Here is a 72,089-nt window from a genome sequence, read left to right as displayed (position 1 = left end):
AATTGAATTGTTAATTCCCTTCTTTCTCTGTTGATACAGTTAGTTCCATGTTTAGGGGTGAAACTTTGAAATTAATTAAAATACACTGGTTGTTGTAGAATTAATTGTTTGACGAGTATAAATTAGACGGGGGCCGTATTGGCTTGAGGAATTTTGAGGTGAGTTGATATAACCATTTACTAAAGTGGTTTAACTCACAAAAGCACGCATAGAAGTTATTTGACGAATTGCTTAAAAGAGTTAATATGTACTTAATTGGAGCGAGTGAGTATCTATTAGCTTAGAACTATTCTAGTTAAAGTTTAGATGATTTATTCTGATATATGTGCATAAATTTTCAGATTTTTGTATTATTCTTATATGTCGTTTTCATGTTGAAAAATTCATGAAGAAGCAAGAATCTTTAGAAATACTTTTGAATGTTATTTCATTCTTATGCCATGCTTTACATTTAAGGATACCAGTATGAGTATGTATAGGATGTTCCAGAAAAGATTTAGACTTGAATGGTCAAGAAAGTTGAGAAGTTGATTTAGATCCTAGCAAGGTCACACGGAACAATTTATTATTAAAGTATTTTTTTTTTTTTGGAGTATCCTCTATTCTAAGAAGGGGTCATCTTCTAGGCCGAGGGTCCTGATCAAGGCGTTGACTTCCTGAAACTACTTGTGCCAAAGTAGGGAGCACACGAGCCGAGGGTCTCGTTGCTGAGAATTCGCCTAGCCAAGCTAAGGTATGATACATGAGCGCTAATAACCATGAAGCGAGTGGCACCTCGTGGATTGGGCCTATTTGATCAGGTTGGGATCGAATAAGTCAGGATAGTTGGAACTCCCGAAGTATAAAGTGAAGTATTTTTTCTATAAGAAAGAAAAAGAAAAGAATTTCTTTTCGAATATTTATAAAGTGCTATTATGCAATTATTTTAGTATTGTTCTTTGAAGCTTTATGTTTTCTATGCATTTAGAATCTTTGCTCATAATGTATATTTTATTAAAATTCCCCCCCCCCCCCCACCTGTCGTTGAGACTCGCTGAGTACAATGGATGGTACTGATGTTCTCTTTTGGGTACCTATGTTGGTCTGTGGTTCAACATAGGAACCGATTGTGCAGGCGAGCAGGCTACGGGCTTCCCTCACTTCTAGTGCTATTGGTGAGCTCTGCCTTTGTTCGTGGAGTACTCCTTTGAGTCGTCATTATTTAGCTATTTCTTTGTTTACTTAGAGAACTGGCCAGGAAATCTCATGTCCTGAGCAATGCGTCAGTTTATCAGTAGAGGCTTCATAGACACAGTCGGTGGGTTAAGATTCAGGTGTTTTTGACAATAAATTTGCAATATTTTAGTAGTTACTACGAATAAATTTTTGGAGTTGATTTATTTTAGATATTTAATTTAATTAAATGTATTTCGTTAAAGTATTGCCTTGTTGCATATAAAGTTTTAGGTTATAACAATTTTGATAAGCATAGGTGGATCGCTTGGTCAAATTTAGTGACCAGGTGCCGGTCACGGCTTATTTAGAAAATGGGTCGTGACAAACTTGGTATTAGAACCTCAGGTTTATGGAGTCCTAGGGCTCTATGAAGCCGTGTCAGCAGAGTCTTTTTTATGGGTATGAAGCGCACCATACTTATAAGTAGGAGGCTACAAGCATTTAGGAAAAGTCTTATTTTTTTCATACTTTAGATCGTGTAGTAGAGCCTACCTCTAAGAAATTATCTAATGTATTCGTTTCTCCAAAACTCGCAGAAATGGCTCGTACTCGCAACTCTGACACCGACAATCAAGATGTTGCTCAAGAAACTATTGCTACTATTGTGGCTCAAGGTAGAACTAAGAAGGCTTCAACTCATAAAGGAAAGGTAAATCCACAAATGGGGTTCAAGTACCCCGGTTTGAGCATGAAGAAGGGGTGGAGCATGATGAGCAAGTACCTTAGGATCCAGTGCCACCCCCAACAGCAATTCCGGCTCAGATAACTATATCTCCAGAGGTGGGTCAGATGTTTAATGCTGTTAACAGTGCTATGGAGATGTTTAAAGCCTTCATGGCCAACCGAAACGAGAGAAGAGATGAGTTTCCACCTCAATCAAATAGACATAACAATTCTGAGTCCTCAAGAGTGAATGAATTTTTAAAGCTGAGTCCTCTATTGTTCCTTGGTACTATAGTTGACGAAGATCCAATGTTGTGGCTTGAGGGTGTCAAGAAAGCCCTCCGAGCGATGAAGGAATTTGGTGATGAAGCTGTGGAGTTGGCTGCCTACCAGCTTAGAGATATGGCTGGCACTTGGTTTGAGAAGTGGGAAAAGGAAAGAGATGAAGATGATGGTCCGCCTACTTGGGAAGAATTTGAAGAGACATTCATGGCTAATTTTATACCAGAAGAGGATATGGAAGCTAAGGCTACAGAGTTCGTGCAGCTTAAGCAAGGGAACAAAAGTGTGCAAGAGTACTACATGGAATTCATAAGTTTGGCTAAGTATGCTCCTCACATGGTTAAGACAGAAAAAGCAACGATCCGCAGGTTTATTGGCGGTTTGGCTTACCATATTAAGGATACGACATCAGCTGCAACGGTAGGAATGACAACTTTCTCCTCTGTTGTGGGATTCGCCAAGCACTTAGAAAAAGACTAACAACAAAGGAGAGAAGAAAAAGAGCATAACAAGAAAGCCCGGATAGCGGGCGGGTTTAATGGTACATCCAGCGGAGGAGGAAGGGGTTCCTTCAATAAGGAGTCATTACCAACTAGTCCATTCATCAGTCAGGTGGTGGGTCTTCTTTCAGACGTACTCAGAGTTATGGAAACCAGTCTCGCAAGAATTAGAATTTTAGGACACCATCCTCATATAGGTAGAGTCATGTTGAGCAACATTCAGAACAACAAGGTCTTTGTAGTACATGTAAGCGGCAACATTCAGACCAGTGCAAGCTCGGGTTTCATGGTTGCTATCATTGCGGAGACATTGGTCATATAAAGGCCAACTATCCAAAGTTGCAACGTAATTTCAGTGGGGGATCAACTCGTCCTTCTAGTTCCTCAGCTACTACAGTTGTACTACCTCAGGCTCGTGGTTGCATAATCACACTAGGCATGGGGCAGGCAGAGGTGCAGATTGAGTTACTCAGGGAGGGGGACAACCCCGTTTGTTTGCTACACTGATCGGCAAAGTGCAGAGGCATCTGCAAAATTTATTACAGGTATACTTCTAGTCTGCTCATATAACGTTTATGCCATAATTGATCCAGGTTCAACGTTTTCGTACGTGACTCCATACTTTGCAATTAACCTCGGGCTAGAACCTGAACAGCTTAATGAGCCATTCCTAGTATCTACTCCAGTTGGCGAGTCGATGAAAGACACAAGAGTCTATAGAGGATGTATAGTCTCGGTCCCAGGTCACAACACCGAGGCTAATCCCATAGAGTTAGAAATGGTGGATTTCGATGTGATCATGGGTATGGATTGGTTGTCTTCCTGCTATGACATGTTAGATTATCGTGCCAAGATAGTCAGGTTCCAATTTCCAAATGAAGAAGTCTTAGAGTGGAAGGGTAGTTTAGCATCGCTTGTAGGTAAGTTTATTCTTACCATAAGGCACAACGAATGATCAATAAGGGGTGTCTCGCCTATTTGGCTCACATCATTAATCCAGAATCAAAACCACCAGCTCTTCAGTCTGTGCCAGTTGTTAGAGAATTTCCAGAAGTTTTCCCATATGACCTTCCCGGACTTTCCCCTGAAAGAATCATAGACTTTGGCATCGATCTCATACCAGGAACTCAGCCCATATCTATACCTCCTTATAGGATGGCTCCAACAAAACTTAATGAGTTGAGGGAACAGTTGAAAAACCTTCTTGACAAGGGATTCATCAGGCCTAGTGTTTCACCGTAGGGTGCCCCGGTCCTATTTGTCAAGAAGAAAGATGGGTCTCTCAGGATGTGCGTCGACTATCAACAGTTGAATAAAGTTACCATCAAGAACAAGTACCCACTGGCCAAAATTGATAATTTATTTGATCAACTTCAGGGTGCAAAGTACTTTTCAAAGATACACTTGAGGTCGGGGTACCATCAGCTGAGAATCAGAGAAGAGGATATATCTAAAGCAGCCTTTAGAACTCGCTACGGGCACTATGAATTTCTAGTAATGTCCTTCGGGTTGACAAATGCTCCAGCTGCATTCATGGACCTCATGAACAGAGTTTTCAAGCCATTCCTTGATACCTTTATTATCGTGTTTATAGACAATATTTTGGTATACTCTAAGAGGAGCATGTTGAACACCTCAGAATAGCCTTGCAGACCTTGAAGAAGAATGAGCTCTATGCCAGGTTTTCAAAATGTGAGTTCTGGTTGCAGTCGATGGCATTCTTAGGCCACGTGGTATCTAGTGAAGGCATAAAAGTAGACCCTCAGAAGATAGAAGCAGTCAAGAACTAGCCAAGGCTGACAATGCTAACCGAAATCAGGAGTTTCTTGGGATTAGCTGGCTACTATAGAAGGTTTGTAGAAAGATTTTCCTCACTTGCAGCTCCACTAACTAAGTTGACCTAGAAAGCAGTTAAGTTCTAGTGGTCAGACGCTTGTGAGCGGATTTTTCAAGAGTTAAATAATAGGTTGACCACAACACCTATGTTAACCTTGCCGACAAGTTTGGGTGGGTTCACAATGTATTGTGATGCATCCAGAGTTGGTCTTGGTTGTGTTCTTCTGCAAGATGGAAAAGTTATTGCTTATGCTTCCAGGCAGTTAAAGAATCATGAGAAGAACTATCCCACATACGACTTGGAGCTTGCAACAGTGGTGTTTGCATTAAAGATATGGCGACACTACCTTTATGGCATGCATTCTGAAGTGTTTACATATCACAAAAGCCTCTAATACATTTTCAAGCAGAAAGAATTAAATTTGAGACAGAGAAGGTGGCTCGAGCTATTGAAGGATTATGACATCAATATCCTTTATCACCTGGGCAAAGTTAATGCGGTAGCAGATGCACTTAGTAGGAAGTCAACGGGTGTCTTGGACCATCTTGCAGTACAAAGGCAAACTTTAAGTCGAGAAATTCAAAAACTGGCAAATGATGAAATTAAATTGGATGAGACCGAAGAAGGAGGTATAACTGCTTATGCCTTAGTGCAATCCTCTCTTGTTGCGTATGTTAAGGCTAAGCAGGACGAAGATCCATACTTAGTAAAGTTACAAGAAGGAGTCAGAAACAAAGAAATCACTGCTTACACTCTAGGAAGTGATGGAGTTTTGAAGTTGAATGATCGGTTATGTGTACCAGATGCAGATGGGCTTAGGAAGATCATAATGGAAGAAGCTCCCAGTTCGAGGTACTCTATCCACCCAGGTGCTACCAAAATCTATCTGGACTTGAAAGAGTTGTATTGGTGGAAAGGCATGAAGAATCAAGTAGCAGATTATGTGGCCAAATGTTTGAATTGCCAGTAAGTCAAAGCCGAGCATCAGAGGCCTGGTGGCCTAGCTCAGGATATAGAGATACCACAATTGAAATGGGAGATGATTAATAAGAATTTTGTAGTAGGTCTGCCTCGCGCATACCTTAAGCATGATTCAACTTGGGTTATTGTAGATCGACAGACAAAGTACACACATTTCCTACCAGTAAAGACGACAGATTTCGCAGAGCAGTATGCACAGTTGTACATCAAAGAAATAGTCTGATTGCATGGTCCTCTAGTTTCAATCATATCTGACAGAGGCCCTCAGTTCACGGCGCATTTTTGGAAGGTATTTCAAAAAAGATTAGGCACCAAGGTCTATTTGAGCACCGCTTTCCATCCACAGACCGATGGTCCGGCAAAAATGACCATTCAGACTCTCGAAGATATGTTGCGAGCATGTGTGATATATTTTGGAGGTAATTGGGATGATCACTTGCCACTTATAGAATTTGCTTACAATAACATCTATCAGGACAACATTGGTATGGCTCTTTATAAGCGTTGTATGGGCGAAGATATAGGTCTCCAGTGGGTTGGTTTGAACCAGCAGAGGTGCCTTTGGTTGGTCCAGAGTTTGTTTGTGAGGCCTTAGAGAAAGTCCAGCTAATCAGAGAAAGACTAAAAGCGGCTCAGAGTCGTCAAAAGTCCTATTCTGATAAGAGGCATCGTGACTTAGAGTTCATGGTTGGTGACAAGGTGTTTTACCAATGAAAGGAGTTATGAGGTTTGGTAAGAAAGGGAAACTTAGTCCTAGGTTTATCGGACCTTATGAGATTATAGAAAAGAAGGGAAAAGTGGCTTATGAACTAGCGTTGCCCGTTGATTTGTCCTCTGTTCATCCTGTCTTTCATTTGTCTATGCTTAGAAAGTACATTTATGATGAGCCGCATGTAATACTTGTGGACACCATAGAAATTAAAGAAAGATTGACTTATGAAGAGGTACCTATAGAAATTCTCGATAGGCAAGTAAGAAAGTTGAGAACAAAAGATATAGCATCGGTAAAAGTTTTGTGGAGTAATCATGATTCAAAAGAGGCTATGTAGAAGGTCGAGGAAGATATGAAAAAGAAGTATCCTTTTTTATTTGAGGAACAGGTATGTGAACCTAGGTTTGGCTTGACATTTATATCTCATTTATTAAATATAAGTTAACATGTGTTTTTGCCCTTGCTAGATTATACTTAGTTGTGAAGTAATTTAGTTTGTGTTAGAGTATATTCAGTTATTAAATAATTTATTACCATGACAGAGTATATTTAATTCATTAAAGTTGTTTACTTTTTGTTGAAGTGTTGTGCTTTAAATTTTGGTTGGTTATTGAGGTACCTCCTTGCCGGAGTGTGGGTAATTAGTTTATAAACTAATATGGTGCCTATGAATGGCCTGTTATAGTATATTTGGTTGTGGTTGGTGTAATTGTGGTATTTGTGACAGGAATATTTTTTTGGATAGTCCAATTTACAGGGGAGACTCTGCCAAAATTTTTGAAAATTTAAGAAGTTTGTGATGACCCAAAAGGTCATCACTTGTTTTGGAAATAAATTCTGTGTTCTGAGGCCTTAAACCTCCTTTTTGTCTCACCCCGATTTGCATGCCCAGTCCGGGCGTGTATACGGAAAACCATTATGTGAAAATCTGTGAAAAATGATGAGTTTTGCTTTTAAAATGAATTTAGGTTGACTTCGTTCAACACTTTGGGTAAACGGACCCAGACCCGTGATTTGACGGTCCCGGAGGGTCCGTAGGAAAATATGGGACTTGGGCGTATGCCCGGAATCAAATTCCAAGGTCCCAAGCCCGAGAAATGAATTTTTGAAGAAAATTGTTTAACTGAAATTCTTAGAGTTTTTGTAAATTTGAATGTAATTTAATTTGATGGTATCGGGCCCGTATTTCGGTTCCGGAGCCCGGTACAGGTCTTATATGTGATTTAAGTTGAGCATGTAAAATTTGGTAAGAAACGGACTTGAAATGACGTGGATCGGACCATTGGTTGAACTTAAGAGTTCATGAGATTTTTCTTTGATTTTGATGTTAAATTCATGGTTATTGATGTTATTCTGATGCTTTGACCGCACAAGCAAGTCCGTGTGATGCTTTTGGACTTGCGTGCATGTTTGTTTTGGAGCCCCGAGGGCTCGTGTGAGTTTTGGATAGGCCACAGAGTGCATTTAGACTTAGAAAATAACTGTTGCAGGTTCAGAGAAGTTGCAGGTCTCTGAACCCGGCTTTGCGGTCCGCAGTGATTTCTCGCGACCGCTGTGGGATTTATGAGGTCCGCGGTGAGTAAGGCCAAGCCTTCGCGGCCGCGCTCGATATTTTTCGGTCCGCGGTGGAGCTCCGCGGCCGTAATCCTTTTATGCGGTCCGCAGTGAGGCTCTGAGAGGAGTATATAAACGGGACCTTTCAGTTATTTTCTCCATTTTCAGAAACCTATAACATAAGGGGCGATTTTTCAAACACTCTTTCTTCCCCAAAGCACAAGTAAGTGATTTTAAACTCATTTCTTTCACTTCTTAACTTCTTTTTACAAGATTTCATCCTAGAATCTAGGGTTTTCATGGTGGAATTGGGAATTTTGGGTAAAACCTAAGAATATTGAAATTTGGGTATTTAGACCTCAAATTGAGGTCGGATTCCAAAACCTATATCCGGGCTCGGGGATAAATGGTAATCGGGTTTTGGTCCGAATTTCGGGTTTGGGCCAAGCGGGCCCGGGGGTCGATTTTTGACTTTTTGGGGAAAACATTTGAAAACCCATTTTCATGCATTAGAATTGATTCATTTAGCATTTATTAATGGTATTAATTAAATTGTGGCTAGATACAAGAGAGTCGATGGTGGAAACAAGAGGTAAAGCGGTAGTTGAGGCTTGAATTGTGTTTGTGGCATCGAGGTAAGTGTTTGGTCTAACCTTAGCTTGAGGGATTAGGAGTTGTGTCATATTTTCTATGTGTTAATTGTTGAGTACGACGTATAGGCATGGTAACGAGTATCTATACGTTGGTGTCAAGCATTCCCGTGAATCTTATACTATGATTAATGTGACCCCGTTTTGTATTTTTCATGCCTCATGTGAGAATTTCTATTGTTGAACGAGGCTTGTGGTAGTAATATTGGTAATTGAACCTTGATGAGTTGGCTCAAGTTGCAAAGTGATTTTTGGAAGAATTATTGGCAATTAAGCATTATAGAGCATTGGCTCAAGTTGTGAATTGAGTTGTGAAGTAAATGTGAAAAAAAGAAGAGGATTATGATATTGTCTCCCTTGTCGGGATGTTGTTGCTTTTAATGTTATCTCCCTCACCGGGATGTTGTTGCTTTTAATGTTATCTCCCTTGCCGGGATGTTATTGCTTTTGATATTGTTGCCCTTGCCGGGATATGATTTTTGTTATACTCTTGTTCCCTTGCCGGGATTCTTTTGTGATTGATGTTTATTTGAAATGGGATCGGGTTGCACGTCTGCAATAGGATATATGAATGGGAGCGGGTGGCACGCCGCCACGGTAATATTTAAAATGGCATCGGGTTGCATGCCTGCAATAAGATAAATGAAATGGGATCGGGTTGCACGCTTGCAACAAGATAAATAAAATGGGATCGGGTTGCACACCTGCAACAAGATATATGAAATAGGATCGGGTTGCACGCTTGCAACGAGATATTTGAAATGGGATCGGGTTGCACGCCTGCAACAAGAAAGAGATGAAAGTGAATATTGTGTTTGTTTCTTATTCTTGTTAGCAATTGAATTTTGGTTTTGTTTACATTCCTCTCTGGTATTCTGTTGTTATCTGATACTCCCCGCAACATGCTTTTCCCCTTCCATCTTTAACTGTAAATATCTGCCTTTATTTTTCGATGTACATGATTCAACTGCACAGGTTTATTTGGTAGTCTGGTCCTAGCCTCGACACTACTTCGCCGAGGCTAGGCTAGGCACTTACCAGCACATGGGGTCGGTTGTGCTGATACTACACTCTGCACTCTTTTGTGCAGATCCCGGTACTGAAGCATACGGACCTTAGCTTTGGGTTGCTGCCTTTAGTTCATTCGGGGATCGAGGTAGTCCTGCAGGCATCCGCAAGCCTTGGCGTCTCCTTCTATCCTTTCATTCTATTTCTTTTATGTATTTCAGAGATAGCGTTGTATTTATCTTTCGGACCCTTATTTGTAGCATTCTTAGACAGTCTATGAAATTGTGACACTAGTTCTGGGTAGTTTATGTTATGGATCGGTATTGGCATCATTGTTAAAATATTGTATTTCAGTCTTCCGCTTATTAGATTCCGCTGATTATTTAATGTTGGTTCTTAATTGTTAGAGGATTAAAATGGGAAAAAGGTAAAAAGTACAAATGGTTGGCTTGCCTAGCTTTCACTAGTAGGCGCCATCACGACTCCCGAGGGTGGGAAATCCGGGTCATGACAAGTTGGTATCAAAGCCAGGTTACTTAGGTCTCACAATTCACGGACAAGCTTAGTAGAGTCTGAGGGATCGGTACGGAGACGTCTTTATCTATCCCCCAGAGGCTACAGAGTTAGGAAAAACTTCACATCTATTCCTTCCTGTCGTGCGGTTTGGTTTCTCAATGCTAATTGAACGTCTACTCTGTTCTTTCGCAGACAGAGAGAACACGCGCTTCTTCATCCGCTGATCAGCTGCCCGAGCCCCTAGCAGCAGCTCCCACGAGGGGCAGAGGGCGAGGGCGAGGCCGTGCTAGAGGCTGAGGCAGGGGCAGAGCCCAGCCAGAACAGCATCACCAGCGGCGGAGCCTCAGGTTGAGTTTGATGATGAGGTTCCGGCCTAGGCAGTTCCGGTGGGCCCAGCTCAGGTCCTAGAGTGGTTCATTGCTACCTCAATACTTCAGGATGCTCTGGTCCGTCTAGTGGGCCTTATTGAGAGTGTCACTCGGGCAGGGTTACTTGTAGCACCAGCTGTCTCTCAGGCTGGAGGAGGAGCACAGACTTCCGCTACCCGCACTCCGGAGCAGATGGCTCCCCAGTTTCAGACTCCAACAGCTCAGCCAGTTGGAGCAGTTCAGCCGGGTGTGGTAGCTCAGACCGGTGATGGAGCAGCTATGTCTGCTGATGCCTTGTGGAGATTGGACAGGTCCACCAAGCTCTTCACTATTACTTTCAGCGGTGCATCTTCTAAGGATCCCCAGGATTATTTAGACAGCTGTCATGAGGTTCTCAGGAACATGGGGATAGTGGAGACCAATAGGGTCGATTTCGCTATTTTTCAACTGTCTGGACCCGACAAGGCTTGGTGGAGAGATTATTGTTTGGCTAGGCCAGCTGGGTCACCAGCTCTGACTTGGGATCAGTTTTCTCAGCTATTCTTGGAGAAGTTTCTTCCTATCACTCAGAGGGAGAACTATCGGAGGTAGTTTGAGCGTCTCCAGTAGGGTTCTATGACTGTTACTCAGTACGAGACCAGATTTATTGACTTGGCCCGTCAGGCTCTTCTTATACTTCCCACTGAGAAAGAGAGAGTGAGGAGTTTCATTGAGGAACTCATTCAGCCTATTCGATTGCAGATGGCTAAGGAGACGGGGAATGAGATTTCTTTTCAGTAGGCGGCCAATGTGGCCAGGAGAGTTGAGATGGTTCTGTCACAAGGGAGCGGTCAGGGGTCTGACAAGAGGCCTCGTCATTCAGGCAGATTCAGTGGTGCCTCATCTGGAGGCAGGGATTCTTTGGTAGAGGCCATCCTCCTAGGCCTTTTCAGTCAGCATTTCAGGTTTCTCACGGTGCTTCAAGTGGTCGTGGTTCTCATATGCAGTATTCTGATCAGCAGTCCTACCGTGCACCGCCAGCTCCTATCAGTGCACCTCCGTTTTAGAGTTTTCAGGGTCGTCAGCCCTAGCAGCCGAGGGCCTGTTTTACTTGTGGCGACATGAGGCATATCGCTAAATTTTGCCCTCGAGCGTCGAGCAGTTCTCAGCACTAGGGTTCCCGTGCCGTGGTTCAGGCACTGAGTGTTCCATAGCCAGCTAGAGGTGGAGGTAGAGGTGCTAGAGGTAGGGTAGAGGTATTAGAGGTGGAGATTAGGCCGCTAGAGGTGGAGGCCAGCCAGCAGGGGATCGTCCTAGAGATGTAGTTCAGAGTGGTGGGGCTCAGCCCCGATGTTATGCCCTTCCAGCCAGGTCTGAGGCTTAGGCTTCTGATGCAGTTATCACAGGTATTGTTCTGTTTTGTAGTAGAGATGCTTCAGTTCTATTTGATCCAGGGTCTACATACTCCTATGTGTCATCTTATTTTGCACCGTATCTGGTTATGCCTAGTGATTCTTTGAGTGCTCCTGTATATGTGTCTACACTGGTGGGTGATTCTATTGTGGTAGATCGTGTCCATCGTTCTTGTATTGTTGTGATTGGGGGTTTTGATACTCGAGTAGACCTATTACTTTTGGATATGGTTGATTTTGATGTCATATTGGGGATGGACTGGCTATCACCTTACCACGCTATCTTGGACTGTCATGCCAAGACTGTGACCTTAGCCTTGCCGGGGTTGCCTCGTTTAGAGTGGAGAGGAACTCCTGGTCATTATACCCGTCGTGTTATCTCATATATAAAGGCTTGGCGTATGGTCGAGAAGGGGTGTTTGGCCTATTTTTCATATGTTCGTGATTCTAGTGCCGAGGTTCCTTCTATGGATTCTGTGCCTGTTGTTCGTGAGTTTCCTGATGTTTTCCCTTCAGACCTGCCGGGTATGCCACCCGACAGGGATATTGACTTCTGCATTGATTTGGCTTCGGGCACTCAGCCCATTTCTATTCTGCCGTATCGTGTGGCCCCGCCTGGGTTGAAAGAATTGAAGGAGCAGTTGCAAGACTTGCTTGATTAGGGCTTTATTAGGCCTAGTGTCTCGCCTTGGGGTGCGCCGGTGTTGTTTGTTAAGAAGAAGGACGGATCGATGAGGATGTGTATAGATTACCGGCAATTGAACAAGGTCACAATCAAGAATAAGTACCCATTGCCGCGTATTGATGATTTGTTTGACCAGCTTCAGGGTGCCCAAGTGTTTTATAAGATCGACTTGAGATTTGGTTACCATCAGTTGAAGATTAGGGCATCCGATGTCCCTAAGACAGCTTTCCGCACTCGGTACGAGCATTATGAGTTCTTGGTGATGTCATTCGAATTTACAAATGCCCTAGCAGCTTTCATGGATTTGATGAACCAAGTTTTCAGGCCTTATTTGGATTCCTTTGTGATCATCTTCATTGATGATATTTTGATTTATTCCCGCAGCCGGGAGGAGCATGAGCAGCATTTGAGAGTGGTTCTTCAGACTTTGAAAGATAGTCAGTTGTATGCTAAGTTTTTGAAATGTGAGTTCTGGTTGAGTTCAGTTGCATTCTTGGGTCACGTTGTTTCAGCAGAGGGTATTCAGGTGGATCCGAAGAAGATAGAGGCACTCAAGAACTGGCCTAGACCCGCATCAGCTATAGAGATCCGAAGTTTCTTGGGTTTGGCAGGCTTTTATCGTCGGTTTATGGAGGGGTTTTCATCAATAGCATCCCCTATGACCAGGTTGACCAGAAGGGTGCCCAATTCAGGTGGTCGGACGAGTGTGAGGCGAGCTTTCAAAAGCTCAAGACAGCTTTGACTACGGCGCCAGTGTTGGTTTTGCCCATAGGTTCAGGGCCATATACAGTTTATTGTGACGCATCTCGTATTGGACTTGGTGCGGTGTTGATGCAGGATGGCAAGGTCATTGCTTATGCTTCGCGGCAGTTGAAGATTCATGAGAAGAACTATCCGGTTCATGATTTGGAGTTAGCAGCCATTGTTCACGTGTTGAAGATTTGGAGGCATTATCTGTATGGCGTGTCATGCGAGGTGTTCACGGATCACAAGAGTCTACAGTATTTGTTCAAGCAGAAGGAGCTAAATTTGAGGCAGAGAAGGTGGTTGGAGCTACTAAAGGACTATGATATCACCATCTTATATCATCCGGGAAAGGCCAATGTGGTGGCCGATGCTTTGAGTGGGAAGTCAGCCAGTATGGGTAGTCTTGTGTATATTCCGGTCGGTGAGAGGCCGCTTGCTTTGAATGTTCGGGCTTTGGCCAATCAGTTCGTAAGGTTGGATGTGTCTAAGCCCTGCCGTGTGTTAGCTTGTACAGTCGCTCGCTCTTCATTATTTGAGCGCATCCGAGATCGGTAGTACGATGATCCTCATTTGTGTGTTCTCAGGGAGACAGTGCGGCACCGAGGTGCCAAGTAGGTTACAGTTGGAGATGATGGAGTTTTGAGGCTACAAGGTCGAGTTTGTGTGCCTAATGTGGATGGACTTCGAGAGTTGATTTTAGAGGAGGACCATAGTTCCTGGTACTCTATTCATCGGGGCGCCGCTAAGATGTATCAGGATTTGTGGCAGCATTATTGGTGGAGGAAGATGAAGAAGGATATTGTTGCATATGTGGCTTGGTGTTTGAATTGTCAGCAGGTAAAGTACGAGCATCAGAGACCTGGTGGTTTGTTCCAGAAGATTGATATTCCTGAGTGGAAGTGGGAGCATATCACTATGGACTTTGTTATTGGACTCCCACGAACTCAGAGGAAGTTTGATACAGTGTGGGTTATTGTTGATAGACTGACCAAGTCAACGCATTTCATTCCTATGGCAATCTCCTATTCTTCTGAGAGGTTAGTTGAGATCTATATCCGGGAGATTGTTCGCCTTCATGGTGTGCCCGTGTCTATCATTTCGGACCGAGGTACGTAGTTTACCTCGCATTTCTGGAGGGCAGTTCACCGTGAGTTGGGCACACGGGTTGAGTTGAGCACAGCATTTCATCCTCAGACGGACGGGTAGTCCGAGCGTACTATTCAGATTTTGGAGGACATGCTCCGGGCTTGCGTTATTGACTTTGGAGGCTCGCGGGATCAGTTTTTGCCTTTAGCGGAGTTTGCCTACAACAACAGTTACCGGTCGAGCATTCAGATGGCTCCCTATGAGGCTTTATATGGTAGGCGTTGTCGGTCGCCAGTTGGGTGGTTTGAGCCGGGAGAGGCTCAGTTGTTGGGTACGGATCCAGTACAGGATGCCTTGGACAAGGTCAGGATCATTCAGGATAGGCTTCATACATCTCAATCCAGGCAAAAGAGTTATGCCGACCGTAAGGTTCGTGATGTGGCATTCATGGTCGGCGAGCGGGTGTTGCTTCTGGTGTCGCCTATGAAGGGCGTGATGAGATTTGGAAAGAAGGGCAAGCTTAGCCCTAGGTTCATTGGCCCGTTTAAGATTCTTGATCGAGTGGGGGAGGTGGCTTATAAACTTGCATTGCCGCCGAGCTTATCAGCCGTGCATCCAGTGTTTCACGTGTCCATGCTTCGGAAGTATCACGGCGATCCTTCCCACGTGTTAGATTTCAGCACTGCCCAGTTGGACAAGGACTTGTCCTATGAGGAGGAGCCGGTAGCTATTCTAGACCGGCAGGTTCGTAAGTTGAGATCGAAGAGTTTCCCTTCTGTTCGTGTTTAGTTGAGAGGTCAGCCTGCTGAGGCATCGACCTGGGAGTCTGAGTTTGATATGCGGAGCCGATATCCCCATCTTTTCTCCGACTCAGGTACTTCCTTCTTATGTCCGTTCGAGGACGAACGGTTGTTTTAGAGGTGGAGGATGTGATGACCCAAACGGTCATCACTTGTTTTGAAAATAAACTCTGTGTTCCAAGGCCTTAAAACTACCTTTTTGTCTCACCTCGATTTGCGTGCGCAGTCCGGGCGTGTATCCTGAAAGCCATTATGTAAAAATCTATGAAAAATGATGAGTTTTGCTTTTAAAATGAATTTAGGTTGACTTCGGTCAACATTTTGTGTAAACGGACCCGGACCCGTAATTTGATGGTCTCGGAGGGTCCGTAAGAAAATATGGGACTTGGGCGTATGCCCGGAATCGAATTCCGAGGTCCCCAGCCCGAGAAATGAATTTTTGAAGAAAATTGTTTAACTAAAATTTTTAGAGTTTTGGAAATTTGAATGTAATTGAATTTGATGGTATCGGGCCCGTATTTTGGTTCCGGATCCGGTACAGGTCTTATATGTGATTTGAGTTGAGCCTGTAAAATTTGGTAAGAAATGGACTTGAAATGATGTGAATCGGACCATCGGTTGTTAAAATTTGAACTTAAGAATTCATGAGATTTTTCTTTGATTTTGATGCTAAATTCATGGTTATTGATGTTATTTTGATGATTTGACCGCACAAGCAAGTCCGTATGATGCTTTTGGACTTGCGTGCATGTTTGGTTTGGAGCCCCGAGGGCTCAGGTGAGTTTTGGATAGGCCACAGAGTGCATTTAGCCTTAGAAAATAACTGTTGCAGGTTCAGAGAAGTTGCAGGTCTCTGAACCCGGCTTTGCGGTCCGCAGTGATTTCTCGCGACCACGGTGGGATTTATGCGGTCCGCGGTGAGTAAGGCCAAGCCTTCGCGGCCGCGCTAGATATTTTGCGGTCCGGGGTGGAGCTCCGCGGCTGCAATCCTTTTTATGCGGTCAGTGAGGGTCTGAGAAGAGTATATAAACGGGACCTTTCAGCTATTTTTCCATTTTCAGAAACCTAAAACATAAGGGGCGATTTTTCGAACACTCTTTCTTCCCCAAAACACGTGTAAGTGATTTAAACTCATTTCTTTCACTTCTTAACTTCTTTTTACAAGATTTCATCCTAGAATCTAGGGTTTTCATGGTGGAATTGGGAAATTTGGGTAAAACCTAAGAACATTGAAATTTGGGGATTTAGACCTCAAATTGAGGTCGAATTCCAAAACCAATTATATATCCGGGCTCGGGGGTGAATGGGTAATCGGATTTTGGTCCGAATTTTGTGTTTGGACCAAGCGGTCCCGAGGGCCGATTTTTGACTTTTTGGGAAAAACATTTGAAAACCCATTTTCATGCATTAGAATTGATTCATTTAGCATTTATTAATGGTATTAATTAAATTGTGGCTAGATACAAGCGAGTTGGTGGTGAAAATAAGAGGTAAAGCGGTAGTTGAGACTTGAATTATGTTCGTGGCACCGAGGTAGGTGTTTGGTCTAACCTTAGCTTGAGGGATTAGGAGTTGTGTCCTATTTACTATGTGTTAATTGTTGAGTACGACGTATAGACATGGTGACGAGTATCTATACGTAGGTGTCAAGCATGCCCGTGAGTCTTATACTATGATTAATGTGACACTATGTCCTTAATATTTACACAACACTCATAAAGTTAAGGACACTATGTCCTTAACATTTGCACTGCACATATGAAGTTAAGCACACCATGTCCTTAACTCTTATACTGCACATATAAAATTAAGGACATGATGTCCTAAAGTATAACAACATAAGGTGCAAATACAAGTTAAAGACATTATGTCCTTAACATTTACGCTGAACGCATGAACTTAAGGACGCCATGTCCTTAACATTTACACTGCACATATGAAGTTAAGGACATGATGTCCTAAAGTTTACCAACGGAAGGTGCAAATACAGGACACTTTGTCCTCAATATTTACACAACGTTCATGAAGTTAAGGACGCCATGTCCTTAATATTTACACAATACTCATAAAGTTAATGACACTACCTTTAACATTTACACGGTACACATGAAGTTAAGAACACCATGTCCTTAACATTTACACTTCACATATGAAGTTAAGGACATGAGGTCCTAAAGTTAACAACAGAAGGTGCAAATACAAGTTAAGGACATTATATCCTTAATATTTACACTATAATCATGGAGTTAAGGACGTCATGTCCTTAATATTTACACTGCACAATGAAGTTAAGGACATGGTGTCCTAATATTTAACAACGCAAGGTGCAAATACGGGATATTTTTTCCTTAATATTTGCACTGCATTTATGAAGTTAAGGACACCATGTCCTTAATATTTACACAGCACCCATGTCTAGCATAGGGGTATTTTCGTTCGGGCCGGTAAAAATTTATCAAGCACTGGCTAAAGAGTAAAAATATTTTAAACAGTGGCTAAAAAGTAAAGACATCTCTAATTAGTGGCTAACTGTGCACTTCCCCGAATTCAGGTTACTATGCTATGATTGCTCGTACAAACTATATAGTTGCGAAAAAATTGGAAATAGCCTAATTTATAACTGCTATTTGAAAATTAGCCACACTTAAAAGTAAGCAAAAATTAGCCACTCTTTCATGTAAAAATAAAAACTGAACACTACAAGAAAAGTGCAGATTACATGGGGATTTTTCAAGGGATAAGATAAAAAAATCCGCAGGTACTTTGATTTTCTGCAGAATTTCCTACCGAAATAAATCCGTTGGAAAAACCTCAGTAGGTAATTATTACCTGGGAATTAAAATATCCCCAGGTAAATTACCAGGGGATTTTGTATCCCCATGTAACTTACTTGGGATTTATCCGCGAAACATCTCAAAAAATTCGCAATAATATTTTGGTAAAAATTTGTAAAAAAATGGATTTTTCTTGGGAATTTTTGTAGGAAGAAATCCGCATGTAATTCCCCATGAAAATCCTTAAGTAAGTCCGTAGGAAATTTTGAGGTGAAAAATTATGGTCGAAAAGGATTTTCTTGTGAATACCCAAGTAAAATCCACAGGAGCACATTTTCGCAAGAAAATTCCCATAAAAATGTTGCATGTAAAACCCCAGCAAAGTTTCCAAATAATAATTCGCAAGTAAATCACTATGTAAGATTTCCAATGAACAAAGGAAATATTTGATTCCCCAAGAAAATCCATAAGTGATATTTTCGTAGGAAAATTCGTATGTAATATTGGTAAGAAAATCCCCATGTAATTGTTTTTTACAAGGAAATTACCATATAAAATTGACGCGTTTGAACATATTTTCTCATAAAAATTTGCAAGTAATCTATGCATTTTCAAGATGTTGTTTTTTATTTATTCTAACTTATATTCTTACAACTCAACTATATTATCATAATCATAATTATTCAACACATCTAATATAATTATAACAAAAAAAACATAATTCATAATGTTAATGTAATATCATATAATCCTTAATCAAAAACCAAAATATCTCAAATGTGAAACTTAATAGTCTAATGAACATCTCAATCATGATTATAGTCACTTTAATTCGCGTTACTAGGGTTAGAACCACTTTCATTCACATTATCGGAGTCATCGTCACTTTCATTCTCAGATTCTTGATTGTCTTCTTGAGATGACAACTCATTTGAAGATGATGCATTGAAATTCACATACTTCTTCAATAAGTCTAATCCTTTCCTCATCTTTTTATTTTTGCGCTGCACTTCTTGCAACTGAGCATATAAGTCAGCATTGGAAGCATGCATCTGAGATTTAATTATCTCATCAATTTCTCCTTGTAAAGTAGATGTTGAATGCTTAAGTGCTTTTACAGATCGACCCAAAGAACCAAGTCCTGCAACCCTTCCTTTTTTCTTTCCACCAACAGATTGCACCCAAATATCCATTTCACTTAATTGGCTTGCTGAATTAGTGTCTCCTACCTCAGTTGATGCACTTTGAGAAGCTGACAGTTCTTGTTTCTTTTTTTCAAAATTATTCTGCACCCAAATAAGTTACTTGAGATATTATATAATGCCAATAGAACATCATTCTCAAGAGAAAAAATTAATAAGGACAAGAATTAACTATTGTTCTCAGGAGAAAAAATATATAACACAGAGCCCAAAAATGGTGAACCAACTGCTCAAATATAAGGAGTCAAGAACAGAAGTTGAATCTTGGCAAAGAATGTGACTTTATGAAGCTTTTAACAAATCCACAATCTCATTCAAAGAAGAAGTTTTACATCTAATACGAAGAGTGATCAAATAACTGAATATTGCAACAATGAAATAGAAATAATAGCAGACAAAGAGAGTGACCAATATTGAACAATAAATATGCCTATCATTACTCATTACAAGAAATTTCTAAACTAATTCAGATGTTTAGACTAACTCAAAAACAAAAAGAAAACAAATAGCTACCCATATTGTAAATCAATAATGAATAAAGCTCTATATCAATTCTCTACCAATTCCATCAAATTTGCATCTTAATCAATAAAGATACCTATCACTTACTCATTAGATTATTCACATTAGTATGTATCCACTTGTAATCCTTCTTCGGAACTAAGAACTAGCAACATGGGTTAGGAATGAAACATCTGAAACAACGCACAAACTAGAATCACTTTATTTTATTGAACTTTTTGGCATGGTTGCAGATTTAACTGCACTAGGATCTTTATTATTCTCATTGTACTCTACTTTGATGGCCAGTTAGTCATAAAGTACTTGTCAAAATTATAAGTAAAGATAACTAATAACTACAACACTTGCCTTTATATATCATTAACTTCAACAACTAATAAGAAGAAGCACACAGAAAAGAAAGATGAAATTATTTTGTAAAGTTATGTCTATATGAATATGATTTGGAATGATATGACTTTTCGTTGAGGTTCAGTTCATTTGGTGGGTATGGTGTTGTGTCAAGATTTTTTTTGAGTATTGGAAATTAATATTGCATTGATGAGAACTTAAAGTGTACACTGACATTAGGACAGCTGCAACTTTAAAGTAAAGTAACAGTAGGTGGGGCAATAGTCCAAAATTATGCATGTCTATGGCTCTTGGAGCATTTTCTAATAGTGATAATACCAAGTAATGATTTCAAACAGCATATTTGTTTTTCTGTGTAAACAAGGATTATGCAAAATATACTCTCCAACTATTCACTAGTATACACCACCAACAACAACCTAGTGTAATATTTAAAAAGTTTTCAATTCTTCTACTAGTAGTTCTTGTAAAATCCCCTACTGGTCTCAATAATACTAGCACCGATCTGTGAGACTCTGACTATCTTAACGGGTACCCTCTGATTAAAGGTCCAAAGAGAAAAGGTAGAAGATGATATCTGAAGAAAATGCAGTTAGAAAATGAAGGTATTCTCTTTGATGAGAGCCTACTTCACTTTTTGTTACTAATATGTACAGATTGGTCCCAGTGATCAGCCTTACCACCTGATACACCCCTTTAGTCCAACACTAAAATAGACCCCAACGGTCGAACTCTGCTGTAAGATATAACAGACTTTAGACTTACTATCTAGTTTCATAATGACGCTAAGGCAGTTCATTTTTAAAGCCTTGACATATCTGCTCATACTATTGATATTGAGGTGATGGTCCGGAAAAAAGTAATAGAAGGAACATTTACATAAGCAGTTTCAGCTTTCTCATTTACCCAATATTTTTTTTTGTGCGATGAGTCTGAAAATAAAATTCCGCAATTGAAGGATCTTTTCCAGTAGCTTCCTTCTGGAAATAAAGGAAAATACTATGTTACCAACACTGAATAGGACATTAGTTTCTTGAAGTAAATTTAAAAAGATCTATATATTACCATTCTCTTCCAAATCACTCGATGAGGTATACAACCACCTGTATGAACTGAGGCGCCGTCATTTGAATCACGATTCTTTTTGTTTTGTTCGGACTTTGACTTGAATTCAGGAGACTCCCAATACCCCTTCATCTCCTTGAATACATCATCCCCCATCCAACGTGGTTCACGGGCAAGTTTTTTCTAACATCTTGAAAATGTTGGGTCATTCTTGCAGCCGGTCTTTTCTAAAAATTATCTCGTATAGCTTCATTATAATGAGGGAGCCATCTGAATTTTTTCTGCATGTATCAATTAAAAATTGCATTAGCCATACAATCTCACACCAACAGTATTTGAATATGAACCAGATTTTTCCTTACGAGATAAGGCGGGCATTTACTTTATTATTGCACATGTGGCGAGACAAGGTGGGCTATGTCAGGGATTGATTTGTTATGACTTGTGATTGGCCTGGGGGCATTCTTATTATTGACATTTGTGTAGTGGCGCACTTACCTTTGTGAGTTTTATCTTGTGAAAAATTATGGAAAAATATTTTTACGCGATGTCCATTTTCTCTATACTTACTAGCTGGCATGAACTATGTTAGAACACTTGTTGAGTATTGATCCACACCCTTGTTTACTTACCTTCTATGTGGAAATGGCTCTATGGGCACAGGGTGCCAAGTGCTTAGGGTTCCGGAATTGGGACCCGTGAATTGTGAATATTCTGAGGTTCGGTACCTCGTGAAGGTTATTGGCTAAAACCTGGTGTGAAAGCTGTCGTGTTTGTTGAGTTGTTACTTGTCTTTTCCTTTATCTGTGATCACCAGATTTTAAACTGTGCTCCCCTTATTCTACAGTGTCATTAGTACGGTGTTTCAATGTTAGTTATTGCTTTTTTATTTACTGCAATTACCATATTATTTTGTCATTATGCGCAGTCTTTATATAGATATCGTACTTTGTTATTTCTACACCTATACTTATTCAGGTTATTAGCCCAGTAGGTTTCTTGACTATTCCCCGTCACTACTCCACTGTGGTGTACTCATACTACATTTCTGCATTATTTTTGTGCAGATCCAGGTATTTTCGAAGTGAGTTGATCGTTAGATAGCTGTGCAAATTCTTGTTGTGGAGACTCAAGATAAACTTGCTGCTGCGTTCGCAGGCTTCGGAGTGGACTTCTGATTTTGTATTAGACTGTTTATCCTTATTTCGAGACATTTGTATTTAGAGGTTCTAGCAAACTCTATAGAGCTTATGACTTCTACTACCAGTTTTGGGATTGTAAATTTGTATAGAGACTTTAAGTTCTAAAATGTTAGATGTTAGTTATATATTGTTGTTATTTCAGTAAAATATTAGGCTTAACCTAGTCCCGAAGATTGGTGCCATCACGACACATGGAGGGAGATTTGGGTCGTGACATATATTTTTAAGCGTGATTAGCAACATTAGATGCAAGACGGAAAGCAAATTTCATGGATGAGGCAGCAAATAAGGTGATGAAATATTAAAAAAATATAATATTCCAAAAATCTAAACAAAAAAGGAACTTTTTCGATGGGTATAGTTTAAAATCATTGAAAACATAGATAAGTTAACATACAAAATTTGAGGAAGATTGGAGGTGATGTTGACCGGTTTTGTATCTAAATTCGTAATTAAATCGAGTTCAAAAAATTCGTCTACGACACATGTATCCAATATGTATCACACATGTATCTCACACACAGATATACATGGATATACATGTGATATAAAATTGACACATATATGATACACAAATGATAAACAATGTGATACACATATCATTTTTTTATGTTCAGTTTTTAATTCGAATTTTCAATTCAAACCACCTCAAAACTTTATCAAATTATCCCAAAATTGAGATTTAAGCTCCTTAAGATGTACCCAATCTATTCTTATAACATCCACTCAAAAGAAAACAAAAATCTGATTTTTTTGCTACAAATAGCTAGTATTATTAATATTTGGCTAATATTAATATTTTATGAGTTGATTAATTTTTGTAAAGAGCTACTAATAAATAGACGTAGCTGGTAGTTTTCCTTTTATAAAAACACCGAGAAAAAACTGAACCAAACTGATAAATTTCATACACAAATTTTGTTTTATCACAAATGGCTAATCTTTAAATCGTTATAATTAATTGGGTTATGGATATGATTTTAAATATTGCCCTTAGAAGTGGCTAGTTTTGCACTCCCCCCCCCCCCCCCCCCGACCCCCGACTAAACCGGCCACCTAGCAGACGGCCCGTTCCTGGGTGTAACAGAAGGACTGATCCGAGTAGACAATCAGCTGAAACTTCCATTTCTGTGCATCTCGAAAATCAATGGCACCAACAGCAGCGGATGTGGAGGATGAGATAAAGGACGAGAAGAACCCACCGCCTCTCGATGAAGATGATATTGCTCTTCTCAAGACCTATGTGACTCTTCTTTGTCTTTCCTATAATTCATGTTTAATTGCCAGCTATTGGGGAAATACCACGAATTTCCTTAAGATTAAGATGAAGTTTTACTAAATATTGGAAATGATTTATGCAGGGTTTGGGACCTTATTCAACAAGCATAAAGAAAGTTGAAAAGGAACTCAAGGAAATGTCCAAAAAGATTAATGATTTGTGTGGTACGATTTTCTATGCCTTTGATTCTTGTTCTTAATGTTTGAATTTGTGTTACCTATATATATATATACATATTTTATCTTTTCCACCTTAAGTTCCTATCTATTTAAGGATGGGTTAGGGCAAAGTAACAATGCAGCAATGTTTACTGCAAAAGATCGAGGTTTTAATTGTTTGTTTATTTATTTATACCCATCCGTCCCAATTTATGTAATGATGTTTGACTGGGCATAGAGTTTAACAAAGAAAATGTTCAAACTTGTGTTTTAATCATCTCATTAAGGGTAAACTAAAATTTTTAAAGTTAAATTGTTTCTAGATATAGAAATTTTTAAAGTTAAATTCACGCAAGGTTCGGGAAAAGGCCGCACCCCAAGGGGTGTGATGTAGACAGCCTACTTTTCATTAGTGGCTACTTTCACGGTTCGAAACCATGACCTGTCGGTCGCACGGAGACAACTTTACAGTTGCTCCAAGGCTCCTTTTCAGAAGGAAACACCATCAAGAAGGAAACACCACCAACAACAACATACCCAGTATTATCCCACACCGTGGGGTCTGGGTGGGGTAGTGTGTACACAGACCTTACCCCTACCTTGTGATGATAGAGAGAGGCTGTTTCCAATAGACCCTTGGCTCAGGATAGTATAAGTACCACATTAATGAAAATATAGGCAATAAAGGACAGTATCAAGGAGTTGGAAACACCAATCATATAAAATGGGATAGAGAGAGTATTTGTTTTTGAAGGTGGGAGAGGATTAGATACGAGAGTAAAGGAAACAGAAGGATCTTTTTATTTCCTTTTTAATTTGTCAGAATGTGTAATGTGTTTCTTGTTACTATTGGTCAGAATGTGTAATGTGTTTCTTGGATATTCCTTAATTATATGGTTGTCTTCAACTCATTGCAGGTATTAAGGAGTCTGACACTGGGTTAGCTGCCCCAAGTCAATGGGATCTTGTTTCTGATAAACAGATGATGCAGGAGGAGCAGCCTCTTCAGGTGTGGTTTTATGAGAATAAAGATGCATGGTCATGTATTTAGTCAAATTCCTTCAAGCTATAACTAAACCTTTCGAGCAGGTGGCTAGGTGTACAAAGATAATTAGTCCCAATACAGAAGACGCGAAATACATGATAAATGTCAAGCAAATAGCAAAGGTATGTTCTCATGGCTTTCACATACGGCACTGCTTTCGGTCGTAATGTACTTCAGTTTGTGAACGTGTGACTTAAGTTGTGGCATGTTGTTATTCCTTTTTGGGGTTAGCAAGACATAAGTAAGAAGTTTGAAGCCTGCTAATTTGGATATATATTGGTAATTACCTATGGTTGATATATGAAAAGAGTTGACTACTATGACATTAGAAGACTTATTTGCCCTATAGTTCGACTTTCATCTTAGAAACTACATCGATTAAAGAAATGGACATGTTCTCACAAGTTTTGTCTTTAGCTTGAAGGGTGTTTAACCCTTCTTCTTTTGGTTTGAATTTATTGGTTATGATGTTTAGAAATGACAGAAGTTACACAACATCGTGTGTTCGATAGCCTTCCATGAAGGACGACAAATAACTTATTTGACTGCGCTCATTTTGTATCTGCAGTTTGTTGTTGGACTGGGAGATAAAGTTTCTCCAACTGATATAGAAGAAGGCATGCGAGTCGGGTAGATTCTTCTCTTCTCTCTCTCCCTCCCTACCCCTCCTGAAGTTGCAATCTTAAGCAATTTCAGTTCTGAGTACGGTGGGATGATAATTTTCCTTGAAATAATAACACTCATTGTATTACACCGGATGGTTTCTAGATAATGGGCTCGTGGGGGGGGGGGTTATGACATTAAGATCTCAGCACATTTTGTTTGTTAGTTTCATTGTGTAAATAGTAGTAGATAACCCTAATCCCATGTGTATTAGGAGTAGGACATGTATTGTGTATATATAGGGCTCAGTGTATCATTGTCTTAAGACATCAATAATATATTTTCTCCCGTGCATTCTCACATGGTATCAGAGCATCAGTGAGAAATTGTCGCTGTGCATCATTCCAGCGGCCTCCGAGAAGAAAGATCTCGTTACCGTGCAATTTTCCGGCGACTAAAGAGGCTGTCCGTAACAAACATCACTTTTCGTCAGTGTTGTGCAAAAACCAACATCACCACGAAGTAGATCGGCCTCCGGCGACCAACCCATTAAAATATCTCCGTCAGAAGACCCCCCACGCGCCGCCGGAAAAAATTTTCCGGCGAAGCTCCGATCCCACGCGCCGGCGCGTGGCCCATTTTTCCGGCCACTTTTTTGCGAAACTTCTTCAGGACAAATTTCTCTGCTCACAATTCTGAGCCTACCCATCTAGTTCAAATCAAATTCCGACCACTTTGAGTTTTTTCCGGCGAGCTACAGTGATTTTTCCGGCGTGAACAGTGATCCCAGTAATTTTCTGCTTTTTCCGGCACGATATTATAATGGAATTCGTACCTGAAGCCTTTAACGCACAATCGGTTGGATTAAATGCAATGAATCCAACTCAGATGGTTTCTTTACCGGATTATATTGAGTTCCTTCAGTACAAAACACGTAAACACACATCTTCAGGACTAACCTCCGTTGTTCCAACAAATAGTAGCATGACCGGTGTCTCCCAATCTTCACCTTCTGAGTCTTGGGTCATTGATTCAGGTGCATCTGATCATATTTCTGGTAACAAATCTCTTTTCACTAGTATCTCATATTCTGAATCTCTTCCAACAGTCACAATGGCCAATGGGTCTCAAGCCATGGCAACTGCAATAGGTCAAGCAAGTCCACTTCCTTCCTTACCTTTAGACTCAGTTCTTTATGTTCCTGGTAGTCCTTTTAATCTCATAGCCGTTAGTCGCTTAGCCAATCACTTAAATCTGTTGTTCTATTTCTTGATGACCTTGTTTTTATACAGGAACGCAGTACAGTGCGGATCATTGGTACCGGACGTGAATCAGATGGACTTTATTACCTTATCCTTGCAAAATCACATGGACTCGCATCTTGTCTTCCTCCAATAACTTCTCTCGTTACTGATTCACCAGATTTATTACATAAACGGTTAGGACATCCCAGTTTGTCAAAACTTCAGAAAATGGTACCTGGCTTATCTCACTTGTCCACTCTAGAATGTGAGTCGTGTCAGCTCGGTAAGCATACCCGCTCCCATTTCCCCTGACGTCTTGACAATCAGGTCGCTCAGTCTAGCTCGGGTATTGTGATCTCACAACGGAAGTATGCCTTAGATATTCTTGAGGAAACAGGAATGACAGGTTGTAGACCTGTTGACACTCCGATGGATCCGAATTCTAAACTTCTGCCAGGACAGGGGGAGCCTCTTAGCGATCCTGCAAGATATAGGCGGTTGGTTGGTAAATTAAATTACCTCACAGTGACTAGACCTGACATTTCCTTTCCTGTGAGTGTTGTGAGTCAGTTTATGGATTCTCCATGTGTTAGTCATTGGGATGCTGTTGTTCGCATTCTTCGGTATATAAAATCAGCTCCAGGCAAAGGCTTATTGTTTGAAGATCGAGGCCATGAGCAGATCGTTGGATACTCAGATGCTGATTGGGCAGGATCACCTTCTGATAGACGTTCTACGTCTGGATATTGTGTCTTAGTAGGAGGGAATTTGGTGTCTTGGAAGAGCAAGAAACAGAATGTGGTTGCTCGGTCTAGTGCAGAAGCAGAATATCGAGCAATGGCTATGGCCACGTGTGAGCTAATTTGGATCAAACAGTTGCTCAAGGAGCTAAAATTTGGTGAGATTAGTCAGATGGGACTTGTTTGTGATAATCAAGCTGCTCTTCATATTGCGTCAAATCCAGTGTTCCGTGAGAGAACAAAACACATCGAGATTGACTGTCACTTTGTTAAAGAAAAGATACTCTCAGGAGATATTGCTACAAAATTTGTAAAGTCAAATGATCAGCTTGCTGATATTTTCACCAAGTCCCTCACTGGTCCTCGTATTAGTTATATATGTAACAAGCTCGGTACATATGATTTATATGCACCAGCTTGAGGGGGTGTGTTAGTTTCATTGTGTAAATAGTAGTAGATAACCCTAATCCCATATGTATTAGGAGTAGGACATGTATTGTGTATATATAGGGCTCAGTGTATCATTGTCTTAAGACATCAATAATATATTTTCTCCCGTGCATTCTCACATTGTTAATGGATCTTTTTTCTGATACAGTAATACTTTATTTGATGTGAAAGCTTCCGGTATATAAGAAGTGTACCAAAATAGAGAACCTATAGACATGTTTTTAAGGATTCATCAACTACAGATCAGAATGATTTGGAGCATCTGGCTATCGCTTGCTGTCATCCTGCAGACAATAAAAGAACTTTCGCAACGCTTATATTTGTCCGCTCATATGCCACTTTGGCGTGTGAGTTGTTATGGAGTAATTATCTTCTAATGAATGGTTGGAGAAGGCTTGTAGATTTAGCAAGCATTTATCTTATTTATATCAGTGTTATCAAAGGCGCGCTTAAGCCCTAAAGCGAGGCTCAAAACATGTTAGAGCGCTTCACCTCGCTTAGCGGGCGCTTCAGTGTAGTCATCAAGGATGTAAGGCATATTTTTCCTTGCCAATGAGCGTAATCCCGAAGAGGCAACACTAAATAATTGTTACTCCCTCTGTTTCAAATTAGATGAGGTACTTTCCTTTTTAGTCTGTTCCAAAATAAATGACACATTTCTAAATTTGGAAATTATTCAACTTTAAACTCTTCATTTCACCCTTAATGAGAAGCTTTTATAACCACACAAATGTCATGATTCCACAAGGCTTTTACCCCTTAAGCTTTTAAGAACAAGTTTCAAAAGTCTTTTTTTTCTTAAACTCCGTGGCGAGTCAAACTACCTCATCTAAATTGAAACGGAGGGAGTATTTTAGTTTATCGTAAATTTTCTTCAATTTCTTTGTGCATATATTTGGTCGTCATGCTTATAGATATTATTCTTGGACTACACTTATATATTTGTAGTTTTTCTCCATTTGCGCCTTTCTTCATTAAAGCCCACGCTTTATTTGCGCTTTGCGCTTAAAGCCCCAACATACCTTGGAGTTTTTTAGCGCTTTGCGCCTTTGATAACACTGATTTATATTTTTCATTTTCACTTAATTAAACGTAGTATGAAGTATACTTTTTGTTATGGCTGGTTGTTGAACTTCATTGCGTTTATATCTTTTCTGCAACGTTAGCATGTCAAGCCTTGTGGTGTGTTGCCTTCATTTTGTGTTGGTTATGCCTAGTTTAGGATTCATGAACCTTTTAGGCAGAACAAAGTATTTTAAACAGAATATCTTCTGTATGGAAGATTACCGAACAAGTCCAAGCTCTTGCCTTTTTGTAAATCTTGATTGGGAGGTTTAGCTTGATCATGTTTTATTATTATTGCAGAGTTGACAGGAATAAATATCAAATCCAGATTCCGTTGCCTCCCAAAATTGATCCAAGCGTTACAATGATGACAGTTGAGGAGAAACCTGATGTGACATACAATGACGTTGGTGGATGCAAGGAGCAAATTGAAAAAATGCGAGAGGTACTCATGATTGTACATGCTTCGGTTGTGTTATTGGGTTTTTTGTATCTGACTTGATCCCGCTGCTTGGAATTCTTTCTTTTTGACATGGAAATTTTGAGTTTTAACAACAGGTTGTTGAGCTTCCCATGCTTCACCCAGAAAAGTTTGTGAAACTTGGAATTGATCCCCCGAAGGGTGTTCTCTGCTATGGTCCTCCTGGTACTGGAAAAACACTGCTCGCCAGAGCAGTAGCTAATCGAACTGATGCATGCTTCATTCGTGTTATTGGTAGTGAGCTGGTTCAGAAATACGTTGGCGAGGGGGCTAGGATGGTGCGTGAACTGTTCCAGGTCAGATACGCTCTTGCTGTCAAATTCTAATGGGAGTTCTTCTTGTAGCATTGATTACTGACTAGTGATTTCATATGGCAGATGGCACGCTCCAAGAAGGCCTGCATTGTGTTTTTCGATGAAGTGGATGCCATTGGAGGTGCACGATTTGATGATGGTGTAGGCGGAGACAATGAGGTTCAGCGAACTATGCTTGAAATTGTGAACCAACTTGATGGATTTGATGCCCGAGGGAATATTAAAGTTCTCATGGCAACCAATAGGTTAAGTTTGACTTATGTTGAAACTGTTGTTTTTGGTACATACATCTAGTTTATTTAATAAAGGTAAATAATATTATTAATAGTGGGGAAATCTCCCATATACAAGCAGTATACCGAAGAGTAGATTCTCCGTTAATGTACTTGATCTTCTATACAAACTGGAATCTCATGATTGCACCAAAAAGAAACTAGGAACGAGAGACTATTTCTCAGTATATACATCTAGTTTCTCTTGTCGGTTCTAGACTCTGGGATACTTTGGGTAATTATGCAGCTATTGGTGAAACAGCTCGGTGGGTGGTATATGCTTACTTTTTGTCTTGTACTTTCTCTTTAGCAAAATCTGCTGCTTTCTTCTTTTCTCATATTTATGGACTCTCACCTCAAATATATGATTTTCTTGCACTCCAAAAGTCCATTATTTTTGTGTAGATTTTCAAGTTGAGCTTTTAATATGATATTTGGCAGTGAAAGGTCACGTCTTACTGAATGAATCTTACAAGGTTCCTTGTGGTTCTGACTGATATATAACATAACTCCTCTCTTGTGGAGGGGATTTGCCGGTCCTCTTCTCTTGCTCTTTTGGAATTGGAGGTCGGAATTGTTTCCATTTGTTTGAAGTTGATTTATGGTAGTAACTAGTAACAAGTGATTTCAGTTCATTGATTTTGATAGCTAAAATACTATTGAACAGCTTGATATCCTCTTGCTCAAGTTATAACTCCATTTTCCTATTATCTTCAGACCTGATACACTTGATCCTGCATTATTGCGTCCTGGGAGACTGGATCGCAAAGTTGAGTTTGGTCTGCCTGATCTAGAGAGTAGGACGCAGATATTTAAGATTCATACGCGGACGATGAACTGTGAGCGTGACATTCGATTTGAACTTCTGGCTCGTCTTTGTCCAAACTCTACTGGTAACCTCTCGTTTACATTGCTCCATGAGTAGCATATTAAATTTATTTGATATAGTTGTAGCTGTTATTTGACTTGCACATGTTGATTCAACTGCTCTGGCCGACTCCGAATACTTGCATTTCTTTTTCAGTCAGCACAGGAAAACATCTACTCTCCTAAAAGCTCAAGTTATACCATGTCACACTTACCTTGTCAAAAAAAAAGAAAAGAAAAGAACACATGTCATACTCATCGGCCAACATTCTATTTAGTATCTGTCAAAATCTTCAGCACATTAAAAAATCTGTAGTATATAGTATCAAGAATCAAATTTGTTTCACAATCCAATTTAAACCATGTTCTGTTTTTCATTTATCAACCTAAATTGTCAACTACTTAAATATCGCTTACCATGCCTGGGTAATATGTTAGCCAATTTTAACCTCTACAAATAAATATTTTCATTCTTAAATTACAGGAGCCGATATAAGGAGTGTGTGCACGGAGGCTGGAATGTATGCTATTCGAGCAAGAAGGAAGACTGTTACAGAGAAAGACTTTTTAGATGCTGTCAACAAAGTTATCAAAGGGTATCAGAAATTCAGTGCGACGCCAAAGTACATGGTCTACAATTGATCGAGCTACTTTTATTTTTGCTTCCTTGAGAAAGGAAAACGGGGCACTGACAGGAATGGAGCAACACTGTTTGGTAATTGAGCATTCTTGTTTCTTGTAATTGAATCTTAGGAATATTTAGCCGGTGTGCTGTTACTGCCGGGGAAAAAACAGGATCAGCAGTGTTTTCGCTTTGCAATTCCTGATAAGTTGGTGTTTGGTCGTTGTGCGAAGCTAAAGTTTGTGATAGCTTCACTTTCAGAATTTTGTAAACATGAGATATGTTACGTTTAGTAGTTAGATGTTGGATAATGTATTGATTTCTGCGGGCGTCACAAGGTTATCCACATATGTTATCATTTCCTGAAGATTGGATCATTGTTCTTTGAATTATTGCTTCTTATCGTTGTCCTTGTGTCATTACTATGTTATTAGAAAAAGATAAAATGCAGGAAGTGAGCTGTCAGGGTTGTCCTCCATTTCTTCAATAAAGTTGCTACTGTGCAGGCAAATGTCTGTGATGGAAACATATAAAATCGATGATCCAACGCTTTGGGTGCACCATCCATAGACCATAGTTGACTGTTGCATTGAGCAAAGACTGCGATGCATTATATTGACTGGCTCCCAAGATTGTTGATGCTAGTGGCTCCTTTCACTTGTGGCAAGAACTTTAAAAGGGCAGCCTGCTATACTAAGCTTCCACTATTTGAGGGGTTGAGGAAGGGTCTATTGTACACAGCCTTACCCTGCATTTCTATAAGAGGTTGTTTCCACAGGGATCGAACTCCTGACCTCCTAGTCACATGGCAACAACTTTATCAGTTACGTCAAGGCTATGCCACGAAATGGATCCTTTAGAATTTCTGCTTAAAGTGGCTCTTATTCACTTCAGATATCTATTATACACTTCTGACTAGATTGTCCCCAAATTATTTGGAAACAAAAGTACACAACTCATTCATGCCATCGTGTATGGAATGAATAGGAAATAAGATAGAGGGATAAGAAATGGAAATTAAATATGCACTATGAACAAATTTTAGTATCTAGCAGTGGTACAATGCAATGCAATCCACAAGATCTTGCTGAACAGAGCAGCAGAACATTATATCCCATAAACAGCAAAGAATAAAGAGAGAGACTTCATAGAAAAGGCTATATTACATCGGAACTAAGGTTGGTTGTCTTGAGCATCTGTTTCACCCCTTGAACTCCGATCAAGACTAAATGTCCTCTTGCTCATATTTGCTCGTTGAACTAGCCGAACTAAGGCTTCAACCACTTCTGACATAGGTGGCCGGAACTCAGGCTCAGGCTGCAATAATAGCAGACAGGACATTGAGATAATGTCTAGGTTCTTGATAAACACAGCAGATTTATGAATTCAGCTCACTGTCTATACAAAATATTACCTGGACACAAAGAGCAATTACATCAGCAAAGCGGGAAATAGATTTAACCGGATAGAGCCCTTTGAGCGCTGGATCCACCATCTTAGCCAAGGCATCAATATCATGGAGTTGAGGTGTTGCCCATCTAACTAAAGATTGTTCTGATCTTGGTCTCTCACTGCATCAAGAGCATACATATTGATCAAGAAAGTTGATACCATCTGAATTTCTTCCTCTTTTGTTTCCAAATAATTTGACACAGTATCATGGTGACTAAGTTACTTTACCTATCAAAAGGTTTTCGTCCGGTAAGAAGTTCCAACATAACAACTCCAAAGCTGTATACATCACTTTTTATGGTGCATTGCCCATACATAGATCCCTCAGGTGCACCGTATCCTGATCCTGTATTATGGTTTAGTGCCTACAAATATCGGGAAGCTTTTAGGAAGAACAAACAGCTAAAATTTATACCAATTGAATAGTAGAGGAGCAATAGATAAAACACCAGGAACCATTGAAAGACTAGTGCATAATAACGAGTTACATGGTAAAGTGGTCCTTCATAAGATTCTACTGCATAATTTCATGCCCAAGACTTGAATAAAGTTTCTGTTTTCTACGTGGCAATTTCTCTTTTGGCCCGAATCTATGAACCACAGAAACACTCGTAAAAGATTCCATGTTCCAATGGTTTGTGCACAAAATAAAACTTACCTGAAGCAAATGACGTTTCAACCATGTGATTCGTTGATATGTCTTATCTCTTTGAAAAGGACACATAAGCAGCTAATAGTATGTCAAAACATGCCTATATAATATATATACATGTGCGCATATGTGCATGCTTATATATTGAATCCACCAAAATACTTTGCAACAATGCATAAAGTAAGGTGCTCAAAACTACCTTATCTGCATCACCAATAAGGCTTGCTAATCCAGAATCTGATAGATGTGGATTGAGTTCCATATCAAGTAAAATATTTGCAGATTTAATGTTTTTATGAACCAATGATGGTGAACAAACTTCATGCAGATACCTGCAAAGGATGCTTATATTAGCTAGCGAAGAAATTCGCTCATGAAAATGAAGAGATGTGGAAATCACATATTGGAAATTTATTACCTCCCCGTTTCATTATATGTGGCGGTATTTCCTTTTTAGTCAGCTCCAAGAAGATTGACACCTTTCTACTTTTGGAAACATTTTGACTTGAAACTTCAGATTTTATCCTTAATGACATGCTTTTATAGCCACACAAATGTCATGGCAAGTTTAATACCACAAGTTCCAAAAGTCTTCCTTTCTTTCTAAAACTCACTGCCTAGTCAAACACCGACACACAAAATGAAATGGAGGGAGTATAAAGTTTGATCAACTTTCTATTGGCAATGCATGACCAGCATATTTAGCATACTGAGCTCTGACTAAATGTAATAATGCACTCTTCTTCACGTTAACTTACTGGTCATCAATGTTTAAGAAAGACCAAAAATCTGTAGTGGTCTTTTTAGTCTAACACGTTTGATCTCCAAATGCAATAATACTACGGACCCACTGGTAAAGTTCATCATGACTCACGACTAAGTGCTTGGTGTTGACTTTCACATTATCCCTTTTGCTATAAATTTTGGGTATAGATAACAAAAGATTTATCTAAACTAGTATTTAGCCTTCAAAAGAACAAGGAGGATAATGTAGCATTGCTGCACATTCAATGAATTTTATAATATAGCATAAAATAATTCTGAAAATTGCGAAAACTCACTCTAGTGCTCGTGCTGCACCAAGTGCAATCTTGACTCGGCTATTCCATGCTAGTGGCTTGCTCTCCTCATCTGACAGATGTAGGAAATCATGCAGAGAACCATTTTTATGGAATTCATAAACCAGCAAGTGCTGTCCATGCTCTGAACAGTAACCAACCAGCTCAGTTATATTTGGATGATGCAGCTGGGATATCTCAGAAACTATATTGAGAAAATCTTCGGGATTCTGGAGAGCAGACAAATTAATTTTCTTCACAGCAAGAACCTACAACAATTCAAATAACAGGAAGGGACACGTGAACATAAAATCAGAACAAACAAAATTCGTCAGCAAATGAAGTTTTCTTTTTTTGAAACTTTCTTTAGTTTGTTGTTTCGTCATCAGCCTTTTTTTTTTCAAAAGTAATTTTGATTCATTAGCATCACTAAAGCACCTTGAAAATCCATATCCCTCTTACGGGGTATCATCTTTTAGTCTGTATTCATAAGAGAGAGTCCATATCCCTCTTATGAATGCGTGGACCACTTACACAAGCATAAATACTGGTGGCTTCAAACAGAACTAGTCAGAACAAACAAAAGTATTCAACAAATAAAGTTCTATCACACTTTTCTAAATACTTAGTTTTTCTGATCAGACATTTATCTACAATTTAATACCATCTTACTTAAACATGTGTTAGCATCACTAAATCACCTTATAGTCATAAGAAAGAAAAAAGATTATGGGTATTCATTGAGAGAAGTTTTACTTCGCCATCATCAAAATGAGCGCAATAAACACGCCCAATTGATCCCTCGCCAATAAGGTTTTCAACATCGAAGCTATCAGTAGCCATCTGTAGGTCTGCAATTGAATATTGTGTAGCCCTTATTTGAGCTGCATTAATTTTCTTGGGAGGAACAATGGGTTTCGGTGATATGTCAACCTCATCAAAGGACTTAAGGCGCTCAATAGGTGTAGGTCTTAGATTTACAGCAGTGGGAGTTTCAAATGTGTTCATGCTTATTGTGGAGGAGGTTTGATAAGGTTTCAACTCTGCAGCCAAAAACAGACAATGAGTAGGAAATTTAGCAATAAAGAAAACATAACATTGAAAATGTTAGACAGCGCCAAAATAAAAGCTCCAACTCAGATTCCATGACAACATTGAAATTGAAATTGAAATGAGGCATGCACGATATAAGCAAGAACCAGAAAATTACTGATGAAGTTGCAAGTGGAAGGAACTTGTATTATAAGATTCAATTTGGGGCATTCAGTGGATTAAAGAGGAGAAAGCAACTTCCCAACTATGCACCTGAACATAATTCCTTCACTGTACTGAAAGCTACAACCTGAAGCGCGAGTTCTTCGGGTCAACTATATCTTAAAAAAACATATTTTCCAGGAAATTAAACCATCACGGGTAGCTGATGTTAATTCGTCAAAACAATCATAAGCTTTAAAAGCACCAGGTAATTTAGGACATCCTCCAAAAGATCGGTTTGACTTTCTAATCCATACTGTTTGTACACTTTGATGATAAATGTGTTGCTGTTTTGCTGTTTCCTTTTGTATCAACGACAATCCCTAGCAAAATTTTGATACTACTTGCATGGTTTATAAACCATTAACAAGCTAAGCATGGAGGCTTAGGCATCATTTCCATAGTAAAATCACAATTGATTATTATTGCTCCGTGAGAAATATCCAAAGATTTGAGAGAACATTCAATACATTTCTTACAAAATCAAGAATTGTGAAAGCAAAGTACCTTGTACTTCCTGTGAAGTAAGAGGAGCAAATGGTTGATTATCAAGTTTTTCTATGTCTGAGGACGACCTTCTTGATCTTTTCTTGATAATAAAGAATGCTACTATTGCTCCAACTACTAGAATGGATATCACTATTCCTGCAACACCTCCACCCCCTATACCTGATTTCCCACCGCCATCACTGCCCGAATTGCTGCCATTCCCTCTGGATTTGTGATTTCCATTAGGGTTGTTTGCAGGTGTGCCAGGTGGAGGAGGGGGTGCAGTTCCTGAGCTCCACGAATTACCATTTGATCTGTTATGAAAGATTCATAAATCCCGACCACAATTAGAAACAACCCCCCAAAGAATTTGTAAAGATGAATAATAATTATTGGAATCTGAGACACTCACTGCACTATCCCTTTCAGCTGATTAGGAATCCAGCCAGTAAATTGGTTATTTTCAACATTCCTAAAGCATGAAGGAATCAGCATAATTTTCCACCAATGAATTTAACTGAAACTCTAGAAGTGAGATATAGACATCAGCTATAATATCTATACACATTTGGGACACAGAACTTACAGATCGCCAAGGGGAAGATTGGCGAGGACGTCAATAGTTCCTGTAAACTGGTTGTTCTGCAAATACCTGCATAATACAACAATGAAACTTTCATCTTTGGAGGAAGCTCAGGAAACAGAAATATGAAGTTTAACAACTCTTCTCTTACATTTTGTTCATACTAGTTAGTGACTGGAAGCTTTGGGGAAGATTACCCGTCATTGAATTAAAAGAGAAATCCCTGAAACATTAAAAAATCAATCAGAACTATGTGACAGAGAATGACAAATTTCAAACTATTATTTTTAAACAAGGATATGATAAGAACAAGCCAAATCCAAGTAGCAAACTAGCTGAACTGGCATAACTTAATACTTCTGCAATCAGACCAAAGACATGATTCCCTTCTCCGCAGTAATGTGGGAAAGGGAACAACATGTGTCTAAACCTCTTTCTCAAATAGAGACAATAACTTAAATAATAGAATAAGTGCACTTTCATGAAAGCATTTGAGAACAGAAAACTACTCTCATTCAGATCATAATAAGGCAATACCAAAACTCTGATGAAATGACAGGAGATGAATAGGACTTACAATGTGTTGAGAGCAGAGAGCGAGTCAAACGCGACTGTCACTGATCCTTGAATTTGATTGTGACTGACATTTCTACGACGAGAGATAAAATGTTGCAGAGAATCATAAGGAGCCTCGTAGAGAATGAAGAGGACCAAGCATCTTAATTTTAAACAAATATCAAATTTAAGCATTTCACTTACAAGTATTGGAGGGAGGTCATCTGTGAAATGGAATAAGGGAGGCCACCGCTAAAACCACTAGCAGCAAGGTTTCTGCATTGCAAGGCAAGTTCTAAGAAAGATAGAGGAAGAAAATAGAACCAGGAATGGAGGAAGATAAGCTAATAATCACACATACAATCTTTGCACGTTTGGAGGAAGCTGGAAAGGTAACTGGCTCCCCATATTGTTATTGCTTATGTCACTGCAACATTACCAAAGATTACCGCATTCAAGAATTCGACATAAATCCAATTAATAAGGAACAAATGAAGGCCATTCATCTTACAAATTGGTCACAGATTTTAGACTATCTAGTTGGAACCCCATTGAACCCGAGAGTGCAAGACCTGATATCTTGCTGAAGGAAAAAAACAAAAAGAAACTAATCATCAGAACACACCAAGTCAATAATTTCAAGCGGTTGAAACAACATGATAGATGATGATAAAAAGGGAGACTGAACCCCACATTTCAGTTACTCTATTGCCCGAGCAGGTAATGCCTGTCCAGGACTCTCCACAAGGATCACCCCCATTGGCACTCCATTTTGTCAGCTGTGCTGGTGAGTTTAAGCTGGTATACAGGACTCTCAGAACAGATGCTGAAAATCAAAGTGCCGCCATAGATTATTTTGAAGTCAAGACATAGACTATGAAAGGAATTTAATGATAAAGAAATAGATACATATGGACTGAGAAGTGAGAACAGCTCGAGAGAAGGATTCTACATAGGACAAACTGTTAAAAGAATGTGCAGCTACGACGCCTTGACCAGCATGGTAGAAAGTGGTGAGCAACTTAACCATTACTGTGAAACTCTTTGGATCATCAGCAATCCAAAAGTAAATTACATAGCTTTGTCAAGTGTTTGATCAACTTCAAACTCATTGTTCTTTTGTCCCCACCCCCCACCCTTACACGTAAAAAAGAAAGAAGAACAAGTTCTCCAGTAATTGCTTATATGATGCCGAAAATAGTAATAAACAAATCAAGTTAGAGCATGTAAGCTCCAAATTTACAAACCACAAGTTTCCCGTAAGAAGGTACCTTTTTCCAGACTTCAATTTCAATGAAAGAAATATTGTTCAAAATTTGATCTTTCTATCAAGTAAGGACAAAACTGAATACAACAACTACTACACCAACTATGGCTCAATCCCAAATTCAATTGGGATAACTTTATGGTCATAAATAATATTTCAAACAGTATATGAAATATTCGTTTGAGTATTTGAAGTGAAATAATGATTTTTCACATCAAAATACTTTTTCCAAGAGATTCACGTACAAAAAGAACTTCCAACTTTCAAATATTCTTTCTCAAATTCAATTTCAGATACTCTTTCCTTTATCTTAATTTGTAATGCAAGAGAGCTTCCTCTTTCTATTTCATTGGACCCTCTAGCTTTACAAGGTAGGTGGTAAGGCTACTACTTGTTGGAACACACTGAGTATATATGTATTTAGGCATTGTAAGTAAACTCTTGTGGAGTAAAATTTCCTTTGGAAGGAGAAAAATTGGAACCTTTACTAATCACTTAAAATCGATTTCTTTATTAAAAAGCAGGAGGAATAAAGGGACTAACCATCAGATGGGTCTGTTTCAGTAGCATTGGCGGAGCTAAAGAAGAGTGCCACCAGTAGCAAAAACCTCATCTTTCACTCACCACTAACTAAATTATGCAACACTTATCCTTTTTCTATATTACTAGACTTGAGTTTGAGTAAATGGTTATAGTAGAGTAGATATAATTAGTGACAGATGAAAGAAGAAAAGGGTCAAACAGGTAAAGGGATTGATGTTTTTGTGAGTAGCCATTTCAAAGAAAGTCACTATTCAGCTACTGCTACAACACTTTTTTTAACCATTCTCGTTTTTTCCTTTATTTACAGTAGTATAATTACTCTATTAAATGAGATTGTGTGTGTAGAGACACCTGAGCATCGTACTCACACTATGGTGTAAGGAAAGGAAATTTCCACTATTGTATACGTAATAAATTTTAGAATTCTTTTTATATAGTCATAAAAGTTAAACTTTTGGCTTTAAATTTGAATTCTGCTTAATAATGGAAAGAACTAATCTTAAGATGGAAGAAGGAACGATTGGAAAGTAAAAAGAAGGGGAAAGGGCCAACAATGCCCCTCGACGGTGGAAAATAGAGTAAATTTGTCCTTATTGTGTATTTGATTTCAAATATTTACTTTATCATTAGTGGATTGATTCAAATATGCCTGTCAACTATGAAAATTTGCCTTCAATTTGACTTTAGCCCTAAATATGCCTTTATCATGAGGTTGAGGGGATTTGCCCCAAAACATTAAAGAATTTTTTTTCGATCAATCCATTTATTCTAGGGTTATAATATTATTTGACTTCTATTTCTAAAACAACGAGAGGAAGAAATTTTTTTTTAAAAAAAAAATTAGAACCAATTACTAACACATGATATTTCTATCTTAAAATTTAAAATAAACCATGGCTCCGCCTCTGCCTGAATGAGAATGTCCAAATATAATGAGAGTATCCACATGGCACTGACATTATGGTGAATGAGTGTCCACATGTAAGGAAAGGGAATTTCCTTCATTCGAAAATTATAAAGTGTAATAGGAAAAAGAAATAACTTTTTTAGAATCCTTTTAAAATAAAAAGTAAAAACTATTTATATAGTAATAAAAGTTAAACTTCTTTAAATTTGATTTAGTAACGGAAAGAACTACTCCTAAGATGGAAGAAGGAAGGCTTGGAGAATAAAAAGAAAAGTAACTTAGGGGTCGTTTAGTTGGAAAATAAGTTATTCCATAATTAATTATTCTGGGATTAGTTATTTTGGTATTAGGTATTCTATCCTTCCATAGGGGTAAAAAAATATTACAATCCCATGATTAGTTATACTACAATTTTATCTCAACCAAACATAAAAATCCATCTCAATTTAATCTCGAGATTAATTATCCCTTATCCCTCGTATCAAACGAGTCCATTAAAATCCTGTGTTAGACACTTAAATAATGGATATTGCTTACGACAAAAAGTGGAATGTGAAAGCAAAACACAGAGTTATCCTACTGTCGCTGCTGTTTGGTAAATGATTACCCCCACCCACCTCACTCTTTTCTTCTTTAATTATTACGTACTAACGTTGCTTATGATTGACAAGTTCCTACGTAATCATACATACTGAAGTGGAAAGCGAAAAGTAATCCTACTGTCGCTGCTGTTTGACCAAAAAAGTATGGGACCTTTTCTGCTAAATTAATTAAAGAAGAAGATAGATGGTAAATTCTAGTGAAGGATAATTAACTCTAGATTCGAGATGAATAATATCAATAAACATAGCCGAGAATAAATATTGACGGCGATTATGGTCAGATTTAATAGCATAAAGAAAGATGCATTAAGTAACATTAAGTGGCAATAAAATATAAATAAAGAAAAGGATTCACCCGATCTTGAGCGAGGCGGATCCTTTTTTATTTGATAAAGATAAAGATGAATGTAGACAAATACACGAATCTTAGGAACCTTTTTGGATCTCATGAAGTTCCGGGATCACAGATCCTCTTTTCTCTTTTAAGAGATGTGTTTACATATTTTCTTGAGAGAGGAAGAGGGGGAGAGAGAGCCCCCTTTTGGGAAGTCCTCCCTTCCTATTTATAAGGGGTATTCCTAGAAAAACCCTAAAAGAAAAGGTACAATTAGAGGGAATATTCAGTAGAATATTTCTTTTGAGGATTCCAAAGCAAACTAGTTGTTTCATCACTGTCCGACCTCGGTCTTATTGATGACTGTCCAACCTCGGCCTGCCCGACCTCGGCCTTATTGATGACTGTCCGACCTCGGCCTATCCGACCTCGGCCTTATGTCTCCGCGTGCCGAATTTCTCTGATCTAATTTTGACCCATACAGTTAGTCCCTCCGCTTATCGAGGTCGTCTCTTGGTCGAGCTCGGTGAACGGACTTCATTAATCGTAGTTCGAGAAATTCAGATGGGGAGGTCGACTAGTGTGGATCGCGGCTGAGGGTGTCGATCTTTAGGTCTAAGTGGTATCCCCGCGGGCTGAACTTTAGCAGAGTTCGATCAGGGCCAATGACTCGAGTGATGAGTCGATCGAGAAGACGATAGAGTTGGAGAAGGCCGTCGAGGCCAGGATAGCGGCTTTGGCAAGGATGGCGACATAGGAGGAGGTCATTCGCGTCCTTGGATCTGGACGGGCGAGGAGGTCGAATGTGAATTCGGGCGAGGTCGCCGAATGTGCGTTCGGACGAGATCATCTACTGTGAATTCGGACTAGGTCGAACTCTTCTTTTTTGGCGATGGCCCTTGGCCGTCGGGGTGTTATTTCGAGCTGGTCGAAATGTTAACCCGTCGTGGTTCGAACGAGGTCGAACTCTTCTTTTATTGGCGATGGCCCTTGGCCTTCGGGGTGTTATTTCGAGCTGGTCGAAATGTTAACCAGTCGTGGTTCGAACGATGTCGAACTCTTCTTTTATTGACGATGGCCCTTGGCCTTCGGGGTGTTATTTCGAGCTGGTCGAAATGTTAACCCGTCATTGTTCGAACGAAGTCGAACTCTTCTTTTTTGGTGATGGCCCTTGGCTGCAGGGGTGTTATTTCGAGCTTGTCGAAATGTTAACCCATCGTGGTTCGAACGAGGTCGAACTCTTCTTTTTTGGCAATGGCTCTTGGCCGTCGGGGTGTTATTTCGAGCTAAGGCCGAAATGTTAACCCGTCGTGGTTCGAACGAGGTCAAATTCATCTTTTATTGGCGATGGCCCTTGGCCTTCGGGGTGTTATTTCGAGCTGGTTGAAATGTTAACCGTCGTGGTTCGAAGAGCTAAGGCCGAAATGTTAACCCGTCGTGGTTCGAACGAGGTCGAATTCTTCTTTTTTGGCGATGGCCCTTGGCCGTAGGGGTGTTATTTTGAGCTAAGGCCGAAATGTTAACCCGTTGTAATTCGAGCGAGGTCGAATTCTTCTTTTTGGCGATGGCCCTTGGCTGTAGGGGTGTTATTTCGAGCTAAGGCCGAAATGTTAACCCGTTGTAATTCGAGCGAGGTCGAATTCTTCTTTTTGGCGATGTCCCTTGGCCGTAGGGGTGTTATTCCGAGCTAAGGCCGAAATGTTAACCCGTTGCAGTTCGAGCGAGGTCGAATTCTTCTTTTTGGCGATGGCCCTTGGCCGTAGGGGTGTTATTTCGAGCTAAGGCCAAAATGTTAACCCTTTGTAGTTCGAGCGAGGTCGAATTCTTCTTTTTGGAAATAGCCCTTGGCCGTAGGGGTGTTATTTCGAGCTAAGGCCGAAATGTTAACCCGTTATGAGTCCCATTTTTTTTGGAGAGTTTCGAGTATCCTCTGGAGGAGTCCTAGTTTTACTCAACCTCTACATTTCTTGGGCGAGTCCCGGTTTGCTTAATTTTGCTTGCATTGGAGAGTACGACGCGTTTCCTGGGTGATTGCTCCTGCTTCTTTTTCACTTAGAGAAATAGTCAGTTAAAACAAAATGAAAGCGTTTGTTACCTCGATTTGATCGGTCGACGAGTGGAGAGGAGTGATCACGTTCCCCTCTTCGGTTATGCTTTTAGTGGCCGCTACCAGTTTGGCAAGAAAGCCGATACGACGCAAAGCCGATTGGATTGTAGGGTACTCTGCATTTCCGCTAGAAAATGTTGGTCTTACAATTTAAAAAACGACAACGAGGATGACGATCCACCGAGCTTCGATAAAAGTGCTTCCCTTTAGATTGAAGCTAAATCTGTCCTCTCTGTGGTTTTCTTATCATTTTTCTGAAGCCCTTTTTTCAAAAACTGATGAGTGGGGGAGTGGTACTCAAAAAATTAAAAACAGAGTCAGATTTGAAAAGACTTGTGGCTGCACCAATTTACTTGACCAGCTTTATCAAAAAGGTGATTTTCCTGTATTTTACTTTGGTTGCATGTAGAGAGTGAATATTGGCAGAACTTATGTATCCTTGTTGAATCAAAAAAATAATTCGGACGCTAATTTGTCCTTTTTCGTATTGATTAATTTCCCCTTAGTGGTGCTAAAATTAGCAATGCAAATCTTGTAACTGATTAAGTAGATCTCATCTTGTAGGTGAATGGGTTTCATGTTCCATAGGTGGCAACTTTTTGTACTTAAAGAAAGGGATAGAAGTTCTGAGCTTTCTCCGCAAGGGTCGAATTGATATATAGGCAAATAATCAGAAATGATAAAGGAAAACGAAGATGAGTGAAACTTTTTGCCGTTGTGTTATTTGGCGGCCTGGATTAGCAAGTTTACATGCGTTTGATTAAAGAGGATGAAAGTCATATGACACGTGCATGACATGTTGCATTCCGGATCCCAGGACGTAGGTGTTCTACTTATGAATTGAATTTGGATCTAGAGGAAACTAAAATTTTAACTAGAAAATCCCCACAGACGGTGCCAAATTGTTTGACCAAAAAATGTATGAGACCTTTTTTGCTAAACTAATTAAATAAGAAGATAGAGGGTAAATCCTAGTTAAGGATAATTAACTCTAGATCCGAGATGAATAATATGAATAGAAAAACATAGCCGAGTATAAATATTGACGGCGATTATGGCCAGATTTAATAGCACAGAGAAAGATGCATTAAGTAACATTAAGTGACAATAAAATGTAAATAAAGGAAAGGATTCACCCGATCTTGAGCGAGGCGGATCCTCTTTTATTTGATAAAGATAAAGATGAATGATAGACAAATACACGAATCTTAGGACCCTCTTTGGATCTCATGAAGTTCCGGGATCACAGGTCCTCTTTTCTCTTTTAAGAGATGTGTTTACATATTTTCTTGAGAAAGGAAGAGGGAGAGAGAGAGAGAGCCTCCTTTTGGGAAGTCATCCCTTCCTATTTATAAGGGGTATTCCTAGAAAAACCCTAAAAGAAAAGGTACAATTAGAGGGAATATTCAGTAGAATATTCCTTTTGAGGATTCCAAAGCAAACTAGTTGTTTCATCATTGTCCGACCTCGGTCTTATTGATGACTGTCCGACCTCGGCCTGCCCGACCTTGGCCTTATTGATGACTGTCCGACCTCGGCTTGTCCGACCTCGGCCTTATGTCTCCGCGTGCCGAATTTCTCTGATCTAATTTTGACCCATACAGCTGCTGATTGAAAAAAATAGAAAATCCTTTTAGGCAATGCATTCTACTGGTTTTTCTTTTTTACTCTGTTTTAAAAATATTAGGTAAAAGCCGTTTATAATTCCTCGAAGAAATAGTAGCATTCGCACTACAGTTAGCTCGAATACTTACTCGTTATATCATATTCAGATAATTTAATTGTAATAATTAATAATTAAAGTGCCTACAGGTAGACAAGATGTCTTGCATTTGGAAAGTATGACTCCCCGAGTAATCACTCATGTTTGCCCATGCATTCTTGGTATGTACAATACAATCTAATAAATGGGCTGCTATTCTTATAGCCTGTTTGGCCAAGCTTCTCTAAAAACAAAGTGTTTATTTTTCAAAGTTGAAGTGTTTGGCCAAGCTTTTGGAATTAAAAAAAAAGTGCCTTTGAGAAGAAACAGAAGCATATTTGGAGAAACAGAAAAAAGTAGCTTCTCTCAAAAGTACTTTTTTGAAAAACACTTTTGAGAAAAATGCACTTAAAAACAGTTTTTAAAAGATTGGCCAAACACTAATTGCTGCTCAGAAGTACTTTTAAAATAAATTAGTCAAATACAAATTGCTTCTCACCAAAAGTACTTTTGAGAAAAAGCACTTCTCAAAATAAGCTGATTTTTGCAAAGTATGACTCCCCGAGCAATCAATCATGTTTGCCCATGCATTCTTGGTACGTACAATACAATCTAATTAATGAGTTGCTATTCTTATAGCCTGTTTGGCCAAGCTTCTCTAAAAAAAGTGCTTATTTTTCAAAGTTGAAGTGTTTGGCCAAGCTTTTGGAATTAAGAAAAAAAAGTGCTTTTGAGGAGAAACAGAAGCATATTTGGAGAAGCAGAAAAAAGTAGCTTCTCTCAAAAGTACTTTTTTGAAAAACATTTTTGAGTAAAATGCGCTTAGAAACAGTTTTTAAAAGCTTGGCCAAACACTAATTGCTGCTCAGAAATACTTTTCAAATAAATTAGCCAAATACAAATTGCTTCTCACCAAAAGTACTTTTGAGAAAAAGCACTTCTCAAAATAAGCTGATTTTTGTAGTTTGGCCAAATAGGCTATTAGATGGTTTGCTTCTTCAAACTTGTCCTTTATTTCAAGAGTTAATACCCTCTAACCAGCCTAAACTATACAATATTTGTCAGTTTCCTACCTAAACTATCGAGTGTCCCCGAAAACCCCCTGAACTATATCCCCCTTCATAATAAAACCCCGTCGCTTATGTGGCATATTGTGTGAAATAAGTTGCCTAAGAGCGTATGAAGGGTGACAATAACCATTAAAATGGGCCCGCCTGACGACAACTAACGGCTAATTAGCCCTTTTTTTAAGACTTATATTTTCTCCTCTTTTTCTTTATATTACATCTTTCTTCTCTATTTTTTCAACTCTCTTCTCTATTTTTCACCTTAATCGATTTGAAATTCTCTCTCTGTTGTTATTATTGAGTTTATTCTTATCTTTGTCGTTTTATCCATCCTTCATTCTTACCCAAATTTATTTGAAATAAGGAACACCCTTTCAAGTATTAGTAGAACATGGGGTTTAATGTCTTTTGTGGTTGTGGGCAGCTTGCTTCTTTGAGAAAGTCAACGACAAATTCTAACCCAGGAAGACGCATTTTTTGATGTAAATACTATGGGGGATCATCTTTCAAATCGTCATATGTTATGTGATATATTATGGCTAAGATTTTATTTTATTTATAATGGTCTGGTTAAAATTTCCAGGCTTAGGATCGTGTGGCTTGTGGATTTTTCAGTGGTATGATCCAGAATTTCCTGGCCAATCAAAGGTGTTAATTCTTGGCTTACAGAAGGAGAACTTGAGGCTGAATTGAAGAAGAGAAAATTTGAAGATTTTGCTTATTAATAGTTTATATTTCAATGTGTATTTTTGGTTGTTCAAATGCTAGAAGGTGTTGTGTAACCATGAACCTTGTTTGTGTATTGAAGTTGTGGCAGTTTGTTTGTTGTATCTAGAATTAGAGGTTCTGTGACATTTTGTTTGTTGATTATGTCCTCCATGTATTGTTGTGTTGCTGGCGTTTGAGCTTTGTGTGGTCATTTGTGTTGACCTTATCCAATCCTTGTTAACAACAAGTTCTTCCTTATACATACAACCATTATGAGTACCTGCCTTTCCAAAATTGAAAGTCAAACCACACGCAAGACAGGAGATTGCCACTGTCCAGTCATTTTGAAAACAGGGCATGCATTGAAAGCTAGAAATAACACATGAAAGTCTTTAGTAGTTAGTGTTTTTCTTTTGCACAACCATAATGAAAGCTAGAAATAACGCATTGTATTAGAGCTCAAAAGGCCTAGAATTAATCAGTTTTGCATTACAACTTGCATCCCAAAAGCATAGAAGTAAAACAGTTTAATAGTTTACATCATAACTTGCACCGCGAAAACATTATCCAAACCACAATCAAAGTATTGGCATATATCAGTTCCTAACCATAATAGAGTAGTCTGAAGGTCAAACACCTCTAGTTTTTTCATTAGCTTTTGGTGATTTTGACCTTAAATATTGCATTAAAGCACTTCTGTGTTGAAGTTGTCTAGTTGTGATTGCTTGCTTTCCCTTCCATCAGGCCTTTACTTGGTTTATAACCAAGATCGCCAGTCACTATAGTTGAACTTTCAACTGCTCCATTGTTTCTTCTACTGTTGATTACCCTGCTAATAGGCCTCCCTTGCTGAAAACTAAGTGAAAAAAACCAGATATCAAACAAGAGAGTTTAACTAACAACCTCAAAACTAGCACACCAAACTGCTCATTACCTCAACACATGTATATCCACTTTTGCTGACAAATACTCCAGTCCCACTACCCTTGGCCTCTTAAATGCAGTAAGAGCACCTCTGATGCTTGCCTGAGATTGCTGCACATCTGAGGTTTGTGAGTTCTGCACCATCTCGTTATTACCTCTTCCTTTACCACCCTTAGCCTTAGCATTCTTCTTACTAGTAGTTGCTTGTGAGTCAACCTTTGATATCTTCTTAGAGGTTGATTTTTGTTAGTGAGCCACTCCCTTTGCATAAACAGAAACAGAAATAACAGATAGAATTTAGTAAGGCTGCTGATCTAAACTAACAGAACTTAGTTGTCACGCCCCGAACCTGGGGGCGAGACCGGTACCCAGTGCCTCACTTAACCTAGTGTACCAACTTGCGACTGAGGGACTCTGAATATACAATGTCATACAATGGCCATAGGGCCACATTGCAAGACAATTTGTGAAACAAAATATAAAACTGAAAGGCAACTAGCTCTGACTGAACATCAACATAAAGCTGGGCCGAAAAGGCCGTCATAACTACTATACTGACAAACCAACAAAAATATATATACAATGCCTACAAGCCCAACATACTGCACTAACTGATAGGATATGTCTACAAACCTCTACTAATGGATGTACGGTGGTCGGATTAGGGCCCCGACCTACCCATAATATATATATATATATTATATATATATATATATATATATATATATATATATATATATATATATATATATATATATAACCCTAGACCCGGCAACTCCGAAGGACGTGGAGCTTACCAATCAAGCTGATCATGGACAACACCTATAGAGAAGGTCTACCAGGCTCTCTATCCAAACTTGCATGCATGAAATGCAGCATCCCCAGGAATGAGACGCTAGTACAAAATAATGTACCGAGTATGTAAGGTAATAGAATAACTGAAAGCTGAAACTAAACTGATAATATAATAACTGAAAGTAACTGGGAGTCAATGATGATCTGGAGATATACTTAACTGCTGATACTAACTCAACTCTCTCAATATAGTAAGTAAAATAGTTTTCCGCCCCTATAAAGCTCGGAATTGGATTTGGACTTAGGCAATTTTCTGAACTTGCTGAACCTGTTGGTTTTGCACCTGCGGAGTTTAGACCGCAGGTGCAGCGCCGCAGAAGTGGTTAGGCAACCGTAGATGCGGTCTGAGATTTGGAAATTGATTGTCGCAGATGCGGCTCAAGGACCGCAGAAGCGGCACCACATTTGCGAGTAAAGGGGCGCAGGTGCGGAATCTAGTCTTTTAATGAAATTCCGCAGGTGCGGAGTAGGAGCGGGACCGCAGATGTGGTGGACCCCTCTCAAAAACGAAAATCGCTGGGCAGAAAAGAGAGAAATCGAGGGTTTGAATTCATAACTTCTAAAATCGATTTTGAGCTCGGTAAAAGGCGATTTCTTGAGAGATTTTGAAGGAGAACTATTGGGTAATGAATTCTTACTCTAATTTGGTTCTAATACATTAATCTATTGTTATTTTTCTCAACTAATTAAGGAATTTGAGGGTAGAAGTTTGAAAATGGGAGAAAAAGTCCCCCAATGGAAAATCTGAGCTTTGAATACGAATTTGGCGTCGGATTAGGATGATTTTTGTACAAGTGAACTCGTGAGTGAATGGGTGTTCATAATCCGTAATTTTTACCCTATTTCGAGACGTGGGCTCGGGGAGGATTTTTGGGTGTTTTTTTCTATTTTCTTGCCTTAGGTTCGATTCCTTTAGCTAAACTCGTTGTTTGTAGTTATATTTACATTATGAAATTGATTTGATTAGATTTGGGGCACTCGGAGTTGGATACTCGTGGCAAGAGCGTGATTTCGGATTGATTGAGCTTGGTTCGAGGTAAGTGGCTTGCCTAACCTTGTGTGGGGGAACTCTCCTAAGGATTTTGGTACTGTTGTTATATGAATGCCGTGTACGTGAGGTGACGAGTGCGTACACGTGTTAATTGTTGGAAAACCCCGTTTCCATTAAGTAAATATATGTGTTTCCTTTAAATTGAGAAATACTTGTATTTGAAGTTTCCTGCTAGGCTTAGGAAGCATGCTTATGTGATTTAACTGTCTTATTTGCTTTAACTGCTTACTTGAATTCTGTGTAGCATGTTTAGAGTAGAATTTTTCTGTTTTCTTGAAACGAACTTGGATAGAACTGTAATTTCTTTCTTGAGACTATTGTGTGTTTACTTTGGGACTACGGGACGGTATCCCGGGAGATCCCCCTGCATGTTTACTTTTGGACTACGGGACGGTATCCCGGGAGATCCTCTGCACATTTATATTTGGGACTACGGGACGCTATCCCGGGAGTACCCCCTGTACTTGCTATTTACTTTTGGACTACGGGACGGTATCCTGGGAGATCTTTTAATTTGCACATTTATGTTTGGGACTACGGGACGTTATCCTGGGAGATCCCCTTCTACTATCTCTGCTTACTGAATTATTTCCTTTCTGAGATTTCATCTTTATTTGACTGTTAGCATATTTAATTACACTGTTACATTTTATATTATTTTACCTTGTTATATTTATAAGCAGTAGGGCCCTGACCTTCCTCGTCACTACTCGACCGAGGTTAGGCTTGGCACTTACTGGGTACCGTCGTGGTGTACTCATGCCCTTTACTACACATGTTTTTCGTGTGCAGATCCAGGTTCTTCTGCTCAGCCATACTATCCCTGAGGCGAGGCGATCCAGAGACTTTGAGGTATATTTGCCGCGTCCGCAGACCTAGAAGTCCCTCTCTATTCTCCCTTCTGTTATAGACCTTTCCCTGTATTTCCCTTGTTATTGGACTTCTGGATTTAGAAACCTTATGTATTTTCTTTAGCTTGTGATTCAAGAGATTCCGTGTTTTACGAGTGCTATGTTCAGTTTGAGAGAGTGTTATTGTATATGTCGAGCGGCATTTTAAACACTTTACGTATATGTACCTGTTAGTTGGCTAGTTTTGTACTTCAAAATTCATTTTCTGCTAATTGTTAGGCTTACCTAGTCATAGAGACTAGGTGCCGTCACGATAGTTCGTGGAGGGAGAACTGGGTCGTGACAAGTTGGTATCAAAGCTCTAGGTTCATAAGAGTCATGAATCACAAGCCGGTTTATTTGAGTCTCACGGATCGATACGGAGACATCTGTACTTATCTACGAGAGGCTATGTTACTGTTAGGAAAATTCCACTTCATTTATTTTCCTTATCGTGCGAGATTTTTGATATCAAAATTCTAAACCTCTGACTTCTATTCTCTCACAGATGGTGAGGACATGAGCTACCAGAGATGACCAGACACCCGCGCCCCCTGCTAGAGTCGCCAGAGGACGGGGCCAGGGTAGAGGCCGAGGACGCGCACGTGTTGCAGCTAGAGCACCCGCGCGAGCTGCTACAGAGGATCCACCAGCGGCTCCAGCCAAAGCCCAGGGGCCCGATACGCTTACTGCTACTACTACTCTAGTTCTCCAGGAGACCCTTGCCCAGTTCATGAGCATGTACACCACTTTAGCTCAGGCAAGGTTGATTCCCCTTGCTGCAGCTACATCTTAGGCTGGGGGAGGAGCACAGACTCCCGCCGCCCGCACTCCTGAGCAGCGAGTGCATGTTGATCAGGTCCCAAAGATTATACCGGTACCGCCTGTAGCCCCAGTTCAGCCCGAGGATAGGGAAGTAGCTTCAGAGGAGGAGCAGTGGAGGCTTGAGAGGTTCAAGAAGTACCAGCCTCCTGCATTCAGTGGTCTAGCATCGGAGGATGGTCAGGGATTTCTGGAGGAGTACCACCGTATCCTCCGCATTATGGGTATATCAGGATTGAGTGGGGTTTCTTTCATTGCCTTCCAGCTTCGAGGAGGAGCCTATCAGTGGTGGCGTACTTTTGAGTTGGACAGTCCGACTGAGGCAGCTTCCCTTACATGGGCTCAGTTTTCAGATATGTTCTTGAGAGAGTATGTCCCTTAGAGCCTCAGGGACGCATGGCACACGAAATTCGAGCATTTGTGCCAAGGTTCTATGACTTTTCGGAGTATGCTGCCCGTTTCAGTGACTTGTCTAGGCATGGACCGGCCTTGGTTTCTACGGTTCGTGAGAGAGTTTTGCCGGTTTATTGAGGGGCTTATTCCTAGCATCAGATCTAGCATGGCCCGGGAGTTGGAGATGGATATTTCTTATCAGCAGGTAGTGAGTATTGCTAGGAGAGTAGAGGGCATGCATGCTCGGGATAGAGAGGAGAGAGAGACCAAGAGGTCTCGAGAGTCGGGCCATTATTCTGGTGCCCGTGCCCCAGCTGCAATTCATCATGGTAGGGGTTATATGAGTCACCCCGTTCATTCAGCTATTCTAGCAGCCAGTGGTATTCCAGCTCCTCCCAGACCTCAGGAGCCTTATTATGCACCTCCAGTATCTAGTGCGCCTAGTGGTCAGTCCAGCAGACCTGGCCCGAGCAGTCACATCTGCCACGTCCTCCTAGAGATTGTTTTGAGTGTGGCGACACACGCCATATGGTGAGGGATTGTCCTAGACTTAGGAGGGGTGCACCTCCACAAACTCCTCAACCACAGCGTGCTCCGCAGAGTTCCCAAGTTATGATTACAGTACCAGTTGCTACCCCACCTACCCAGCCAGCTAGAGGTGGAGGTCGGGGAGGTAGAGGTCGCCTTAGAGGGGGAGGCCAGGACAGATACTATGCCTTTCCCGCCCGTACTGAGGCTGTTGCCTCCGATTCTGTCATCACGGGTATTGTTCCAGTATGCACCGGTTCTATTCGATCCAGGCTCCACTTATTCTTATATGTCCTCTTATTTTGCCTCGCATTTGGGCGTATCTCAGGATTCTTTGAGTTCCCCTGTTTATGTTTCTACTCCTGCGGGAGATTCTCTTGTTGTGGACCGCGTTTATCGGTCGTGTTTGATTGCTCTTAGTGGTTTTGAGACCAGAGCCAATTTGTTAGTGCTCAGCATAGTAGATTTTGATGTTATCTCGGGCATGGACTGGTCGTCTCCCCATTATGTTACTCTTGATTGTCACGCCAAAACCGTGACGCCGGCTATGCCAGGTGTACCGCGAGTAGAGTGGAGGCGTACCTTAGATCACACTTCGAGTAGAGTTATTTCATTTCTTAAAGCTCAGCGAATGGTTGAGAAGGGGTGTGACGCATATCTAGCCTATGTGAGAGATGTCAGTATTGATACCTCTATAGTTGATTCAGTCCCAGTAGTACGGTATTTCTCTAATATGTTTCCAGCTTATCTCCCGAGCATGCCGCCCGACAGAGATACTGACTTTGGCATTATTTGTTGCCGGGAACTCATCCCATTTCTATTCCTCCTTACCGTATGGCTCCTCCTGAGTTGAAGGAGTTGAAGGAGCAGTTTCAGGAATTGCTTGACAAGGGTTTTATTCGGCCTAGTGTATCACCTTGGGGTGCTCCTGTCCTGTTTGTGAAGAAGAAGGATGGTTCTATGCGTATTTGCATTGATTATCTCCAGTTGAACAAAGTTACAGTGAAGAACCGGTATCCTTTGCCTCGTATTGATGAGGTATTTGATCAGTTACAGGGTGCTCGTGTGTTTTACAAGATTGACTTGCGTTCAGGTTATCATCAGTTGAAGATTCGGGAGCCAGATATCCCGAAGACTACTTTCAGGACTCGGTATGGACATTACGAGTTCATTGTTATGTCTTTTGGGCTGACCAATGGCCCCACAGCATTTATGCATTTGATGCACAGTGTATTCCGGCCATATCTTGACTCGTTCATCATTGTCTTTATTGATGACATTCTGGTATACTCCCGGAGTCGGGAAGATCATGAGCAGCACCTGAGGACAATGCTTCAGACTTTGAGGTAAAAGAAGTTATATGCGAAGTTCTCGAAATGTGAGTTCTGGTTGGATTCCGTAGCATTCTAGGGTCACGTAGTATCGAGTGAGGGGATCAAGATGGATCCGAAGAAAGTGGAAGCAGTGTAGAGTTGTCCAAGACCATCCTCAGCTATAGAGATCCGTAGTTTTCTTGGCTTGGCGGGTTATTACCGTCGGTTCGTTGAGGAATTTTCGTCTTTTGCAGCACCTATGACCAGGCTGACCCAGAAGGGTGCTCCGTTCAGGTGGACGGAGGAGTGTAGGGAGAGCTTTCAGAAGCTCAAGACAACTTTAACTATAACCCAGTATTGATATTGCCTATAGGTTTGGGGTCTTATACTGTCTATTCTGATGCCTCGAGGGTTGGCCTTGGAGCGGTATTGATGCAGGACGGTAGGGTGATTGCCTACGCGTCCAGACAACTGAAGGTGCATGAGAAGAATTATCCTGTCCATGATCTCGAGTTAGCTGCTATTGTTCACGCCTTGAAGATCTGGCATCATTATTTGTACGGTGTACCTTGTGAGATCTACACTGATCACCGGAGTTTGCAGCATTTGTTCAAGCAGAAGGACCTTAATTTGCATCAGAGGAGGTGGTTTGAGCTGCTGAAGGACTATGATATCACTATCTTGTATCACCCGGGCAATGCCAATGTGGTGGCCGATGGTTTGAGTCGTCGGGCGGAGAGTTTGGGGAGTTTGGCTTATCTACCAGTAGCGGAGAGGCCCATGGCGATGGATGTTCAGGCCTTAGCCAGCCAGTTTGTGAGATTGGATCTTTTGGAGCCCAGTCAGGTCCTTGCTTGTGTGGTTTCTCGGTCTTCCTTGTTTGATCGTATCAAAGAGTGTCAGTATGATGGCCCTCATTTTTTGTCCTCAAGGACAAGTTTCTGCATGGGGATGCCAGAGATGTGACCATTGGTGATGACGGGGTATTGAGGATGCAGGGTCGGATATGTGTGCCCAATGTTGATGGACTTCGGGAGTTGATTCTAGAGGAGGCCTACAGTTCGCGGTATTCCATCTATTCGGGTGCCGCGAAGATGTACCAGGATTTGAGGCAGCACTATTGGTGGAGGAGGATGAAGAAGGATATAGTTGGGTTTGTAGCTCGGTGCCTCAATTGTCAATAGGTAAAGCATGATCACCAGAGACCGGGTGGCTTGCTTCAGCAGATAGAGATTCCGGAGTGGAAGTGGGAGCGGATCACCATGGATTTCGTAGTTGGACTTCCACAGACCTTGAGGAAGTTCGATGCCATATGGGTGGTTGTGGATCGGCTGACCAAGTCCGCACACTTCATTCCTGTGTGTTCTACCTATTCTTCAGAGCGGTTGGCTGAGATTTATATCCGGGAGATTGTTCGTCTGCATGGTGTTCCAGTTTCCATCATTTCAGATAGAGGTACTCAGTTTACATCACGGTTCTGGAGGGTCGTACAGCATGAGCTGGGTACTCGGGTGGAGTTGAGCACAATATTTCACCCCCAGACAGACGGACAGTCCGAGCGCACTATTCAGATTCTTGAAGATAAGCTCCGTGCGTGTGTGATGGAGTTTGGAGGCTCTTGGGATCAGTTCTTTCCACTAGCGGAGTTTGCCTATAACAACAGTTACCAGTCCAACATTCAGATGGCACCGTATGAGGCTCTGTATGGCAGGCGGTGTAGATCGCCGGTGGGTTGGTTTGAGCCGGGCGAGGCTAGATTATTGCGCACAGACTTGGTTCAGGATGCTTTGGAGAAGGTTAAGGTGATTCAGGATAGACTTTGCACAGCCCAGTCTAGACAGAAGAGTTATGCAGACCGGAAGGTTCGCGATGTTTCATTCATGGTTGGAGAGATGGCCTTGCTTCGGGTTTCGCCTATGAAGGGCGTTATGAGATTTGGGAAGAAGGGGAAATTGAGTCTGAGGTTTATTTTTCCCTTTGAGGTATTGCGACGTGCTGGGGAGGTTGCTTATGAGCTTGCCTTACCTCCCACCTTGGCAGGAGTTCATCTTGTATTTCATGTTTCGATGCTCCGGAGATATCACGGTGATCCGTCGCACGTGTTGGATTTCAGTTCAGTCCAGCTGGACAAGGATCTATCTTATGTTGAGGAGCCGGTGGCTATATTGAACAGGCAGGTTCGAAAGCTGAGGTCAAAGAGTATTGCATCAGTAAAGGTTCAGTGGCGGGGTCAGCCGGTCGAGGAGGCAACTTAGGAGACCGAGCAGGATATGCGCAGCCATTACCCTCATCTTTTCACTACTTCAGGTATGTCTCTATGCTCGTTCGAGGACGAACGAATGTTTTAAGGGGGGGGGGGGATGTAACGACCCGGCCGGTCGTTTTAAGAATTTACTCCTCGATCCCCTATTAACTGCTTTCCCCGTGTTTATTTCTGTTATTGTGGTTTGCCGGGAAGATTCGTTTTGAGTTTCGGAGTATTTTGAGACACTTAGTCCCTAAATGAGAGCTTAAGCTTTAGAACTTGGACCGTAGTCGGAACAGTGTGAAGACGACTTCGGAATGGAATTCCGTCGATTCCGTTAGCTCCGTTGGGTGATTTCGAGCTTAGGGCGTGTTCGGATTCTGTTTTGGAGGTCCGTAGCTTATTTAGGCTTGAAATGCCGAAAGTTGAATTTTTGAAGTTTCCGGATCGATAGTGAAATTTTGATATCAGGTTCGGAATCCGATTTCGAAAGTTGGAATAGTTTCATAGTGTCAAATGTGACTTGTGTGCAAAATTTGGGGTCGATCGGACTTGGTTTGGTTGGTTTTGGCATCGGTTGTAGAATTCATAGGATTTCAAGTTCATTAGGCTTGGATTGGAGGGTGATTCGTGGTTTTTGCGTAGTTTGATGTGATTTGAGGGTTGGACTAAGTTCGTATGATGTTTTAGGATTGGTTGGCATGTTTGGTTGAGGTCCCGGGGGCCTCGGGTGAGTTCCGAATGCTTAACGGAATTGGATTTGGACTTAGGCAATTTTCTGAACTTGCTGAACCTGTTGGTTTTGCACCTGCGGAGTTTGGACCGCAGGTGCGGCGCAGCAGAAGCGGTTAGGCAACCGGAGATGCAGTCTGAGGCTTGGAAATCGATTATCGCAGATGCGACTCAAGGACCGCAGAAGCAGCATCGCATCTGCGAGTAAAGGGGCGTAGGTGCAGAATCTGGTCGTTTATTGAAGGCGATTTCTTGAGAGATTTTGAGCTCGGTTGAAGGCGATTTCTTGAGAGATTTTGAAGGAGAACTATTGGGTAATGAATTCTAACTCTAATTTGGTTCTAATACATTAATCTATTTTATTTTTCTCAACTAATTAAGGAATTTGAGGGTAGAAGTTTGGAAATGGGGAAAAAGTTCCCTAATGGAAAATCTGAGTTTTGAATACGAATTTGGCGTCGGATTGGGATGATTTTTGTACGAGTGAACTCGTGAGTGAATGGGTGTTCATAATCCGTAATTTTTACCCTATTCCGAGACGTGGGCTCGGGGAGGATTTTTGGGTGTTTTTTTCTATTTTCTTGCCTTAGGTTCGATTCCTTTAGCTAAACTCGTTGTTTGTAGTTATATTTACATTATGAAATTGATTTGATTAGATTTGGGCCACTCGGAGTTGGATACTCGTGGCAAGAGCGTGATTTCGAATTGATTGAGCTTGGTTCAAGGTAAGTGGCTTGCCTAACCTTGTGTGGGGGAACTCCCCTTAGGATTTTGGTACTGTTGTTATATGAATGTTGTGTACGTGAGGTGACGAGTGCGTACACGTGCTAATTGTTGGAAAACCCCGTTTCCATTAAGTAAATATCTGTGTTTTCTTTAAATTGAGAAATATTTGTATTTGAAGTTTCCTGCTAGGCTTAGGAAAGCATGCTTATGTGATTTAACTGTCTTAGCTGCTTTAACCGCTTACTTGGATTCTGTGTAGCATGCTTAGAGTAGAATTTTCCTGTTTTCTTGATACAAACTTGGATAGAACTGTAGATTTCTTTCTTGAGACTGTTGTGTGTTTACTTTAGGACTACGGGACGGTGTCCTGGGAGATCCTCCTGCATATTTACTTTTGGATTACGGGACGGTATCCCGGGAGATCCTCTGCACATTTATATTTGGGACAACGGGACGGTATCCCGGGAGATCCTCTGCACATTTACGTTTGGGACTATGGGACGTTATCCTGGGAGATCCCCTGCTGCTATCTCTGCTTACTGAGTTATTTCCTTTCTGAGATTTCATCTTTATTTGACTGTTAGCATCTTTAATTACGCTGTTACGTTTTATACTGTTTTATCTTGTTATACTTATAACCAGTAGGGCCCTGACCTTCCTCGTCACTACTCGACCGAGGTTAGGCTTGGCACTTACTGGGTACCGCCATGGTGTACTCATGCCCTTTCCTGCACACATGTTTTTCATGTGTAGATCCAGGTTCTTCTACTCAGCCATACTATCCGTGAGTTGAGGCGATCCAGAGACTTCGAGGTATATTTGCCGCGTCCACAGACTTAGAAGTCCCTCTCTATTCTCCCTTCTGTTATAGATTTTCCCTGTATTTCCCTTGTTATTGGACTTCTGGAGTTAGAAACCTTATGTATTTTCTTTAGCTTGTGATTCATGAGATTCCAGGTTTTGGGAGTGTTATGTTCAGTTTGAGAGAGTTTTATTGTATATGCCGGGCGGCATTTTAAACACTTTACGTTGTACCTGTTAGTTGGCTAGTTTTGTACTTTTAAATTTATTTTTCGCTAATCGTTAGGCTTACCTAGTCGTAGAGACTAGGTGCCGTCACGACAGTTCGTGGAGGGAGAATTGGGTCGTAAAAAGTTGGTATCAGAGCTCTAGGTTCATATGAGTCATGAATCACAAGCCGGTTTATTAGAGTCTCGCGGATCGGTACTGAGACATTTGTACTTATCTACGAGAGGCACTGTCATTTGATTTCCTTGTCGTGCGAGATTTTTGATATCAAAATTCTAAACCTCTGTCTTTTATTCTCTCAAAGATGGTGAGGACACGAGCTACCGGAGATGACCAGACACCCGCGCCCCTGCTAGAGCCGCCAGAGGTCGGGGCCAGGGTAGAGGCCGAGGACGCGCACGTGGTGCAGCTAGAGCACTCGCGCGAGCTACTGCAGAAGATCCACCAGCGGCTCCAGCCGGAGCCCAGACGCCCGATACGCCTACTGCTACTACTACTCCAGCTCTCCAGGAGACCCTTGCCCAGCTCATGAGCATGTACACCACTTTAGCTCAGGCAAGGTTGATTCCCCTTGCTGCAGCTACATCTCAGGCCGGGGGAGGAGCACAGACTCCCGCTGCCCGCACTCCTGAGCAGCGAGTGCATGTTGATCAGGTCCCAAAGATTATACCGATACTCTAGTGAACCTATTCATTACCTTTGTTCTAATTTCTTCAAGCATGCTATTGATTGTCTTGTGCCTAGGACCCAAAACCCAAGCATTGAATCTTTCAGCCATATTACTATCCACATTGTCACAGCTTTTCTCAATTTCTCAGGATTATAGTTTACCAAGTCTTCACGGATCTTGTGACCTAGCTTACTTAGATTGTCCAAGTTTGCTTTAAGTTCAGCTTCATAAGTTGACCTTGCACAGCTCCAAAATCCATTTCTTCTCTCAGTACCCTTCCATTTCTGTTGTCAGTTAGCTATAATATGTCTTGCCCACATTGTATGTTCACATTCAGGAAGATATTCTTGAAATGCTTAATATAAACCCTCCAAAATAATAGAATAAACAAATAAGAGACTGCAAAATAATAAAATAAACAAATAAGATAGTACCTTTTGCATATCACTAATAATTGTCAATTCTGCTCCTTCATCATTGATATCCAAATCAGACTTCAAGATCCTTATAAACTAACTCCATATGTCTTTAATTTCAGTTATAACTACAGCCCATGCTATTGAAAATATTTGGTTGTTCCCATCCTTTGCAATAGCAACAAGTAGTTGTTCCTTAGATATTCCCTTTAAGAAACAACCATCTAACCAATATATTTTCTGCATCATTCAATAAATCCCTTTTTCATTGCTGCAAAGCAAATGTAGAAGGAGTGAAATAATTTTTTCCATCTTCGGAATCTATCACTTTTACCACACATGTGCTCCCTGAATTTGATTGAAGGAGCACATCTCTATAGTCATGAATCTTGCCAAACTCCTTCATATGATCACCCATCACTTCTTTCAATACTTGTTTCCTAGCCTTCAAACAAATTTTTTCCCAACATATAAACCCAAATCCTCCCTTGCCAAATCTTGCATCTCCCAACCCTTTATGCAAGGCTGTGAAAATTATCCTACTTCTATAGTACTTGACAAGATACTTGGTATTGCACACTGAATTTGTGTTGGTCTTATTGCAGTTATGCCTAGGATTATAAGCTCTAATAATGATATCAACAGATTTGGGCTCTCTGCTTGCAAACAATAACCAAGGGCATCCACTAGTTTTGCATTTTAGTCTAACTCTATTTTTATCATTTGTAATCTTCTTTAGCTCGTAATATCTTTCTATTGCATACCTGGTGACAGCTTCCCTAAACTTATATACATTTTCAAAGACCGTGTTTAGTTGCCAAACCACCTTTTTCCATTTTGGATCATACATTACCTTATTGTTCTCCTTCCTTGCTTTCATGTTACCACTTATGTTTCCTAATTCATTACCACTCCCACTGTCACTGTCACTCTCAAAACTATCAGCATTTGAACTGTCATAAAAAGGTTCATCATCAACTAACTTACCAAAAAAAATTTTTTTCCTTTATCAATGTCTTCAAAACCTGGATCTATCCCGACCGGTCCGAGAAAACACTCAGCAACAACTTTCTTTCTTGGTATTCTTTTTTTCTTCTTATAAGCCTTCAAATCTGTTTTAACTATGTTCAACTCTTCAAGCACATCACTATCATAATCAACCTCATGCTCTTCATCATCAAAATTGCTGGATTTATCACTATATGCAGCATCACCTACAACTTCTGCATCATCTTCCTCTAAATCTTCATCTTCTACGTCAGAATTATCCTCATATTCTATGGAGTTTCTAGGAAGTATTTCTACAACATCTTTCTGTTCATGAGGTTTTATTTGATCACTAGAATCAATATTTTCAATTTGGGAACCTAAAGGTGCATTGAAGCCTTCAACAACCCTGCTGGAGGATTCTTCAATGGCCCCACTAGTCACATGGCTATTTTGGACCATATTATTTCCCTCATGGCATACAAAAATATTTATTGTATTGTTATTACTTAACAAATCAGCAAGTACCAACAAATTCCTATCTTTTTTCAATTCTACCAAACTGCATCCTTAGAAGATACAATAAATATTTTTCTTACATTGGTAAACCCAAAATCCTTGGTATAATCAACAAGTTCTGGAATAGACAGTTTGTCTGTATCCATATTAATGGCATATTCAATGTTGCTCCCAACATAAACTGGCCTTACCTCACTCACAAGCATACCACAAATATGAAATCTCAAATTCAGATATATGTCTATCATTACCCTAAAATAACAATAAAAAGACAACAATGAATAAGGCAAAAAAAAAAAAAACAGAACAACTTATTAAACTAACATAAATTCACAACAACTTCTTAAACTAACAACAAGCAGCATGCATGCATGCAACTATATATCCGATAAACCAACATCAACAAGCAGAAAGATGTAACAACTCAAAAAAAAAAGACCCAAATTTTTCTGCTGCAAACTAAATCACAGTACCTACCTACCATAAATTTGCAAAGAAATAATAGGGAATAAAGAATAGGACATGTATTGAAGCTATCTTATTTAACAGCTAGGTATTTCCTTCAAACAATCTTTAGAATCTTTAGTACCCCTAAACCCCAATTCTTTACACCGATTCACCAGCAAAACCTTAGATTTAATCCCGATTTTGAATAGTAGCAACAATATACAGAGAAATCGATGGTAGTAATCCTGATTAATGGAGAGAATCGTCACTTAGAGAAGGTGTATCTCATCGGAGATGAGAGAATTTTTCTGATGAGAGCAAAGAGACCATACTTTGAGAGGACTAAATGACAGACTTGTGTAACAAAATTCCCTTTTTTTCCACGTAATTAGATTAACATATACTAATTAACCTTATTTTTAAGATTAACCTTACTAATTATCCATGTGGATTGCCACATGACAGGTTTTAAAAATTATTTAGAGAGTGTATCATACGCACTTGTAAGCATGAGGGGGGAGGGGGGGGGGGTTATTATTAAGGGGGACATAGTTTAGGGGTTTTCGGGACACTCGATAGTTTAGGTAGAAAACTGACAAAGATTGTATAATTTAGGCGGGTTTGAGGGTATTAACTCTTATTTCAAACTAACAGCTTGTTTGGATGGTTGTTACACATTGTTTCATAATGTGTCGTATTATATTGTACTGTATTGTTTGATAAATACAATGTTTGGATAGATTATATTGTCTGATGTTGTTTCATGATATCACGCACCAGCAATATGAAGAATAAACTTGCAATATTATAAATAAAAATTATGATACAAGGTAAATTTATTATATAAAAAGGTAGGTTAAATGATAAAATAAAATTATTTAATAATAAGGAAGAGTGAGATTAGAGAAAAAGACAAGATAATGATGCAACCATACCAAATCGGTCGTTACATAAAATGCCACATTTCGTCGTTACGTAACGACGGATTTAACGATACGATATAATAAAATTTAAGTAACAACCGAAACAAACATTGTATCTAAAATAACAATACGATACAATACAACAGGTAACAACCATCTAAACAAGCTGTAAAGCACAAATACAAGTCGTTGCTATTACTTGACCCATTTATACAAAAAGGCGAAAAGGAATTTGATTCGCAATTGACAGTATTAATGCTAATACATAGCGCAAGTGAATTGGATTTATTGCATTCAACTAACCTACCGAGACCATTCATGCAGAGGAAATTAATCGGTTAACTTAAATGGTGTATTGAAATTTTGTTTCTAAAATTTTCATTAATTTAGGATGATGTTCCTTATGGCTTATTCGCCGTAGGAAAATAATTAAAATCATTTTGTATGCTATCCCTGGAAGAAGATTGCATATATGGATGATATACGTGCTACTTATTAGTAATTGTTGTGCTGCAGCTTTGTGAAATAGACATAGATTTAATGTTCTTAACGTATTAAAACTGTTAAAAGCGATCCTAATTATGAGATTGCCAAATTAACTATTAGTTAGTGATTAGGACCAATGTGGAAATAGTAAAACTTAGGGGGTGTTATTTGGTGGTATTTGAAGTAATAACCAACTTAGTCAATAAAATGACTAAGTCGGTTATTACTGTACTCGACTGAAATTAAGAGAGCTAAGAGCTCATTTTCTTCTCTCTTCTCTTCTTCTATGAAATCAAAGATATGTTGCTGAATTGTCCTTGCATGTTGTAATTCGGTCATAGTTCGATTAATTCAGTGCAATTAACATGGTATCAGAGCGGTTATCAATCAATTAGTGCCGCTGTCTCGCAGATCTGAGAACATTCATTTTCAGAGCTTGAGAAGGTACAACAATGGCGGACGATGAAATTGCTAAGCTTCCTCACAATCATCCACTATACCTGAAGGATTCAGATTCACCGGGAACAGCTTTAATAGCTCTCAAACTCACAGGGCCAGAAAATTATGCCCTGTGGAGTAGATCTATGAGAGTAGCTCCCCTTGTTAAGAACAGATTAGGTTTTGTGGATGAAACTTATCAGAAAACTTCGTACAAAGGAGAGCTAGCAGCACAATGGGAGAGATGTAACGCAGTGGTCGTCTCATGGCTCAGCATCACTGTAGCGGCAGAGTTGGTGCCGAGCACCATGTACGCTTCAAATGCGAGGAAGATCCAGGAGGAGTTCAAGGAAAGGTTTGACAAAGATGATCTAACTAGAATCTATCAAATTTCTGCTGACATTGCGGCTCTCAAGCAAGGTACAGATTCAGTGACCTCTTATTTCTCAAAGCTGAAAGATCTATGGAATGAGTTAGATATCTTAGCACCTTTACCCTCATGTGATTGTGAGGAATCACGTCCATATGTAGATCACCTTGTGAGACAAAGGCTTTTACAATTTTTAATGGGATTAAACGAGAGTTACAGTCATGTGAAGAGTGCAGTGTTACTAAAAAGGCCAATTCTTACTGTGAATCAAGCCTATGCTGTTGTGGTGCAAGAAGAAAGTCAGAGGGAATTAGGAGTAGTCGAGTCAAATAGGGAGCCAATGATAATGTTAGCAGGAAAAGGAAATCAGTTCATGAAAGGGAAGAAAGTAGGTATAATCTGTGAGCATTGTGGATACAAAGGGCATTTGAAGGAGAATTGCTACAAAATATAATTGGATACCCTGCAGATTTCAAAAGTAAAAAGAAGAGTCAGTTTCCTACAAAAACATATGCTAACAATGTCAATGGTGAGAAAGAAGCAACAATGAATGAACAACCACAAGGAAATTACATGACTGAAGATCACTACAAGCACCTGGTGAACCTTTTGACAAAATCATCCACAGAAGGAAACTCCACCAACACTTCAAGTTCAGCAAATATGACAGGTATAAAGTCACTGCTATCTAATGCAAGATCATATGATTGGATAGTAGATTCAGGGGCATCACACCATATCACCTTTTGTAAGGAAGTTTTAGAAAAATTAAGGAGAATCAACAAAGGAAATAATAGAGGAGTTCAAATACCCACAGGAGGTAGATCAGAAATAGTACACACAGGTGATGCAACAATACTAGGAGGGCAGAAGATTAGAAATGTCCTACATGTACCAGACTTCAAATTCAATCTCATATCAAATATCTAAGTTGACCAGAGATTTTTGTTGTTCAGCCTGCTTCTACCCTGGTTTTTGTGTGTTTCAGGGGCTTTATAATTGCAGGGTATTGGGGATTGGTAGAGAAGATGAAGGCTTGTACATAATCAGAAGTGAAGAAGATGACATAGTAGCTGGATCAGTCAAGAAGGAAGAGATAAGTGCAGAATTGTGGCATCAAAGAATGGGACATGCTTCTATAGGTGCATTGCAGTGCTTGCCAGATCTAAAGAATAAAGTGAATAAAGATGTGCAGATGTTCTGTGAGATTTGCCCATTGGCTAAGCAAAGTAGACTAAGTTTTCCTATTAGTAGTCACAAATCTGATCATATTTTTCAGCTTATACATGTAGATATCTGGGGACCATACAAAACTGCAACTTATGACAAGAAGCAATACTTTGTAACCATAGTAGATGACTATAGCAGATACACTTGGATTTGTTTGCTGCATTCTAAATGTGAAGTAATAATGGTACTGAAAGATTTCTTTTCTCTTGTGAAAAATCAGTTTAATTCTTCCATAAAAGTATTGAGATCTGACAATGGTAGAGAATTTTTCAATGAAAACTGCAATGAATTACTTGCATCCTTGGGAATAGTTCATCAGAGTAGTTTCCCCTACACTCCACAACAAAATGGAGTGGTAGAGAGGAAACATAGACACATATTGGAGGTGGCAAGATCATTGAAATTTCAAAGCAACATACCTGCTAGATTTTGGGGGGACTGTGTGAAAACTGTAGTCTACTTAATCAATAAGTTGCCCACAACAATGTTGAGTGGAAAATCACCTTATGAAAGATTTTATGGGAAAACACCAAAGATAAATCACCTTGGAGTATTTGGATGCTTATGTTATGCTAGTACACTGCCAAGAGGGGACAAATTTGCAGCAAGAGCTTTGAAATCAGTGTTCATTGGATACTCTGAAGTGCAGAAAGGGTATAGCTATATGACTTGGAGTCAAATAAGTTCTTGGTAAGCAGGGATGTAAGTTTCAGAGAAGACATATTCCCTTTTAAGAACTTACCTTGGCAACCTGAGAGCTTATTCATCCCTGATACTGATCCAACAACAGCCACACAAGATCAGCCTACCTTAACACCTATGGTTGATGATGATCTGGGAATAGCAATTGAAGCTGAGATAGATACTTCACCAAATATGTCACTGAATGAGACAACTAATGACATGGAGGTACTGAGTTCATATGAGAGGGATGGGCTAAGTACCTCACAACAACAGGAACATGAAGAGGTACAACAACCAGAACATACAGAGGAGATACTTGAGCAAGTGCCATCAATTGTGCAACAACCTACAGAGACTAGGAAATCTACAAGAACACAAAGACCAACAGTGTGGCTCAAGGATTATGTGACTACTTGCAAACCAAGAGGAGACTGTCTCTATTCACTTACGGATTATATAAGCTATGATCATCTTTCAGAACATTACCAATGTTATCTCAGCTCATTCTCAACCCATGTGGAACCAAGAAGTTTCCAGGAGGCATCACAAGATGATAGGTGGATAAAGGCAATGCAACAGGAAATTCAGGCACTAGAAGAAAACAAAACATGGGAAGTGGTAGATCTCCCTCCAGGAAAGCAGACTGTTGGCTCAAAGTGGGTTTATAAAATCAAGCACAAAGCTAATGGTGAGGTGGAGAGGTTCAAAGCCAGGCTGGTGGCAAAAGGATACACACAACAAGAAGGTTTGGACTATCATGAAACGTTTTCACCTGTTGCCAAGATGGTGACAGTCAGAACTGTGATCAATCTAGCAGTTTCTAAAGGCTGGTCTTTGTCCCAAATGGATGTTAATAATGCCTTCTTACAAGGTGATTTGTATGAGGAAGTGTACATGGCATTACCTCAAGGATTTCATAAGCAGGGGGAGTCCAAGGTTTGCAGGCTACTCAAGTCCCTTTATGGCCTCAAAAAGGCATCAAGGCAGTGGAATATCAAATTAACTGATGCACTGATAGGTGAGGGATACTTGCAAAGTGCCTATGATCATTCCCTATTTACAAGGAAGACAGATGCAGACTTGGTAATCATCCTTGTGTGTGTGGATGATTTAGTGATTACTGGGAGCAACAATACACTGGTGGAAGAGGCAAAGGCAATCCTACACAAGCATTTCAAACTGAAAGATTTAGGTGAACTAAGATACTTCCTGGGAATTGAGCTCATGAGATCAGACAAGGAAATTGTGCTTAACCAAAGGAAGTATGCACTTCAATTAATCTCAGAAGTGGGGTTGAGTGGTGCAAAACCAGCTAGTTCTCCACTAGAACAAAATACCAAGTTGACAACTGTTGAATATGACAAGCATACAGAAGTTAAGGGGGATGAAGAGCTGCAGGACATTGTAAGCTATCAGAAACTAATAGAAAACAATCACATTTGGATGCTGCATTGAGAGTGGTTAGATACATAAAGGGATCACCAGGAATGGGATTACTGTTAGAGAAAGGAGCAGTATAAGAAATCACAGCTTATTGTGATGCAGATTGGGCAACTTGCCCAAATACAAGAAGATCAGTGACTGGTTATGTAATAAAACTAGGAAAATCACTGATTTCATGGAAATAAAAAAAGCAGCCAACTGTGAGCAGGAGTTCTGCTGAAGCAGAATATAGAAGTATGGCAGCAGTAACTTCAGAGTTGGTTTGGCTAGTAGGCTTGCTGAAGGAGCTGGGATTGACTATAAGGGAGCCAGTGATGCTGCACTGTGATAGCAAAGCAGCTATGCAAATTGCAGCCAACCCAGTCTACCATGAGAGAACGAAACACATAGAGATTGACTGCCATTTTGTGAGAGAAAAGATCAAAAAGGGGTTGATTAGACCTCAATACATTTCCACTAAGGAACAACTCGCAAATGTGAAGACTAAAGGGTTAGGAGCTGAGCAACATAGAGTTATAATATCCAAGCTAGGATTGTTCAATGTTTTCTCACCCTCCAACTTGAGGGGAAGTGTGAAATTGCCAAATTAACTGTTAGTTAGTGATTATGACCAATGTGGAAATAGTGAAACTTAGGGGTGTTATTTGGTGGTATTTGAAGTAATAACCAACTTAGTCTATAAAATGACTAAGTCGGTTATTACTGTACTCGACTGAAATTAAGAGAGCTAAGAGCTCATTTTCTTCTCTCTTCTCTTCTTCTATGAAGTCAAAGATCTGTTGCTGAATTGTCCTTGCATGTTATAATTCAGTCATAGTTCGATTAATTCAGTGCAAATTAACACTAATCTCTCCAACTCTGTATTGTATATTCTCTGTGTGTTCGTACTCAATGAATGAATGATTTTTTATTTTATTTTAATTTTTGTTGAGAAAAGAGTTAAAACTATGAAAACAACCCACAGACACATGGTAGCCTCTCACTGGAACTTTATGTATCAATTAACCAGACACTTGTTGAAAAAAGACCATCATCTGACGTAAGGTAGTATTATTCAGTCTTGATTATGGTATGGACCAATTACCGAAAGCAAATATTGAGCTAATTATAAATCTTAAGAAAATAGAAGAAAGCATATACGGAATGGTGAAGCAACAAATCAAACGAAACCCCGTCTTGACATGCATGTGTTCAAGCAACTCCTGTTACTTTTCTTAATTCTTTTGCCATGCATGTAATTAAGGAGTAGTTGCTAGTGGCGAAGCCAAAAATTTAGTTAAAAATGTTTAATGTTTAATATATATACATGTATAAAAAGTAAAATTAATCTATATATTCAATATAGTTTTCCGATGAAAGATGTTCAACCGACCAACTTATTATCAAAACTGTATTGCTGTAAAATTAATAAAATAATAAACTTTCTGAAAAACAGAAACAGAAAATTAGTAGAAGTAGAACGTCAAAATAAATTTTGAAAACAGTATAGGAATAAATCGAGCCCACTGAATACACAGTGTGTCCTTAAGGAAATTATTCCCCTCAAGTACCCGAGGTTCTGGAATATATCCTCCCAGAATAGAACGATTTAACTGTGACGACCCAAAGGGGTCATCACCTGTATTCCTACTTCCTCTGTACTTCTGAGGCCCTGGAAACCTCACTTGGGGGTTGCCTCGACTTGTGTGCGCAGTCCGGGCGCATAACCGGAAAGTTTACATGTGAATTTGTGAGAAAAATAATAAAAATTTGATGTTTTAAATTGATCGAGTTTGACTTTGGTCAACGTTTTGGACAAACGGACCCGGATTCGTGGTTCGACAGTCCCGGAGGGGTCCGTAGGAAACTTTGGGACTTGGGTGTGTGCCCGGAATCAAATTCCGAGGATTCCAAGTCCGAGAAATGAATTATTGTGTGAAATTGTTTTCTGAAAATAATTAAAGAATTTGAAAGTGTTATTTGTTTAGAAGACTGTGCTGTTGGGCTCGTATTTTGGTTCCGACACCCGGCACAAGCCTTAAATATGAGTTAAGCAATTGCTGTGAAGTTTGGTTAGATTTGGACGTCATTTGACGTGTTTTGAGCTAGCAACAGTAAAATTTGATGTTTCATGGAAATTGGAAGGAAATCATGGGTTTTGAGGCCTAATGTTGTTTTGGCGATTCGATCGCACGAATGAGTCTGTAGGATATTTTTGGAGTTGTGTGTATGTTGGGTTTGGAGCCTCGAGGGCTCGGGTGAGTTTTGAGTGGGTCCCGGGATGGTTTTAGACTTAAAAGCATCAGAAATTGCAGGTCCAGGTGTTGCAGGCCCCCAGCGCGGCCGCGATCATTTCTGCGCGGTCCGCGCTGGAAACCGTGCGGCCGCGGTGCATTTTTGCGCGGTCCGCATGGCTAGGTTCAGAGGGCCAGTGAACTCTAGGTCAACCAGCGCGGCTGCGCACCAAATCTGTGCGGTCCGCGCTGGATAGGTTCAGAGAGTCGTTTTCCCTCCCTTCCTCGGCGTGGCCGCGGGGCATTTTTGCGCGGTCCGCGCCAGTCCTTCAGCAAAGTATATAAATCTGAGATTTTCAGTCATTTTGCACTTTTTCAAAACCCAAAACATAAGAGGCGATTTTCCAAACGATTCTTCTCCTTCAAAACGATTGGTAAGTGATTTCTAACTTATTTTCCTTGCTTCTTAACATCTTTAAACATAATTTCAACTTCAAAACAAAGATTTTAATGGGGGAATTTAGGGTAGAACTAGGGTTTCAAATTTGGGTGTTTTGGACCTCAATTTGAGGTCCGATTCCAAAATAACTTAGATATCTGAGTTCATGGGGGGATGGGTAGTCGGGTTTTGGTTCGAACCTCGGGTTTTGACCACGTGGGCCCGGGGGTATTTTGGGGATTTTTGAACAAGCTTTGGGAAATTCATTTTTCATGCATTCAAATTTATTAGATTAGCCTTTGTTGATACACTCAAGTATTTGTGACTAGATTCGAGCGGTTTGGTGGTAAATTCGAAGGGTAAAGCGATACTAGAGGCTTGAGTTGAGTTGGAGCATCCGAGGTAAGTGCTTGATCTAACTTTGGTTTGGGGGAATAGGTTTAGAGTATTATTTGCTAATTGCTAAATGTTGAGTACGGTGTATAGGCATGGTGACGAGTATCTATACACCGGTGTCTAGCATGACCGTGAGTCCTTGCTTGTGCTTATTCGGGATTCTGTAGTGACTCCTTCTTGTTTAATTGATGGACTCGATATAATGTGAACAATATGAAGAGGAAAAAAATATGAATTGTAAACTCCTTGGAGTGTTGGCTCGAAATATGACACGATTAAGACGTAAGAAATGAACGAAAGAGGAAAAGTTGTAATTACTCCCTTGTCGGGACGTGTAAGTTAATGTTGTTGCTCCCTTGTCGGGAGTTAATGGTTTATTTGTATTCTCCCTTGCCAGGATGGTTGAATTGATGCTTGTTCCCTTGCCGGGAAATCCTTATATATTATGAAATGGGATCGTATGGCACGCCGACCACTTATATATTATGAAATGGGATCGTGTGGCACGCCGACCACTTATATATTATGAAATGGGATCGTGTGGCACGCCGACCACTTATATATTATGAAATGGGATCGTGTGGCACGCCGACCACTTATATATTATGAACTGGGATCGTGTGGCACGCCGACCACCTAGATATATGTATTATGAAATGGGATCGTGTGGCACGCCGATCACTTATATAGATTATGAGATCGGATGTAGTTTCGTGTTTACTTCTGATAAATTGTGTTCATCTGTATTTCCCCTAAGCATGTCCCCTCCCTGCCTTAGCTGGTATTTTCTGTTGTTATTTCATTGTACTTGTTTATGCATATATACCTGCACAGGTTGTTTTTGGTAGGTCCTGTCTAGCCTCGTCACTACTTCGCCGGGGTTAGGCCAGGCACTTACCAGCACATGGGGTCGGTTGTGCTGATGCTACACTCTGTGCATTTTTGCACAGGTCCAGGTATTGAGCAGCAGCAGCAGCATTAGCACGGGGGCGAACCTTCAGCCCAGAGAGACCCGAGGTAGCTTGCAGGCGTCCGCAGGCCCGGCGTCTCCCGTCTATCTTTACATTTGGCTGTCATCTCATTGTACCCGAGATAAACAGATTATGTTTCTTTCATACTTTGTATGTAGTACTCCTTAGATGTTCGTGAGTATGTGACTCCAGTCCCGGGGTAGAGATATATGTGTTGGAACTTCTGTATTATTGACCATCTATCTACATTTAAGTCTTCCGCTTATGATTCTAATTTCGTCGTCTTTATTTAATGCTGTTAATTGTCAAAAAGGAATAGGTGTTTAATGAAATTGCTAATTAAGTTGGCTTGCCTAGCTCTCATTAGTAGGCGCCATCACGACTTCCGAGGGTGGGAAATCCGGGTCGTGACATTAACTCACCAGCGTATCGGTACCAAAAACACAGATGAACAGCGAACCACTCGAAGACTGTAAAACACACTGGAATTTTTGTGCAGAAGAAGAAGAAGATAATCAGAAAATTTCGTAAGTAAATATTCTGGGATTCGAAGAATATTTATAGCCAATTTGGCACTGTTTTAGAAAAGGTTTGCAACCTTTCAGAACAGCCACGACTGTTGAAACAGGTGGGGAAATATTACGGGAAAAACAAAACGGTTTTAAAATAATCCGGGAAAAAAAACGGACCGGACTGGACCAGGTCGCGGGTGGGTTATTCCGAAGTTGAATTTTCGTTAATTAATTTAATTAATTAATTAAATATTTGAAATTTTTTTGTCCAAAAAGATTAATCAATCAATCTTTGACCGAAGCCGAGCGACGACGACGGCGCGAGGCTTGCCTTCTTCTTAACTCTTTAAGAGCTAAAAGATAGCTTTTCTATATATACATAAAGATTTTCTTTTCTTCTACCATTGAGGGACAAAGTGCATTAGTAAAGTGAACTCATTCAAAATTTCACTTCCCTCCATTTCTTTTCCCACCATTTTTCATTCACACCTCTTTTGTTATTAATAACAAAATCCAACACTGCTTTCACTCTGTGGTTATGTTGCAGGTGCGTGTTTTCTTCTACTTCTTCTACTATATAATAAGTGAAGGTGTTTGGAACGACAAAGGGCATTCCTGCAATTCTAACGTTTAGTTGGGGCAAACATGAGGACAACAATACATAAGTTTTCTTATTCCTTCTTCTTCGCACATTCTAGAACTGTTCCTCTTCCATACCTCCACTCTCTCTCTCTCTCTCACACATAATTTTTGCCCCTTAGCTCCCTCCAGCTTCTTACCTTTTGTTTCTTGTTTTCTTTTCGAAATTCCAATTTGCTTTAGTGTTTTTGAATTTTTTATTTTCGTCTTCCTCTTCGAAATCCATAGACGATATTTTTTCACGTCGTGGCAGACTCTACAGAAATA

General features: G+C 40.1%; 3 protein-coding genes across 4 annotated transcripts; 1 reads left to right on the top strand and 2 right to left on the bottom strand.

The window, feature by feature from the left end:
- Positions 1–18,596: 18,596 nt before the first annotated feature.
- LOC109211525 lies at positions 18,597–18,990 on the bottom strand. The gene has a single exon (XM_019375065.1). The coding sequence runs from the start codon at positions 18,960–18,962 to the stop codon at positions 18,597–18,599; it is 366 nt and encodes a 121-aa protein (XP_019230610.1). The 5' UTR covers positions 18,963–18,990.
- A 4,162-nt stretch (positions 18,991–23,152) lies between these two features.
- On the top strand, positions 23,153–31,623 carry LOC109211532 (26S protease regulatory subunit 7 homolog A-like). Its single transcript, XM_019375074.1, has 10 exons — positions 23,153–23,354; positions 23,473–23,554; positions 24,466–24,557; positions 24,638–24,715; positions 25,162–25,223; positions 28,996–29,140; positions 29,254–29,472; positions 29,554–29,735; positions 30,480–30,655; positions 31,114–31,623. Exons 1-10 carry the CDS (start codon positions 23,259–23,261, stop codon positions 31,269–31,271), a joined length of 1,290 nt encoding a protein of 429 aa, XP_019230619.1. The 5' UTR covers positions 23,153–23,258; the 3' UTR covers positions 31,272–31,623.
- Positions 31,624–32,255: 632 nt separating this feature from the next.
- Positions 32,256–39,483, bottom strand: LOC109211531 (protein STRUBBELIG-RECEPTOR FAMILY 6-like). 2 transcript variants are annotated; one of them, XM_019375072.1, is made up of 16 exons: positions 39,105–39,483; positions 37,988–38,120; positions 37,806–37,877; positions 37,656–37,721; positions 37,499–37,570; positions 37,317–37,388; positions 36,891–36,962; positions 36,743–36,808; positions 36,569–36,628; positions 36,175–36,470; positions 35,170–35,456; positions 34,417–34,682; positions 33,555–33,687; positions 32,932–33,068; positions 32,666–32,822; positions 32,256–32,568 (listed from the first exon to the last, which is right to left on the bottom strand). In XM_019375072.1, exons 1-16 carry the CDS (start codon positions 39,172–39,174, stop codon positions 32,425–32,427), a joined length of 2,103 nt encoding a protein of 700 aa, XP_019230617.1. In that variant the 5' UTR covers positions 39,175–39,483; the 3' UTR covers positions 32,256–32,424. The 2 variants fall into 2 exon arrangements, with proteins under 2 accessions (XP_019230617.1, XP_019230618.1); XM_019375073.1 differs by lacking the exon at positions 39,105–39,483 and adding an exon at positions 38,566–39,003.
- Positions 39,484–72,089: the final 32,606 nt, after the last annotated feature.

This window comes from Nicotiana attenuata, unplaced genomic scaffold (genome assembly GCF_001879085.1).
Source record: "Nicotiana attenuata strain UT unplaced genomic scaffold, NIATTr2, whole genome shotgun sequence".
Taxonomy (NCBI): domain Eukaryota; kingdom Viridiplantae; phylum Streptophyta; class Magnoliopsida; order Solanales; family Solanaceae; genus Nicotiana; species Nicotiana attenuata.
This window is presented reverse-complemented; position numbering and strand designations above follow the sequence as displayed.

Coding starts and splice junctions, on each gene's coding strand:
- LOC109211525 (XM_019375065.1), bottom strand. CDS start 18,962: ATGGATATTTGGGTGCAATCTGTTGGTGGAAAGAAAAAAGGAAGGGTT.
- LOC109211532 (XM_019375074.1), top strand. CDS start 23,259: ATGGCACCAACAGCAGCGGATGTGGAGGATGAGATAAAGGACGAGAAG. Junction 24,558..24,637: donor AGGAGGAGCAGCCTCTTCAG/GTGTGGTTTTAT, acceptor CCTTTCGAGCAG/GTGGCTAGGTGTACAAAGAT. Junction 30,656..31,113: donor TCTTTGTCCAAACTCTACTG/GTAACCTCTCGT, acceptor CTTAAATTACAG/GAGCCGATATAAGGAGTGTG.
- LOC109211531 (XM_019375072.1), bottom strand. CDS start 39,174: ATGAGGTTTTTGCTACTGGTGGCACTCTTCTTTAGCTCCGCCAATGCT. Junction 37,722..37,805: donor CTAAAATCTGTGACCAATTT/GTAAGATGAATG, acceptor GTAATGTTGCAG/TGACATAAGCAATAACAATA. Junction 36,471..36,568: donor CAGCTGAAAGGGATAGTGCA/GTGAGTGTCTCA, acceptor CTTTCATAACAG/ATCAAATGGTAATTCGTGGA.